Genomic DNA, 57,097 nt, shown 5'->3' on the forward strand with positions numbered 1-57,097 from the left:
TTCCGGTCCCTTTCACTCCCATTCCTGGAGATGAGATCAACCGTCAGTGGATAAAAACAGGGTAAAAATGCACCCAGGAACACCAAGGCATGAGGCCTTGGCCTCTGGTCATATAAAATAATGTTTATGGAAATGAACTCCTGGAAATGGAAACAAAAGATTTTTTCTTCTTTGCTGTTTTTGTTTCCTTTTCTTTTTGTCTTGTTTGTTTTGTCTTTGGGAGGGGAAGGGAGGGACACAGACATGGAGGGACAGAGGCTGAGTATATATGCAGCAGTGGTATTCACGGGACATCATGTGGAAAACGAACTATACAACTTGTGGGTGGGAACAGGAGGGAAAAGCTGGGAGAGAGGGAGGAAAGGAGTGACATTGTTCAAAAAGAAATGTACTCGTTACCTGACATGTAACTGTAACCCTGCTGTATATCACTTTTATAATAACAATTTTTTATGGTCAATCGTGGGTCTTGAACTCTGGGCCTGAGCACTGTCCCTGAGCTCTTCAGCTCAAGGTAAGCACTCTACCACTTGAGCCACAGTGCCACTTCTGGTTTTCTGGTGGTTAATTGGAGGTAAGAGTCTCATGGACTGGGCTGGCTTTGAACTTTGATCCTCAGATCTCAGCCTCCTAAGCAGCTAGGATCACAGGTGTGAGCCACTAGCGCCTGGCTCATAATAACAGTGTTTTAAGTGCATCTGCAAAGACACGGGACAGTGTGAAGAAGGAGGGGCTGTGGAGGACCATGAGGTAGTGGGAGGGGCACAGGCAGGGACAGCAGAGGGGACACCCCCTGTGCAGTGCGGGCCACACTAGGACTACAAAAGGACTAGGGCCCTTTTGTCGCCGTAAAGCTCTAGGCTTCCATGGAGGATGGAATGGTCACTTCCACCAGACAGCACCTCTGGCACCTGCTGAGATCAAAGCCCAGAACTAAACTCTCCGGCACCATCCCTGACCACCTCAGGTCCAGGCTGAGGGCCCAGACCCCCACACGCTCCCCAGCCAGCCCAGGTGCCATGATCATCGCGGGGTCCAGTCCCAGGGCCCAGGCACCTGCATGTCCCCAGCCAGCCCCAGTACTGTGACCATCGCGGGGTCCAGTCCCGGGGCCCAGGCACCTGCATGTCCCCAGCCAGCCCCAGTACTGTGACCATCACGGGGTCCAGTCCCGGGGCCCGGGCACCTGCATGTCCCCAGCCAGCCCCAGTACTGTGACCATCGCGGGGTCCAGTCCCGGGGCCCGGGCACCCGCACGCTCCCCAGCCAGCCCAGGTGCCATGACCATTGCGGGGTCCAGTCCCAGGGCCCAGGCACCTGCATGTCCCCAGCCAGCCCCAGTACTGTGACCATCGCGGGGTCCAGTCCCAGGGCCCAGGCACCCTCATGTCCCCAGCCAGCCCCAGTACTGTGACCATCGCGGGGTCCAGTCCCGGGGCCCGGGCACCCGCACGCTCCCCAGCCAGCCCCAGTACTGTGACCATTGCGGGGTCCAGTCCCGGGGCCCGGGCACCCGCACGCTCCCCAGCCAGCCCCAGTACTGTGACCATCGCGGGGTCCAGTCCCGGGGCCCGGGCACCTGCATGTCCCCAGCCAGCCCCAGTACTGTGACCATCGCGGGGTCCAGTCCCGGGGCCCGGGCACCCTCATGTCCCCAGCCAGCCCCAGTACTGTGACCATCGCGGGGTCCAGTCCCGGGGCCCAGGCACCTGCATGTCCCCAGCCAGCCCCAGTACTGTGACCATCGCGGGGTCCAGTCCCGGGGCCCAGGCACCTGCATGTCCCCAGCCAGCCCCAGTACTGTGACCATCGCGGGGTCCAGTCCCGGGGCCCGGGCACCCGCACGCTCCCCAGCCAGCCCAGGGGGCCAGGCCTGGCTTGGCCGTCACATTAAGGACAGGTGTGGACCAGCTCTGAAACCCAAGAGGAGAAGTCGGATTTATCTGCCCCGGTCAGCTGATGGGGTTTGGTTACCATCCTCCGAGCGGCCAGTGGAGAGGCCTGGCCCACGTGCTCGGCCGGCCACGCCGAGCAGCCACAGCGATTGATCGAGGAGCGTGGTTTTCCTGTAGAAATGCATTACCATCCCTGGGTTAAAAATAGCCACTCCACCGGAGCTCCGAGGGCAGCTCTCAGCATATCTGAGACTGCCGGTCAGGGCTCTGTGGCTGGCACTTGTCCTGGGCTGCGGGGATGGAGCCCGGGGGCTGGCACAGGGCAGGGCCGCCTGTGGGAAGGGCACGCGGCAGAGGGGTCTGTGAGAAGCCCAGCCAGCGCCTGCCGGCCAGACACACAGAGCAGCCACCCCTCCGTCCTCCTCCAATCACAGCAAGCAGGGGCCCGCGTGGCCTAGACCCAGGCCCTCCACCCACCCCCCACCCCCGAGTCCTCTGGCTGTTTTGCTGCGTGGGGGCCTGAAGGCTGGCTGCTCCTGGGCAGGGGAAGAAAAGTCCATGCTAGCTGGGGGGGTGGGGGGGGAGAGGGGGATGCAGCCTGGTCATAGCTATTTAAAGGCAAGGCATGGACAGGTGCGGGGAGGGAGGGGGGGGAGGGCGAGGGCTGACATCTGAGGCCCTCAGCCTGGGGAAAGGCACCCGGGCTCAGCACACCCATCCTGAGCGCCCTTACGCAGGGGCCAGGACGGACAAACAAGCGCTGTGGCAGAGGAGTGGGACCTTAGTTGTCCCCCCAGAAGAAGGCCCTGCTGGGCCAGCTGGACGTGGGGCTGGGCCAGACGCAGGGCTGGGCTGGATGCGGGGCTGGGCTGGACATGGGGCTGGGCCGGACATGGGGCCAAGCTGGATGCGGGGCTGGACCGGACGGACATGGGGCTGGGCCGGACATGGGGCTGGGACAGATACAGGGCTGGGCCAGACAAACAGAGGGCTGGGCTGGATGCAGGGCTGGGCTGGACGCGGGGCTGGGCCAGACAAACATGGTGCTGGGCCGGACGGACGTGCGGCTGGGCCAGACATGGGCTGGATGCAGAGCTGGGCTGGACATGGGACTGGGCCAGACAGACGCCGGGCTGGGCTGGATGCGGGGCTGGGCTGGACGCAGAGCTGGGACCCAGCAGGGCTGGGTTCGGCTGCAACCCAGGCCAGCACAGGCCGGCCTGAGGGCCCAGAGGCTGTCCCCAGGCCATAAAGACCAGATAGGCCTTCCCCAGCATGGGGGGGCCAGCAGGGCCTCCAGCCTTCCCTCCAAGGGCTCGGCACCGACCAGTCTCAGGGATGGGTGCTCAGCCGCCCGGGGTGCAGCCAAGGCAACCCACACTCCGAGTGTGGCTCCATGTGTCCAGAGTTGCTCCTGCGCCTGCAGGTGGGGTGGCCACGGCTGCCTGGTCACAAGGGTGACGGGGGACCTGGGAGAGATGCCCGGCCTGGATGAAGCCTGGGGGGGCGGAATGTGTGCAGTAAACCCTTAGAGCGAGGACCACTGAGCTCACCGGGGCAGGGCGGAGGCTCAGGAGACGGCTCTACCCACGGGGAGAGAGAAATACAATGAGGGAGCACCCCCAGGTGAGGGAGCACCCCCATGTGAGGGAGCACCCCAGGTGAGGGAGCACCCCCAGGTGAGGGAGCACCTCCAGGTGAGGGAGCACCCCCAGGTGAGGGAGCACCCCCAGGTGAGGGAGCACCTCCATGTGAGGGAGCACCCCCATGTGAGGGAGCACCCCAGGTGAGGGAGCACCTCCAGGTGAGGGAGCACCCCCATGTGAGGGAGCACCCCCAGGTGAGGGAGCACGTCCAGGTGAGGGAGCACGTCCATGTGAGGGAGCACCCCCAGGTGAGGGAGCACCTCCATGTGAGGGAGCACCCCCATGTGAGGGAGCACCCCAGGTGAGGGAGCACCTCCAGGTGAGGGAGCACCCCCATGTGAGGGAGCACCCCAGGTGAGGGAGCACCCCCATGTGAGGGAGCACCCCCAGGTGAGGGAGCACGTCCAGGTGAGGGAGCACGTCCAGGTGAGGGAGCACCCCCAGGTGAGGGAGCACCCCCATGTGAGGGAGCACCCCCAGGTGAGGGAGCACGTCCAGGTGAGGGAGCACCCCCAGGTGAGGGAGCACCCCAGGTGAGGGAGCACCCCCATGTGAGGGAGCACCCCCAGGTGAGGGAGCACGTCCAGGTGAGGGAGCACCTCCAGGTGAGGGAGCACCCCCAGGTGAGGGAGCACCCCCAGGTGAGGGAGCACCCCCAGGTGAGGCCCCTGCCCTGGCCTCCAGGGAACCCGGAGGTGCCGCCAGGTGGTCCAGCCGCTCCTGATGGGCTTCGTCTCCCAGAGCCTCCCTTGGCCCGGCATGAGTAAGAAGAGCTGTGCCACCCCCGCTGTGGTACGGCAGCACCCAGCACCCCCTGTGCCCTTATGTGTAGTGGCACTGGGGTTTGAACTGAGGGCCTCAGGGTTGCTAGGCAGGTGCTCTACAGTTTGAGCCACACCTCTAGCCCTTTTGCTTTCATTATTTTTCAAATAGAGGCTCACGTTTTTTCAGGGCCATGATCCCATTTATGTTTCCTGCAGAGCTGGGAATGATGGGTACATGCCACGACACCCAGCTTTGTATTTGCTGAGATAGGGCCTCACAAACATTTCACTCAAGCTGGCCAAGATCCTCAGTCCTTCCAAGCTCCACCGCCCAGGTAGCTGGGATGACAGGCATGAGCTGCCGCACCTGGCTAAGATTATTACTAAGAGCAGGTCAAAGTACATTATGAGTGTAGGGGCAGCACGGGGAGGGGGGCTCGAGGCCCCACTTCCTCTGCTTGGCTCCCTTCTGTCCTCCCCCAAGTTTCAAAGACTCCAAGAGGCGGGTCCTTTGGAAACCATAACAGATTAATCTACTTCCAAGACTATGAGGTGACCAGCCATCTCCACTCCTTCCAAGAGTAAGGGACGGGGAGACCAGGGAAAACCTGGCAGGCAGGAGCTCAGCCTAAGGTTCAGGGCATCCTCCAGCAAGAGGTGTGATGACAGGAGAGCCTGCCCCCCCTTCCCCCCCCCCCCCCCCCCCGCACACTTCCTCCCGTCAATCACCAGGAGAGCCCTCCCCATCCTTCACCCCCGGCCAACCAGCAGAGGGCTGACCTTTGCAGACACCTGACCATAGATTGTCAAAGGCCTTAGGGACCCCACCTGGGGTCCTGGGACAGCAGGAAACACTCGGGGAGACACTGAGGAAATGTAAGTAAGTCACAGGCATTTTAAATAATATGGGGTCTTCAGCGGAACGCTAATACATTAATTAAAACTGTGGCCTGCTGTGGCCTGTCCTCCACACACTTCGGGTGATGTGTGCAGGCGGTTTGGGTTATTTTAACTAGTTGCCAGGTTTTAGAAGCCAGGAGAAAGGTCTGGACTTTGAATTGCGTTTTGTTTCCTTTCAGCCCTGGGGGTGGACACAGGGCCTGGCAAAGCCAGACCAACCCACCACCACAGCAGCCGCTCCCCTCCTCCTGGAATTGAACCCTCCTGCTCCACCTCCCAGGTAGCTGGGATTACAGTCATGTGCCAGCAAACTCAGCTCTTTTCTTCATAGCTCAGAAGACTCCGTTCTGACCGGGGGAGTTTGCTGTCTGCGTGCAGCCGCTGAGCTCTGCGCACGGCCAGGCTCGGCCTGGGACCCCGTGTGCCAAGTGCCCAGAGAGCCCCGGCCGGCGCCGCCCGCCCCTCGCCCTCCCCCAGCCCGCCCCTCGCCCTCCCCCAGCCCGCCCCTCGCCCTCCCCCAGCCCGCCCCTCGCCCTCCAGCGCATCCCCTCGGGGCGGCAGCGGCAGGGGACAGGAGGAGGCCCGGGCTCTGGTCCTCACACCCCTGCGAGAAGGCACGGGGTGCTCAGACTCAGCCCCCATAGCCGGGAGGACGCCAGCCCCAGCCCAGAGCTGCCTGCCAGCCCTCTCTCAGGGCCCCGGAGCCGGCTCACCACGGCAGGCCGTCTGCCCGCCGCTCCCAGGGCTGGCCTCGGGAGCCTGCGTGCGTGACCCCTCGGGGGCCCCCACAGCCCAGGGACACCCGTCGTCCTGGTTCTAAAAGAAGCACAGCCTCGCCGGGCACCGGTGGCTCACGCCTGTCACCCACGGCTGGCTGAGAACACACAGTCCAGGTCACCCAGGGACGCCGGTTCAACGCAAGGACCGCACACCGCCCTTGGAGAGTCGGAGTGGGCAGGGACACACCCACGCCCAAACCGGGCACCACGGGCGATACACAGATGCAACTGCACACGAGAACACAGTCCCCGTGAGAGCCCATCCCCCCGTGAGAGCCCATCCCCCCGTGAGAGCCCATCCCCCCGTGAGAGCCCATCCCCCCCGTGAGAGCCCATCCCCCTGTGAGAGCCCATCCCCCCCGTGAGCACACTCCGCGTGGGCACACACTCCCGGTGAGAGCAGAGGGTCAGGAGGCTGCCTGTGGGGCTCACGCACACCTGAGAAGAGAATGGCAGGCAGGATGGAGGTGGCGCCGTGGAGAATGGTGGGGAGGCAGGAACCATCTGTGGACAGGGGTGGCACTTCAGGGATTGTCCGTGGGGGAGGTGGTCTGAGGGGACGTGGGCCGTCCGTGGGGGAGGTGGTCTGAGGGGACGTGGGGGCGTCCGTGGGGGAGGTGGTCTGAGGGGACGTGGGGGCGTCCGTGGGGGAGGTGGTCTGAGGGGACGTGGGGGCGTCCGTGGGGGAGGTGGTTGGAGGGGACGTGGGGATGTCCGTGGGGGAGGTGGTCTGAGGGGACGTGGGCCGTCTGTGGGGGAGGTGGTCTGAGGGGACGTGGGGCCGTCCGTGGGGGAGGTGGTTGGAGGGGAAGTGGGGATGTCCATGGGGGAGGTGGTCTGAGGGGACGTGGGGCCGTCTGTGGGGGAGGTGGTTGGAGGGGACGTGGGCCGTCTGTGGGGGAGGTGGTCTGAGGGGACGTGGGGGCGTCTGTGGGGGAGGTGGTCTGAGGGGACGTGGGGCCGTCTGTGGGGGAGGTGGTCTGAGGGGACGTGGGGGCGTCCATGGGGGAGGTGGTCTGAGGGGACGTGGGGGCGTCTGTGGGGGAGGTGGTCTGAGGGGACGTGGGCCGTCTGTGGGGGAGGTGGTTGGAGGGGACGTGGGGATGTCCATGGGGGAGGTGGTCTGAGGGGACGTGGGCCGTCTGTGGGGGAGGTGGTTGGAGGGGACGTGGGCCGTCTGTGGGGGAGGTGGTTGGAGGGGACGTGGGCCGTCTGTGGGGGAGGTGGTTGGAGGGGACGTGGGGGCGTCTGTGGGGGAGGTGGTCTGAGGGGACGTGGGCCGTCTGTGGGGGAGGTGGTCTGAGGGGACGTGGGGCCATCCGTGGGGGAGGTGGTTGGAGGGGAAGTGGGGTTGTCCATGGGGGAGGTGGTCTGAGGGGACGTGGGGCCGTCTGTGGGGGAGGTGGTCAGAGGGGACGTGGGGCCGTCCGTGCTTCAGGACAACAGTGGCTTGTGTAACTGGGATGAGGAGCAGCCCGGGCTCTGGCCCCCACGCTGTGCTCTGCGTGTCTGGAGACAGCTGTATGACACACTCTGTGGACCCACCAGCCCTTTGTTCCATGTCAAACACTTCTATGTGGCCAGTCCCTGGAGAGAAAACTCCTGAGGCACGTCCCCCCTCGGGTGTGACCGGAGCCACGTGCCTGTGGTCTCCAGGGCCACACGCAGTGGCCGAGGTGTGGCAAGAGCTTCGGTGGAGAGTGCTAAGCTAATCCTCCTGCACCAGCACCTCCCACCCAACCCTCTGCCTGCCCCAGCAATGCCCAAAGATGGGCTCGTGACCTTGCCAGGGCCAGGCACGCAGAGGCCCTGCCGGCAGCCCAGACTGGGGAAGGTAAGGGGTGCGCACAGCACCGGCCACCAGGCCCGTGCCCCTGCTGGTCCTGCAGGAGACAAGCCCCAGGCAGAGCTCGGGCCTCCTCCCCCTCCCCCTCCCCCTGCCTCTGCCCTCCTCCCCCCACCACAGAGGGCACTGCATCCACAACCTTTCTGTAAGGTCCACTCCTGGACGGCCAGAAGACTCCACCCTCCTCGCAGCAAAGTCTCCACCCAGTACCTGCATTACCTAGGCAACTGGGACACCTGGAAGAGGTCACATCTGCATCCGCTGAGGTCACATCTGAAGTTGATGTGGCCACACCTTTCCCCGCCCATACCCTACATAAGGCCTAACCCAGGCCCAGACGCTTTCTTGCTCTTGCTCTTGCTCTTTTCTTGCTCTCTCTGTTCTATTCTAGCTCACTCTCTGTTCTTTTCTTGCTCTCCCTTTCCCAGCCACGTGGGGTGCCAACCTTGCCTGGTCCCAGCAGGTCTACTGAATAAACCTACCCCTTACCTGAATACCACGTGCGTGCTGGTGCTGTTCTTACTCGCTTACCTCTTTTTAAAAAACCTAACACTTGCCGGGCGCTGGTGGCTCACGCCTGTAATCCTAGCTACTCAGGAGGCTGAGATCTGAGGATCGCGGTTCAAAGCCAGCCCGGGCAGGAGAGACTGTGAGACTCCTATCTCCAATAAACCACAAGAAAACCGGAAGTGGCGCTGTAGCTCAAGTGGTAGAGCGCTCGCCTTGAGCTGAAGAGCTGAGGGACAGCGCCCAGGCCCAGAGTTCAAGTCCCACTACCGACCAAAAAAAAAAAAACCTAACACTTTCCTCCTCATTTCATGTGAAATAAACAAACTTTTTTATTTTTTTGTCGTGGGGCTTGAACTCTGGGCCTGGGTGCTGCCCCTCAGCTCTTTTGCTCAAGGCTAGTGCTCTACCACTTGTGCCACAGCACCTCTTCTGGTTTTCTGGTGGTTCATTGGAGATAAGAGTCTCATGGACTTTCCTGCCCGGGCTGGCTTTGAACCACAATCCTCAGATCTCAGCCTCCTCAACAGCTAGGATTACAGGCGTGAGCCACCATTGCCTGGCATTAAACAAACTTCTGTATCCCAGCATACCATGGTGTGACAGGATTTCATTTAGAATCAGGAAATATGAAATCAGCTGGGCGCCAGTGGCTCATGTCATAATCCTGGCTACTTAGGAAGCTGAGATCTGAAGACGGTGGTTCAAAGCTAGCCCAGGCAGAAAAGTCTGTGAGATTCCTCAATTAACCAGCAAAAAGCCATAAGTGGAGCTATGGCTCACGTGGTAGAGCACTAGCTTTGAGCACAAAGGCTGAAAGTAAACAGGCTCTGAGTTCTAGCCCTAAACTTGGCACAAAAAAATAAAAATAAGAAACGTGGCCGGGCGCTGGTGGCTCACGCCTGTAATCCTAGCTACTCAGGAGGCTGAGATCTGAGGATCGCGGTTCAAAGCCAGCCTGGGCAGGAGAGACCGTGAGACTCCTATCTCCAATAAACCACCAGAAAACCGGAAGTGGCGCTGTAGCTCAAGTGGTAGAGCGCTCACCTTGAGCTGAAGAGCTGAGGGACAGCGCCCAGGCCCAGAGTTCAAGCCCCACGACCGACAAAAAAAAAAAAAAAATAAGAAACGTGGGGGCTGTGCATTGTCCCTGAACATGTGGTGCTGATGCTCAGGCCTGGGGGAAGGAAGGGGGTTTGATCTTCTACTTGCCTTGATGTCCTGCGCACATCAAAACTAGAAGATCCAGGTTTCTGCAAAGTATCCCAGAGGCCACAAGGGGGCGCCCAAGGCCTACTGGACACCCGCAGTCCAGCTGCACCCAGGGGACAGGGATGTTGCTTGGATGTCCCACAAACCTGGCAGAGTGGAGGACCTCCCTGGCTTTGAACCTTAGAGGCTCAGATGAGCGTCTAAGCTAGGCTCTCCCCACCTGGGCAGCAAATCCATCACCAGGCCAGTTCTAGGAAGGACCACAGAGAGACCGGCACTCACCTTGGCCAAGGAAAGCCCTGGGGCAGCAGTGTGCTGTGGCCAGAGCCACCTCACGGGCTCTACCTCCAGCCACGCAGGGTAGAAACCACGCTGGCTGCCTGCGGGCGTGGGCGGCTCACCTGCCCACCAGGCAGAGGGACAGCATGGATCCAGAGGCCCCGGCAACTCCACATGGCCAAGAGCCCCAGATCTCCAGATAGCCCCGTCCTGTAAGGATGGCCAGGGGACCTTCCAGACAATTGGGTCAGCAGAACCCTGGGCCATTCAGCCTGTCCAGCAGCCAGGGCCACAGCGGCTCCTTCCTCTGCAAACCAAAGCAGCTGCACCCGGGTGAGGGTCTAGGGAGGAGGGACGCTGATGACAGACAGCCTTCCTGGCCTTTGAAAGAAAAGCTCAGCTCTGAGAGCCTGGCCAGGGCCCATGGCACTCTGGAGGCCAACGAGCTGGGTGGGACATTTGCTGCTGGGTTGATCGGCTTCTGGAGTCTGCACCCCTCTTTCCAGAAGGATCCAGTCCATCTGTATTCTGCCTGGCAGTCGGCAGGTGTCCTGGGCACCCTGACTGGCAAGAGGCCGAGGAGGCCCTGCAGGCCTGCCCCACGCCTGTCTGCCCAGGAGGGGGCAGACCCTCACCAGGCAGAATGGCTCGGAAGGAGCAAAGGTGATTGGAGCCCGGGCAGGCATGGAGAACTTCCTGGAGAAGGGGGTGCCCACACAGACTTCCTGGGATGGGATGAGCCACCCTCACCGACCAGGGAAGGTCACTAAAGCAGTGGACCACCGGGGGCAGCATCCTGACAGCCAGAGGCTGCTCCGCACACCTCCCAGGGACCCCTTGGGCCGCAAGAAGCCCTGACACTTCCCGGGCAGGGCTCAGGGCCAGGAAGGACAGCCCTGTCCACCCAGGACGTCCTGGGTGTGGATTCATCTTTCTGGACATCTCTGAGCATTAATTGCTGGACATTTGGAATTATGTTTTCCAGGAAGTTCCACGGCTATATTTAGCCTAGCGGTTTTCCATGCAAACATCCCCTTCTCCAGGGGAAGGAAACAAGCCTGTCTCCTGGGCCCCCCCCCAGCCCCTGGCCCCTGCCCCCTACCCCTGGGCACCCCCCTCCCCACCCCCCCTCACTGGAGATGCTTTCACACTTGTGGAGCCAGGATCAATACTCAGTCTGGGGGCTGGGGGTACGGGCCTATGGGGGTGACTGTGTTGGGATCCCAGCCTCCTTAGCTTGGGATATAAGGTGCCAACCCCCCCCCAATCCGCTCCCAGATGAGTGCGCAGCTCCACCCTTCACCACCACAACCTGCTCTCCAGAGCAGCCTCGGACAGGACCCCGCTGCCTTTCCTGGAGAGAGCCCTCCCAGCTGCCAGGCTCCCCACCTCTAACCTGTTTCCCCAGCAGTAAGGAACCCGCCAGTTTGTAATGGTCCACAGCTGCCTGCAGGCGCTGGGGACAGCTGGGCCAGAGCCCAGGTGTGGACGGGGTGAGGGGCGGGGCGGGCCGCGGTGAGGGGCGTGGTGAGAGCGAGGGGCGTGGTGAGGGCGAGGGGCGGGGCCTGGCCAGGATGAGGGGCGTGTGGGAGCGAGGGGCGGGGCCGGGACAGGGTCAGGATGAGGGGCGGGGTGAGAGCGAGGGGCGTGGTGAGGGCGAGGGGCGGGGCCTGGCCAGGATGAGGGGCGTGTGGGAGCGAGGGGCGGGGCCGGGACAGGGTCAGGATGAGGGGCGGGGTGAGAGCGAGGGGCGTGGTGAGGGTGAGGGGCGGGGCGGGCCGCGGTGAGGGGCGTGGTGAGAGCGAGGGGCGTGGTGAGGGCGAGGGGCGGGGCCTGGCCAGGATGAGGGGCGTGTGGGAGCGAGGGGCGGGGCCGGGACAGGGTCAGGATGAGGGGCGGGGTGAGAGCGAGGGGCGTGGTGAGGGCGAGGGGCGGGGCCTGGCCAGGATGAGGGGCGTGTGGGAGCGAGGGGCGGGGCCGGGACAGGGTCAGGATGAGGGGAGGGGTGAAAGTGAGGGGCGGGGTGGGCCGGGGTGAGGGGGCGTGGTGAGAGCGAGGGGCGGGGCCGGGCCAGGATGAGGGGCGGGGTGAGAGCGAGGGGGAGTAAGGGTGAGGGGCGGGGCCTGGCCAGGATGAGGGGCGTGGTGCGAGCGAGGGGCGGGGCCAGGCCAGGGCCAGGATGAGGGGCGTGGTGCGAGCGAGGGGCGGGGCCAGGCCAGGGCCAGGATGAGGGGCGTGGTGCGAGCGAGGGGCGTGGTGAGAACGAGGGGCGGGGCCAGGCCAGGGCCAGGATGAGGGGCGTGGTGAGAGCGAGGGGCGTGGTGAGAGCGAGGGGTGGGGCTGAGCTAGGGTGAGGGGGCGGGCGGGGCGGGGCCGGGCCAGAACCAAGATGAGGGGCGGGGTGCGGACCAGAACCAAGATGAGGGGCGGGGTGCGGACCAGAACCAAGATGAGGGGCGGGGTGCAGACCAGGGGGTGGGGGGGGTGGGGGGGAGGTGGGGGGGTGGGGGGGAGGTGGGGGGGTGGGGGGGAGGTGGGAGGGTGGGGGGTGAGGGATGGGGGGGCCTGGGGCTGAAAACCGATGAAGGGCGAGGCGGGTGGGGCGCAGGTGGGACGGGGCCTGGGGGCTCAAAGGAAAAAGGAAGGGACTGGATGAAGCCTGGAACCCGGCACTGGGGCCGAGCCAGGGGCGAGGCCCTGGGTAAGGGACGCCCCTCTGCGCATAGGACAAGGTGGAGCAGGGGGTGCTCTGGGCAGGGAGGCCGCCCAGGGGTCGTACCTGTGTGTCTGCACTGTGGGCACCTCAGAGCCCAGGGCGACCGCACTGCAAGGACCCCGGGGCCCGAGGCTCGGCTCCCGCCCCGCCAGACCCCGGGGAGGGCGCAGTCCTGCACCACCACGGCCAATCACTTGGTCTGCCCAAGGAGGCCTCCTCCACCCCATCCTCTCCATCAAAGCCGATCTCTTCTGGAAGAACAGTCAAATGACACAAACCTTGATCCTTTCACCATGCGCCGGCCTCTAACTGACGTCCAGAAAAAACTAGTAAGGATCCCACTTTGCGGATGAGGAAACTGAGGCATGGACTAGCTCAGCAGGCTAACCAAGGCTGACAGGCTGGACACTGACTCCATCATCTGCTTTCTTCCATCCGCCTCTCTAGCCGCTGGCAGCACAAGGTGCCCTGGGCCTGGCAGCGGGTCCAGTGCCCGCAGGACTGCGTGGCCAGCCGTGCCCACTCCAGAGCCTGCACCCCCGCTGCTCTCCTGCCCTGGCCGGCTGCCCTGAGCAACAGCGTCAGCAGCGACTCCTCCCCCTCCGGGACTCGGCTACCCCTGTGGAGAGTGAGCGGGGGTGGGTGGGGTGGGTGATACTCCAAAGCTTGCCGGGGCTTCCAACGCCAGCATGTGCAGGGAGGACCTAAGGACCGTGGTGCACACTGGGGTGCTGGACCATCACCCCAACTTTATGGCTGGATGAGCCATAACAAGCTGAGTCACCGCCTATTACAAGCTGTGCCTACAGGTGGCCCCTCACCCTCTCGTCCCAACCCACCGGCCACCCAACCGCCAAGGAGGCCTCCGCCCCAGCACTCAGGCGCTGAGATGGCCCTCTCCCAGCTGTGGCCCCGGCTCAAAGTCCACGCTGCCTGTTTGCTGTGCCAAGGTGTCTGCCTAGGTGGTGCTGGCTGGGTCAGGAGGGGCCAGGAGCCTGTAGGACACACTGGGCAGAACCCAGGCTCGCCACCCAGATGGGCCCTGTGAGACCCCAGAGAGACCAGTCATGCCAGCCCTAGGGCTGGAAATTAGGGTTGAAGTTCAACAGCACAAGATGGGCGTCTGCAAAGCTGAGCCTTCGCTGGGGAGGAGGCGGGCTGGGGGCACTCCGGGAAGAGCCCTGGGCATCCACTGACTAGCAGGGCCCCTGCTGCCCCTCAGGGCCCATAGAGGTCCCGGCTCCCACCAGCAGGCTGCTCTGCAGCCGCTCCTAATTCAGAACTGGACACAGGTGGACGTCCCCTCCAGGACGCCCCCCTCCAGCACCACAGCCACCACAGCATGGAGGGAGCTTTTAGGAAGTCAGGGGGGTTGGGGGGAGGTGGGGGCCTGCAGGTTTTTAGAAACTCAGTGTCCTCTGGACCTTGCCAGGCTGCAAGCCAACCCTACTCTTGAATCAAAATGGAAGTCCAAAGGAGGGAGGATGGCTGTGCTGGGACAGAAAGAAACAGGGCTTAACGCTTTCTGCCTGGGCCCGACGCCATCCAGATGCTGACACCAACACCTCCTCCTGCCACCCCATCTCCCCCAGACCCCATAGCTGTCCCCCCACCCCACCTCCCCACCAGGCCCCATAACTGTCCCCCACCCCACCTCCCCCCAGATCCCATAACTGTCCCCTTACCCCACCTCCCCCCAGACCCCATAACTGTCCCCCCACCCCACCTTGCCCCAGACCCCATAGCTATCCCCTCCCCCCCACCCCCGCTCCATCTCCTCTCCAGATCCTCATAGCTGTCCTCTCCACATGAGTCAAAACCCATCAGCCTTAACCTTATTTCCTCCCCCTTCTCTCAGCAAACTCCTGCCCATACCTCAAAGGCGGTGGTAGGAAGCCTGGCTTCTGTGTGTGGTGGAAAAGCCCCTGGTGACATGGCAGCCACCTGTAAGACAGGACAGCCTCCCCCCCCCCCCGCCACACCCCCCCATGGCACTGGCTAGAAGTGCTCAGTGATCAGGACAAGCCCCCCCAGCTCCTGCCGGCTCACCCTCGCCCCTCCTAGGTGAGGACAAAGAGGCTTAGCACTGGCCCATCCCGGAGAGGAAGAGCCACCCAGTGCACAGACGCCTGTCCTCCAGCCAGAAAATGACGCGCATGCTCAGAAACCTGTGCAGACTGGGCCCCAGGCCTCTGACTACCCCGGGCTCTTCTGGTCCACCGGTCAGTGCTCTGTGTGGCCAGTGCTGCCCAGGCCATGCTGAGAAGGAGACAGTGGGAAGATGGCCGGGCAGTGTGAGTGGTGGAGCTGTTTCCCTGGGCCGTGGCTCAGTGCCCAGCTCTAGGGAGCGCCGGGCTACGCCGACCCTGGGACTTCCCTGGCCGGGCCTTGGCTGGTGCAGGAGACAGTGTGCACTGGAGTCTGGAACCTGAAGGCAGCCAGGCCTGGCTTGTACAACCCTGGACTCAGTTTCCCCATTCAGAACACTAGGGCTCCTGGCTTGTCTTTCAGAGGGTCCAGACTTGCTTTCTGCAACCTCTCTGTGAGAGGTCCTGTGGGGCACAGGGACGCCACAGGGGAGTTACAGGAGTGTCTAGGGAGCAAGGCGGAGTGTAGGGGACCAGGCAGACACACACAGGACAAACATGCCTGTCCAGTGGGGCCCCTTCACCTGCCTGTGACCCTGAGCTGAGAACCGTGAGGACAGATAGAGGGCTCGCTCCACCCCTCCCCCAGGGTGGGCTACCCCGAGGGTCTCTGGCAGGCCAGGCCCAGGATTAGCAGCCAGATAAGGCCTGGAGCAGGCCGGAGCCTCAAGCGAAACTAACAGAGGGAACACCCAGCAGCGTGGGCAGCCCTCACCCCAAGCCCACCTCACCCCACCCACGCCAGGCCCTGCGCTTCTCTCGCCACTGGTGCAGCCTGTGGGCCTGGGCATCTCTGCACAGGTGTGTTTGCAGGCTGCTGAGGACGCGAGACCGACACCCCCACCGCCCCCTGGCCACAGGACTCCCCAGCCGAGGGGGAGGGGACAAAGGTGGCGCCCCTGGGGGAGGAGGCAGGAGTCAGAGAGGCCAAGCAGCCGCTCACCTGCCCAGTGGACCGAGTTGTGGGGGCCCCTCGTCTCCTCCTTCCACTCCAGTCCGCCATAGCCCTGCCCAGGCAGGAGAGACACCAAGAAGGGTCCACGCCTGCCACACCCAGCTTACAGCCCCACAGGAAAGCTGCTCCCGACCACCCACTGGGACCAGAGACCCAGAGGTGACAGCCCCTGCTCACACAGCACTGCTGAGAGGGACCTGTGCCCCCACCGTCTCTGTGGGATTCTTCGGGAGCCTGGGCCTTCCCCTGGGGAAGCGCTAGGTGTCCAGACCTAGCCTGGGCCTTGACCTTGCAAAGACAGCTCCTCCGCCGCCGCTGCTGGGCTTCTCGGCCTCCTGGTGTCTCCATCACTGAACGAACGGGGCCAGCGGGCAGGGAAGCCCCGACCACGCCTGCCCTGAGAAACCGAGCCACGCATCCCCAGCACAGAGGGAGCCACCCTGCAGATGGAGACCAGCAGAGCTCTCACAGACAGCTGACTGTGGGAACCACAGCTCTGGGAAGGCAACCCAGACAGGGCCACACAGTTAGCCCTGCCTGCCCAGCCGAGGGGGCCTGCCCAGCCGAGGGGCCTGCCCAGCCGAGGGGGCCTGCCCAGCCGAGGGGGCCTGCCCAGCCGAGGGGGCCGGCCCCGAGGGGCTGGGCCGTGTGGTGTTACAGCTGCCCGGCAGGGGAACGCTTGTGCACACATGACCACACCAACATGCATGTGTGCACGGACACAGGCACACACTGCTTCTCTGTGGGCTTTGGGTGCACATGGAGCTGCTTGAGTCATGACCTCTGAGTGCCCCAAACAGTCTGGGGCCCGGGCCTGAGGCCCAGAGAGGGAAAAACAGGACCCAGGGAGGGGCCGGGCTGAAGAGACCCTCTTTGGAGGAGCCAGGGCGGGCAATCACCGGGTACAGGTGACCTCCCTGTGGGAGGTTTAGTCCACAGAGGGGCCTGGCAGGGAGCAGAGGAGCTGGGCGTGGCAGGGGAGGGAGGGAGTGGTCTTCTAGTCAGGACCATGCTGCCTTTCAGAAGAGGAACTGTCACTCTGCCACACTGGCCACAGTTGCTTATGATTTTGTGTGTGTGTGTGTGTGTGTGTGTGTGTGTGTGTGTGTGTGTGTGTGTGTGTGTGTGTGTGTGTGTGTGTGTGCATACAGGTATCAGGGCTTGAACTCAGGGGCCTGGGTACTATCCATTCACTCTTTCACTCCAGCCTAGCACTCTGCCTCTTGAGACAGAACCCCACTTCTGACTTTTGTGTGGTTAATTGAGATAAGAGTCTCAGACTTTCCTGCCTGGGCTGACTTGTGACTGTGATCCTCAGATCTCAGCCTCCTAGGTAGCTAGGATGACAGGTGTGAGCCACTGGTGCTTGGTATGACTTCACTTTCTAAGTGAAAGAAACCTAGGTTTTTATAAGAGCTCCATTTTTAACACGGTGAAGCCCTCCGCAGGGCTGCCTGTGTGTAGCCTCTGATCCCACAGCCGGAGATGGCTTCTTCAACCAGGACTCGTGGCTGCACCCAGAGGTGCCGAGGCCAGGCAGGCTCTCCCCCCAGGGAGCCCCGTCCTTCACTAGAACTTGGCTCTGTCTGCACCTGTGTTCACCTGTGTGTGTTCCCAGTGCCCTGCCCCAGCCGCAGGAGAGGGCCGTGGTCCTGCCCTCTGCTCGTTCTCTGGTGCCCCTGAGCTGACCCCGTCCAAATGTGTCCAAACCCTGGTGATGGACTCTGGGGGAAGAGAGTTTGACCCTCGTGGGATGTGCCTGCTCCAGCCAGCTCTGCCCAGGACACATTCCTTCCCCCCCCCCCCCGCCCCCGGAGTGAGCCTCAAGGCATCTTCAGCACTTCTCTGAGCGCTGAGGGGCACCAACTAGATGAGCCCGGGAGTGGAGGGGGGGTGGGGACAGGGGCTCCTCCTGGAGCCTGTCAGTGCGCCTGGCCCGTCTCCAGCCTGAGGACGCCGAGAGCCCCTCATCTCCTCTCCAAAGGAGGCCGCGCCAGGGAGCCAGGGCTGGGCTCCAGGCTGGAGGTCTGCAGGAGGACGGAGGCCTGGGGTCCGTGTGCAGAAGCATTCCCACGGCAGCAGCAGTGCAGGAGAATTTCCTGGCCAGGAGGACAGGCTGGCTCCCACCAGGTGGGGCCCGGCCTGGGCCTCAGCAGCCACTGGCCAAGGAACTGTCGTGAGGATGGCCTACGACGGTCATCCACACAGCTCCAGTGAGCCCTCGGCGGGCTGGCCCCACAGACCCGTCGATGGGACAGGGCAGGAGTGGCCCTGCCCAGTGGCCTCCCCTGGGGCTCTCCTGGCCAGGAAGTCGGCAGCAGCAGGACTGTCTTCCTGGCATGCCATCTGGGCACCAACAGTATTGCTGGCATACATTCTTCCGTTTCCTCATGACAGCAGCACTGAAGTCAGGAACTCGGGCTCAGGAACAGCCCCGACAAAGGCAGCACCCGCCACCAGGGCCAGCAAAGCCCAGCCCAGCGCGCAGCCACATTCCACGTAAGCCAGCCAGTGCCAGGGGCTCAGCAGCCCCAAGGGGCCATCCACGGCCCGGCCCTCGGGGCATGCGTGGTATTGAGACCATGCTCCACCAGACTGTATGAAAATGCTATTTTTCTTTGCATTTATATTTCCAGGTTATCAATGCACTATTTGTTGAAAATGTGTGTAATGCAAAGCTAAAACAGGGAAATAAAAGGTAAGCATTGCACTATGGAAATCAGTATGGAGGTTCCTCAAAAACCTAAAAACAGAACTACCACATAATCCCGAGGTGGATGTCCACCTGTGGGCACGTATCTGAAGGGTGTAAATCATCGTACAAGAGAGATACCTGCACACCATGTTCACAGCAGCAATATTCACAGTAGACAGGGACAGCCTCGGCTGGGGCCCACCAGCTCATGAATGGATAAAGAAAATGGCTCTAGACACACAATAGAGTGTTATTTGGTCAGAAAGAAGAATGAAATTATGTTGTCTGCAGGAAAACGGGTGGAACTGGAAATCATGTTGATTGAAATAAGTCAGACCGAGGAAGACAAATACTGAATGTTCTCTCTCAGCTGCAGAATCTAGATATTTTTTTTAAATGACATGACTGTAAATTAGGGGGACTGAGGGGTGAAATCAGGAAAGTACTTCATAGGCATGTAAGAAGGTAAAAATAACGAAACCTGTTAAAATTGCTTTAAAGGGGGGAAGGGCACAGGGATAAGCACCTCACAATCCACACTAAAAACAAACAAACAAAATAAAGAACAGAGGCAAGAACCACACAGGCATTATCCTCCCCTCCCCCAGGCATCTTCCCTTCTATCTGGACTAGGACGCCTTGGGAAGCCTCTTCATCTCCCTGCTTGGCTCTCGTATCCTGTCCTGTGGCGCCAGCAGGACCGGGCTCATGGCCCTGACACTCCACAAGCCTCTACACTGAGCAGATACAAGCCCCGTCTGATAAGCTCCCTCTCAGCCAGGAAACCGCTGGGGCAGGCAGAGGGCAAGAGCTCCTGGCCCAGCCTCTCCCCACAGAGCTGGGAGAGAGCCTCCGCACGGCCTACAAGCACCAGGGCTCCTCCTGGAAGCTCAGGAGGCCTGCAGGCCCAGCCTGGACGAGGAGCAGAGAGAAGAAAGAAGGGGCAGGCAGGCCAGACATGGGATGAGAGAGAAAGGCAGAGACGGAAGAGAAGAAAAGCAAGACTTGTTTTTAAGGCAACAGAAAATGAGATGAGTGTTGGTGGCATACTTGGGAGGCGGAGGCAGGAGGATCACAAGCTGGAGGCCAGATTGGGATGGGAGGGAGAGAGGGAGGGAGGGGAAGAGGATTCCTGAATTGCAGGAGCCAGGCAGAGCTCACAGCACTGGCCGGGAACGGGGCCGGGGGGGGGGGGGGGGACGGCTCACTGGCTGCCCATGTGTCCATGGTAAAACCCACCCTGAAACCCTGCAGAGGTCGTGTGGCTGAGGTGGAGTTTGAGTGTCTCCTGCCAGGAGCAGCCTGGCCAGGGAAGGCGTCAAAGGATCTGCAGTTCAGCTGGCTAGAGCCGAGCGGTGGCCGCCCCCAGAGTCCAGGCGCACAGGTGGGGAGCCCTGTGGTTCGGGGAAGCCCCAGCCCTTTAGCAGTCACAGGTCCCTGACCGCTCCCTGCAGCGATGAGGCCGTGTTCCAAGCCACCCCCTGGGAATCTGTCCTGGGAGGCCTGCTGTGCCCAGCTGCAGGGGGCCGGGGCAGGTCCCTGGTCCCTTGGCTTGACTGGATGAATGAGCGCACTCCAGTGGGTCGGGGCAGAGGTGGAAACCTTGGCTTTTAGGCCTCAGCCTGCAGAGGGGTGGAGAGAGTGGGGTCTGGGAGGGGGGCGGACAGGGCCTTAGTGAAGGCTGACTCCTACACAAAACAGGGAGGGGACAGGTGAGCAGCCACGCTGAGTCCTGAGCCTCTCCGAGCGGGGAAAGGCCAGAGGAGCTCGCGCTGCTTCTCAGCTATGCCCCATTTTCAGTCAAACACCATGCCACTGGGTGATGGATGGTTTTTATTTCTAATCTTCTCCAGCAAAGTAGAACACACAGCCCAGGCGTCCAGATTCCTGGTCTTACTCGGGGCGGGCGGGCGGGCTGGTTTGCTGCCCTACTCCCACCCCCTCTCCCTCGCCCCTCCCCCACCCCACGCCCCCCATCACCAGGGGCTCTGGGTAAAGTCGCATTCAGGCCACCTCACAGCAGGCAGTCAGGAGTGGGGCCTGGTCTCCTGCTTGTCTTCACTGGGGCTCAGAGCCAGGGCAGCCACAGAAAGCCACGCTCCCCTCTCCTCACCAGACCCCCCCCATCCCCCCTCCCGCGCCCACCTTGCTCCCGTCCCTGGACAGAGCACACCCAGTGACAGGACACTGCCACCACGACCTCTGAAGACAAAGGCGAGAAACCCGCCCAGCCCCTGACAGCCGCTGGACACCGAGTGGCCTCAGGCCATCCGGCCAGGGACCTGCCCGGCCTGCCGGAGGCTGAGCACGCAGCCAGAAAGGCTTTGAACGCAGATCTGGTTTCACACAGGACGCTGCGGCCTGACGGCTCCCCTTCCCCTCCGTTCTCAGCAGCCAGCGCCAGCGCCGTCTGGTTGTCTGGTTCTGTCACCCACGGTGCAGGCCGCACCCACGGTGAGGCCCCAGGAGCTGATGGAGCCCCTCCAGGCCTAGACTTGAAGGGCTGCAGACCCCCGGGGCAGCCTGCGGGGTGGGGGGCGGCATTCGTGGAGCAGGTAAGGGGAGCGGGGCTGTGGAAGGGAGCGGGGTCCAGAGAGCACGGGCTGGGGCCAGGGGCTGCCTCAGGCACTGCCAGCCACGACCATGTTTTCCCATCTGTGAAGTGGGTGTGAGTCCTGCCTGCCGAAGCGTGGCCACGTCCCCGAGCTGAGCTGGACTCCAGGGGCCACTCGGAACGCCCAGCACAGGTCGCTCGGAGGGACCCAGGCCACAGCGCAGCCCAGCCCTGCCCCGGCTCACCCAGCCCTGCCCCGGCTCACGGGCTCCCCGGCTCACCCAGCCCTGCCCCGGCTCACCCAGCCCTGCCCCGGCTCACCCAGCCCTGCCCCGGCTCACGGGCTCCCCGGCTCGGGCACAGGCGGCAGCCAGAGGGGCCAGAGTCTGAGGCTGCCTGCAAGGGGGGGGGGTCTTGCGTGACCACAGCAGGAGCACCGCTTGAGCCCCTGCGGCCACCCAGACCCCACACCCAGGAGGCGCCCCGCCCCACCCAGCCGGACCATCCCCAAGAGTGCCCACCTCTGCACCGCAGCCGGGGTTCCAGGGTTAGAAAAGCTGTGAGCAGAAAAGCCCAGAAGAGCATGGGGTCCTACAAGCGGCGTGTCTCTGCACACACATACAGACACAGACAGACAGACAGACACACACACACACACACACACACACACACACACACGATGCATGCATACACACACACAGCCCTCACCTCTGCCATCTCCATGGGCCTTGGAGAACTCTGGAATCCCGCTCTGTGGACCGCGGTGCGTGAGTCAGAGAGCCCTGAGCAGGCCTTCTCTCCCTCCCCTCCTCAGCTCCCTGCCGATGGCAGAGCAAGGCCTTCCTTCCCCGGCTTGCTCATCTCCCCGAGTCCGGAAGAGCCAGCTGCACTAGGCAGGTGAGCTGCCCAGCCTGGTACCCAGGCGAGGCAGAGCGGCAGAGGGGCCCCGAGCGCCAAGCCAAGTGGGTGGCGCTGGCCGGGGCAGGAGGCTGTGGAAGAGCCACGCTGGCCGCACGGGGCCGCTCCCCACAGGAGTGTGTGTCTCCACAGGATGACTGAGTGTGTGTCTGCACAGTAGGAAGGCACAGGAGGACCAGAGTATGTGACTGCACAGGACGGGAGTGTGTGTCTGCACAGTAGGACAGGAGTGTGTGTCTGCACAGTAGGACAGGAGTGTGTGTCTGCACAGGACGGGAGTGTGTGTCTGCACAGGACAGGAGTGTGTGTCTGCACAGGACAGGAGTGTGTGTCTGCACAGTAGGACGGGAGTGTGTGTCTGCACAGTAGGACAGGAGTGTGTGTCTGCACAGTAGGACAGGAGTGTGTGTCTGCACAGGACGGGAGTGTGTGTCTGCACAGTAGGACAGGGGTGTGTGTCTGCACAGTAGGACAGGAGTGTGTGTCTGCACAGTAGGACAGGAGTGTGTGTCTGCACAGGACAGGAGTGTGTGTCTGCACAGTAGGACAGGAGTGTGTGTCTGCACAGGACAGGAGTGTGTGTCTGCACAGTAGGACAGGAGTGTGTGTCTGCACAGTAGGACAGGAGTGTGTGTCTGCACAGTAGGACAGGAGTGTGTGTCTGCACAGTAGGACGGGAGTGTGTGTCTGCACAGTAGGACGGGAGTGTGTGTCTGCACAGGACAGGAGTGTGTGTCTGCACAGTAGGACAGGAGTGTGTGTCTGCACAGGACAGGAGTGTGTGTCTGCACAGTAGGACAGGAGTGTGTGTCTGCACAGTAGGACGGGAGTGTGTGTCTGCACAGGACAGGAGTGTGTGTCTGCACAGTAGGACAGGAGTGTGTGTCTGCACAGTAGGACAGGAGTGTGTGTCTGCACAGTAGGACAGGAGTGTGTGTCTGCACAGGACAGGAGTGTGTGTCTGCACAGTAGGACAGGAGTGTGTGTCTGCACAGTAGGACAGGAGTGTGTGTCTGCACAGTAGGACAGGAGTGTGTGTCTGCACAGGACAGGAGTGTGTGTCTGCACAGTAGGACAGGAGTGTGTGTCTCCACAGTAGGACGGGAGTGTGTGTCTGCACAGGACAGGAGTGTGTGTCTGCACAGTAGGACAGGAGTGTGTGTCTGCACAGTAGGACAGGAGTGTGTGTCTGCACAGGACGGGAGTGTGTGTCTGCACAGTAGGACAGGAGTGTGTGTCTGCACAGGACAGGAGTGTGTGTCTGCACAGGACAGGAGTGTGTGTCTGCACAGTAGGACGGGAGTGTGTGTCTGCACAGGACGGGAGTGTGTGTCTGCACAGTAGGACAGGAGTGTGTGTCTGCACAGTAGGACAGGAGTGTGTGTCTGCACAGTAGGACCAGGTCTGGGACCTGGGATGAGGGTCCTGCCAAGGAGAGCTGTGTATGTGCATGCTTTGCTTGGGGGAGGGGGAGGGTGCCGGGCGAGTGACAGCCTGAAGCAGACCGAACCCCAGAGCCTGAGAGGCTGGGAGGAGCCCACTGCCATGCCCAGCAGGCCAGGCAGTCACCTCAGCCCACAGCCCGGTCAGCCCAGGATCACAGAGCGTGACTGCTCCATCACAGGGGCTCAGCACATGGCCCTCTCCAGTCTCTGGGGCAGGAAGTCCACCCCACACCCAGCTGGGCTTGGGGGGAGCAGTGTGACGTCATGACAGGGGGCAGTGTGACATTGTAACAGGAGGGGGACAGTGTGACATCATGACAGGGGGCAGTGTGACGTCATGACAGGGTGCGGTGTGACATCATGACAGGGGGCAGTGTGACGTCATGACAGGGGCCAGTGTGACATCATGACAGGGGGCAGTGTGATGTCATGACAGGGGGCAGTGTGACGTCATGACGGCGTGGTGTGGCATCATGACAGGGGCCAGTGTGATGTCATGACAGGGGCCAGTGTGACGTCATGACAGGGGACAGTGTGATGTCATGACAGGGGCCAGTGTGATGTCATGACAGGGGCCAGTGTGATGTCATGACAGGGGACACTGTGATGTCATGACAGGGCGCAGTGTGACATCATGACAGGGGCCAGTGTGACATCATGACGGGGCAGTGTGATGTCATGAGAGGAGAAGTGTGAAGTCATGACAGTCAGGGGGGGCAGTGTGAAGTCATGACGGGGGCCAGTGTGACATCATGACAGGGGCGGTGTGACATCATGACAGGGCACAGTGTGACATCATGACGGAGCAGTGTGATGTCATGACAGACGGGGGGCAGTGTAAAGTCATGACAGGAGAAGTGTGAAGTCATGACAGTTGGGGGGGTCAGTGTGACATCATGACGGGGGCAGTATGACATCCTGATGGGCTGGGAGGCGGGGCAGTGTGACGTCATGATGGGCCAGGCAAAAACCCCTCCTGTCCCTCTGCTCACAGCAGCGTGGTCCTGGCTCCAGGGCTCCCCTCCATCCACCTGCTGGAGGGAGGCCTCACCAAGGTGTGCCGAGTGCCAGCGCTCCACCCAGCCCAGGCCAGGCGCTCCTGGTCCCTGGTCCCACTAATTCCTCCCCAAAGTCACTGTGGGGGCAGGCGCTAGTGTCCCACTGCCAGACCACCCGCAGCCAGACAGCCGTTCCGGGAGGGCCTGGAAGAGCAGGGCGTCACCACTTGGACAGCAGGAAATGGAGCCAGGCGCCTGACGTGGGCCTGCTCCCTCCTGAGGGGCCGGGAGCCCACGTCACAGTGCTGAGACCTGGGCTTTGGGGCTTGAATCAAGAAGGGTCCAGTTAAGGCATCACATAGCATCACAGCCAGTGTGGGGCCGGGTGTGCCCCTCCCCCGTTGATCCTGGTCCCCACTCCTAGAAGCCCTCAAAAAGTGAGATCTCCTTCCTAAGCAGAAGTATTAACAGTATCTGCCTCCCTAGAGAGGTTAGTGTGAAAACTAAAAGGTGAGCTCTCCAGGTAAAAATGCTCCTTTCTACTTCTGATCGTCACAGATTGTATTCCAAGCAAAAACTCCAAGTCCTTCTGCAGCCTGGGAGCAGGAGCCCAGGTTTTCCATGTCTATCCTTTTCCTCCAGAACTTTCTTTGTGGGGTTCTCAGCAAGTTACCTGCCCCTCTTTACTTCATGCCAGCTCCCAGGAGCATCTCCCCACTTTGCTAAGGATCCAGAATTCAGCGCAGCAAAGCAACACAGCTGTGACTCTGGGATGGGGACACAGAGCTCTCTAACTGCAGGGCCTAGCGTTCTTGGGGTCCCTTCAAAGGTGAGGAAGCTCCTCACACAGACAAAGCCTGCAACAGTGTTCTGCATGCAGTAGAGCTAGAGGAGTGGAGTTGGGGGAGGTATGTGGAGCGGGGGTTGAAGGGTGAAGGGCAAGGGCTGGAGGGGGCAGATTCCTGCACCCCAGCCTGTCTCCTCACAGTCTTGATCTCTCGGTGAAACCACCAGGCCTAGAGCACAAGTGGGGGTTGTGCCTGCCCCGAGTCCTTCCCGGCTTCCAGCCAGGCTCCACCCCCACCCTTAATCCCAAGAGACAGCCCAGCCTTCCCCCACCCCTGAGCCCACCTGAGCTGGGGGCGATGCCCAGGGCCGTCTGGTCTTCTGGGTGCCGTGCTTTCCATCCGGGACCTAATGGTGCGGCCAGGAGACCCAAGCCACCGTGAGGGGGGTGGGGACACCCTGCACGCGGGGCCTCTCCCTGGCCATCTCCTGCCCCTGTGTGTTTGAAGCATCTGGCAGAGACGCTGCCCGAGTCCCTGAGGGTCTTACCTCCCTGTCGGCCTTACCATCGGCTGGGCGCTGGGAGTTGCAGGGCCCCAAGGCCCTCTGGGACTGGCCCCATGGCCCATGGGCCCTGTTGGGACTGGTGCTCCAGTAGTCCTGATGGCTGACACCGGGGACACTGTGAGGCTCCCAGGGACGAGAGCGCAGGCTGGCCAGTGTGCCTGGTAGGTGCTACACTGCCCGAGCCAGGCCGGCGGTCCGCACGATTGAGCAGATCCTGAGCTCCTCGGGAAGTGCGGAAAGCGACAAGCCCCCCCCCCCCAGCCCCGGGAGTCCACAGCCCCGCGCGTCCGCAGGTGTGGCCGGGCCGGGTCATGGCCACAGCCTCAGATCGCGCAGCCAGCCACGAAGCCAGCAGGCGCGGGCCCCACGGGGAGGGATCGCGGGGCGCGGATGGATAGAGGGACGGCCTGGCCCTCTCCTTGCTCCGCGGGTGTCCCGAGCGACCCCCGCGCCCGCCCCGCCGGCGGCCCGCCCGGGTCACGTGGCACCCCGACCCAAGCCGGGCGCTGACCCCGCGGCGAGGGAGGGGCGGCCTCCGGGAGGGAGGGGCAGGCGCGCGGGGCGGGGCGCGCGGGGTGGCCGGGAGCCCCAGTCCCCTGCAGAGCCGCCCCGGGCCGGCTCGGGCCCGCGCTCCCGACTGACCTCGGCGGGCGCCGCGCCGGCCCTGCCCCGGTGAGTGCCCCGGGCCGGCCCGGCGCCTCGGCCACCGCTCCCCACGCCGCGGCGCGCGCCGCCCCGCGCGAGCAGCCCGAGACCCCGGGTCCGGGCCGCGGAGGAGGGGGCCCCGCGGCGGGGACGCAGCGCCCGCCGCTCCGGGCCGCCCCTCCCGTCGGCCCCGGGTCCGCCGGGCGCCGCGCGCCGGAGGCCGCACCTGCCGGGCCCCAGGCGGGCGCCCCGCGGTGACCGCGACGCCCGCCGCTCTTCCCCGCAGGGCAGGACCGCGCGAGGATGTACCCGCGCCTGGCGCTGGCCGCGAGCCCCGGCCGGGCCCCCTTCGCCGAGCCGGGCGCCTTCCTGCCGGGCGCCGGGGCCCCGATGTTCGCGCCGCCGCGCGCGCCCCCCGCGCTGCCCTACCTGCCGGGCTGCGAGCCGCGCCCGCAGCCGCCCGCGCTCGCGGCGCACGCGGCCTGGGCCCCCGCGGGCCCCGCGGACGCCGCCTTCGGCCCGGGCAGCGCGCAGCCGCCCGGGGCCCCCGCGTTCCCCTTCGCGCACGGCTCCCCGGGCCCCGGCGGCGGCGGCGGGGGCGGCGCGGGGCCCCGGGACGGCGCCGCCTACCCGGGGTCGCTGCTGCCCCGGGAGCCGTACCCGGCGCTGGGGCGGCCCGCGGGCGCCTCGTACCCCACGACCTACCCGGCCTACGGGAGCCCCGACGTGGCTCCGTCCTGGGCCGCCGGACCCCTCGACGGGCTGCACGGCCTGCAGGGCCACCCGGCCGCCCTCGCGGGCCGCAGGGCGGCCTTCGGTGAGTACGGGCTGAGTACGGGCGCGGGCGCGCGGGGCCAAACCCGCTCCCTGCGAAGCGCGCTCCCTCCCCGCGGCCGGCCGCTCTTGGTGGCCTTAGCTCCGCCGGTCCCGGTGGAAGGCTGTGCCGGCGGGGAGGCGCCTGGCGGGTTTCCTTCTAGCATTACTGCAGAGAGAAGGAGAGGAGAGGAGGAGAAGAGGACAGAGGAAAGGAAGGAAGGAAAGGAAGGAAAGGAAGGAAAGAGAAAGGAAGAAAGGAAGAAGGAAGGAGAGTGGAAGGAAAGGAGAAAGGAAGGAATGAAAGGAAGGAAGGAAGGAGCCAGAGAGCTCGTTTACTTCCGCCTTTTCATCCAACTAAACCCAAAACAGCACACTCAGTTGTGCCTCTTGGGAGCGTGCGGTTGGGAACTGGTTTTGAGGAAGGTGTAGATGGATACTGGCTTGTTTAAGCAGGCTGCCGGAGAAAACCTGCGTCCAGTCTCAGGCTGGGCTCTGGTGGCTCGGTGGGAGCACGCGTTCCGGCCTTCCGCGTCAGGCCTGTGGAGCGGGCAGTTGCTCCACCCGGTCTCTGAGTATTTTAAGCAGCAGTCTCCACTCCACTCCGAGCCTCCCTGGGCTGATGGGGGGGCTTGCTGCCGCCCCACACACACACTTTTTAGCTGCCTTTTGGCTCCCCTGGCCCAGGCGCCCAGCGCAGGCCCATGCCTGGCGCCCACCCCCAGCTGGGTGATGATTGATCCTCACCCCGCCCCCGCCCCGGCACCGCTGGCGCCTGGCTGGGCCCGGAGGGGCCAAGCGGCCCTTCACCCCGCTGGTGTGGGTGAAGCTGCGCTGTCCTGTGGTTGTGACCACAACAAAGCTGACAGTAAGGCCACCAGAGCCCTTCTTAGATCTTGTTCTCCCAACCCACCTCCCCTCCACGTTGCAGAGGAGGTACAGGAGGAGTTAGGGGAGCAGGGAGGGGACATAGTAGCATGGGGCAGTGCCCTTTGGTCCCCTCCCTTCTCCAGGGGAGACATTTCTGCTTCCCAAGCGGGTTAAAACTACAGATGTGTGTGCAGCCCCTGGTTCAGGCCGGGGCCATCTCTAAAGTTCAGTTTATTCACACTCTGGCTACCTTATTAAAGTAGCAACTCTCTCTACAAATAAAAGGAAAAAGGGAAACGAGACAGGCACAGGACAGGCAGGGAGGGGTCAGCCCGCAGCCCCCTGGCTCCCGGGAGCCGCCCCGGAGGCCGGGGCTCACGGGCTGCTCGTCCGGCAGTGTCCGACTTCCTGGAGGAGTTCCCGGGTGAGGGCCGGGAGTGCGTCAACTGCGGGGCCCTGTCCACGCCGCTGTGGCGCCGCGACGGCACCGGCCACTACCTGTGCAACGCCTGCGGCCTCTATCACAAGATGAACGGCGTCAACAGGCCGCTAGTGCGGCCCCAGAAGCGGCTGGTGAGTGCTGCCGTGCGCGGGGCCGGGGGGGCCGGGGGGAGGACACGGGGTGGCCTGGCTCCCGCAGGCCTCCCCAGAGTGAGGTGGGATTTCATGTCCAGGGGAAAGCCCAGGCAGCCCAAGACCCCTGGCATGGCGGAGGAAGCAGGACGCAGGCAGGGGGCTCTTAATGTGCTCAGCCTGAGCAGCCCCAGAACTTGGGGCCTGCAGTGCTGCCAGGCTGCTCAGCGCTCAGCCACAGAGGGCTCAGCCTTGTCACCGGGCCGTGATGGCCGCGGGCTGGCCCGTGTCAGGCTGGGGATGGTACCCAGCAGAGATGGGGGGTGCTTTGCTGTGCGTGTTAGGTCCCTAAATGAGAGGATCTTCAGGCCTTTGACCCTGGGGAGCACTCTCCGCCCATACTTTTAGGGGTCTCCGGGAAACCAGGCCTCAGGGGGCTCCTTTCCTTATTGGTTGAACTTGTTTTCACTTTCGGTTCCTGCTGGCGTGCATAGGGCTGGGGGGACAAGGGGCCCCCAGACCCCAGGCAGAGGGGTCAAGAAGCTTTGTGCTGTAGTATCTTACAGGCCTACCCTTAACTCAAGTGTACAAAGGAGCTTTTGAGTTACCGGGTCAGTGGTGGCCCCCGTCGGTCTCCAGCCTGCGCAGGGGTGTTGTGGGCCCAGAGCCCTCTGCTGAAGGGGTGTGAGCCCGAGGCGCCCGGTGGGAAGCTGACGGGGCTGGGGTGTAGCCCGCTCTGGTCCTTGGCCGCAACTCGGGGGTACCTTGTGCTGGGGGCCGGCCTGGCTGAGCACAAGGAGGCAGGCAGGAAGTAGGAACTGGACACACCAGACCCCAGCCGTCTCTCCTGGGAGGGCTTCCCTACACCCTGTTTCACCCTCCGGTCCCTTCCCCAGTGGATCTGCTCGCATCACTCCCCGTGAGTACCACCTAGTCCGGCTTCCTAGTGACCATCTCAGAGAGAAACCAGGATTAAAGGGAAAAGAGCTGTCGCAGATCTTGTGAGACTGAACCCCAGACCTCCCAGCAGAGCCTCCCCAGGCCGCAGCCCTGCCCCCTCGGCTTTGTCCACACACACCCCCATTCCGGTCCCTGACCAGGCACCAGGATGAACCAGCAGGCAGAAAGGGGTCAGGAGATAGCTAAGATAGCTATTGTCTCCTCACAGAGATGCACGCACACGCGTGCACGCACACACACACACACACACACACACACACACACACACACACACACACACACACACACACACACACACACACACAGACCACCCAAAACCTGGGGCCCCAGGCTGAGCGTGGAGGCAGAGGCAGAGCCCAGCCCTGCTCAGGGCTGCCCGAGCCACAGCCCAGGGTGGCAGATTCAGAGCTGCAGGAAGCGAAGCGGGTCGGTTGGGAGCAGTCCCGTGCTGTGCTGTAGAGACCTCGGTGGACAGGTGGGGGAGCTGGTGGAAGGTCTTGGCTGGCTTTGGGGTGTAGCTTTAGGAAGGCTTCCTGGGCCAGCCATCCCTGCCCACCTGCCCTCCCCAGGACCCTGGAGAGTGGAGCGCCCGGCAGCCTGGGGTCCAGGCCTAGTCCAGCCCTGGTCATGGAACAGGCCGAGGATGTGTTTGCCAGGCGGGGCCTTTGGGTGCTCCCCTTTTTTCCCAGGAGAAGCTGGGGCCTCCTTGACTAGCTCAGGGAGCTAAGCCCTGGTCCTTGCCCAGGCTTGATATAGATGCCCTGAGAGTCTGAGACCCTGGGCCCCCGGCTCCGGGCTGTGGGTCTGGGCTGGAGCGCCTCACCCAGACTTCCCACGGCTGAGCCACATTCACTGTAGGGTGTGGCCAGACCCCTGCTCAGCAGAACCTGTCCTGGATGACGATAAGTATTGTAGGCATGTCACCAAGAACACAGGAAAGGGACAAAAAGCCGCTCTGTGTCCCTCTCTCCCCTCCTCTACCCCCCACCCCACCCCTCCCCTCCCCCGCACCAAGTCTCCCTGGCTTTCCTGCATGCCTCATACCTTAGACCTGGGATCAGTGGGGACAAGCACCACAGTGGCCCTGGGACCCCCACACCCTCTGCTGTGCAGTGCACCCCCCTCTCCATGCACAGACAAGGCCCACTGCCCTGAGCACCAGCGCCTTGGCTGCAGCCTAGAGCCCACCAGCCACGGCCAGAGCGGGCAGCAGGTGTACAGCCCAAGGCTCATCTAGTGCCAGCTCCAGGATCACGAGGGCCGGCAAGTAAGCTTGGCCCCTGACGGCTCGGCCTTCGAGGCTCACCCAGCCTGAGTTCTCCCTGCACTCCTCGAGACTCACACTGCAAGCCCCCTGGCCCTCAGGCACAGGTGCTTTGCCGACTAAATGTGTGCTGTGTGCTGAACCGCGGAGACCCCCACCCATGCCCAGGGCCCTGACTGGCTGTGCCCGCCGCTCGTGGAGACCGTCCAGGTTCAAAGGAGCCCCTCAGTAGCAGAGACCTGCATGACCCGCAGCTTCTGCCCTCGGCGCTCCACCTCTGCTTCTCCCCCAAGCTGGCCTCCAGCCCTTTCCCTCCACAGTACCACACGGCTGTGCTGCCCACATCCACCCTGCCCTCCATACTGACTTCTTTTTGTCGGTCATGGGGCTTGAACTCGGGGCCTGGGCACTGTCTCTGAGCTCTTTTGCTCAAGGCTAGTGCTCTACCACTTTGAGCCACAGCGCCACGTCTGGCTTTCCGGTGGTTCATTGGAGGTAAGAGTCTCTTGGACTTTGCTGCCCAGGCTGGCTTTGATCCTCAGATCTGAGCCTCCTGAGTCGCTGGGATTGCCGGCGCGAGCCAGGGTGCCTGCTCACCGTATGATTTATGTGGAAGCTTCAGATGTACACAAGGCCGGTGCTTGGTAAGGCTCTGGCTTGGATGAGCTGGACGTGAAGATTAACTTCTTTCAAAAAGAACATCTTAAAAAAAAAATAGAAAGGCAGCCAGGAGAGGCCTGGCGTGGGACGGCCTGAGAGCAGCCGCCTGGGTGCCCTGTGGACAGATGGCTGCCAGGGGCCTCCGCAGGGTGGGGGTTGGGAGAAGGCCCACAGTGCTCAGCAGAGGGGGGAAGTTCTGCTCTGGACCCTCAGCACCTCTGAGCCTTAGTTTCCCTCCTAGATGACAGCCGTTGTGAGGTTCAGGAAGAGATAGGTGAGGACACATTTCTGAGACTATTCTATTCCCTCATGCCCTTAATTTTATAAAAGTAAAGCCGTCGCTGTAGAAAGACTCCAAGTTCTCTTCAGACTTTCCTGCCGTCCCCTCCCCTTCCCCGGGAGCTTTGTCTCATGAACACTGCATGCCTGCACCCTCTTGTTTTTCACTTCCGGCCTCCAAGGAGCTCCGTGTGTGCAACAGGCAACTGTGCAGGGCTTGGGGTAACATGCACACGCCCTTGTAGGTGTGCATGTAGGTAGGCGTGCGTGTGCACACACATGCATGTGTGTCGAAGTGCCTGGGGGCCCTGCTGGGTCAGGGAGAGAGGGACGTCTGGCTGTGGCTCTCCTCGCTCTTAAGGAGATGCAGGAGGTGGGGGCCGCAGTGGGACCTGCGTGAGTCACATTCAGAACACCCAACAGGTGTGGATTTCAGCTGCGTAAACAGTCCCCAGCTGGGCAGGGGACGGCCTAACAAAGGCCTGGCTGCCGGATTGTCCCAGTGCGCTGAGGGCCTGGGCCTGCAGCCTGGCTGAGGCGCCAAGCCTCTCACTGTCAGTGGACTCCTGAGGGTCTCCACAGCCAGGCCAGGCAGCTGGGACATGGCTGTGTCCATCATGCTCTGTGGGGAGAACACCCCACCTCATGTGCAGCCTGGGCAGCGAGGACGGACGTGGTCAGGGTGTGGTCCAGGGCCAGGCAGAGGAGAGGCAGAGCTGTACGGGGGACGTGGCCGGGCAGGTGGCTGGGCCTGGGGCGGCAGCAGCTCCAGCCTTGTTGCCGAGGTCTATGTGTTAGGGGTGTTCTCCCCCGTGGGAGCACTGGGGCTTAAACTCAGGGCCCTGCTCTCACTTGGCTCAAGGCCGTGCGCTGCCATTTGAGCTATAGCTCCACTTCTGCCCTTTAGTTGGTTAATTACAGGTAGGATTGCTCATCTTTTTCTGCCTGGGCTGGCTTCAAACAACAATCCTCAGATCTCAGCTAGGATTATAGCATGAGCCACCGACATCTTGCTAGGTCTAGATCCCAGAGTCCCAGCAGAGCCATGGCTCAGGGTCCTGGAGGCCGCAGTGCTGGGAGGTCTGGGGTCTCTGGTGGGATTGGGCACAGGGGTCAGTCTTTGCTGGGAGCCACGGGCCGGGTGGGCACACAGCACCTCTGCATGGCTTGGTACCCTGTCCAGGGAGCAGTGCACACAAAGGTAGAGTAGAGGCTGAGAGCAGAGAGACCTGACACCGTCTACCTCCAAACTACCCACCACCTACTGCCGTCCACCACAACCTACCCCGGTCCACCACCATGTACCCCCATCCACCACCACCTACCCCCCATCAACCTCCCTCTACCCCCATCTACCACCACCTACCCCTTACCACTACACCCATCCACCACCATTTACCCCATCCACCACCTACCCCCATCCACTGCCACCTACCCCCATCTACCCCCATCCACCACCACCTACCCCATCCACCACCACCTACCCTCATCCACCACCACCTACCCCATCCACCACCACCTACCCTCATCCACCACAACCTACCCCCATCCACCACCTACCCCATCCACCACCACTATCCTCATCCACCACTACCTACCCCTATCCACCATCATCTACCCTGCCTACCACCACTACCCCCATCCACCACCACCTACACCATCCACCACCACCCCATCCACTGGTTGCTGGGGACAGAGGCCTGGCCCCATCCACTGGGGAGCTGGGGAGAGTGTTCCCAGGGAACAGCAGGCCGTGAGCTTGCCCTTGGGCCTGGCCTCTGGAAGGGGCCTGTGGCTTTGGGGTTCTACTCCCCCATATGGCTATGTGTGGAAGCAGAACCCCAAAGCCACAGGCCCCTTCCAGGCCCCCACCCAGCCATGCAGGGTAGGTGAAAGGCCAGCATGGATGACCCAGAGCCAGAAAAATGACAACCACATGTCTGTGTCTTCATGGCTGGGGCGCCACAGCCCACCGTGGAAGGCCCACGGCACCTTTACCAGCGGGAAGCAGAGACCGAGAGGCGGAGGGGCCTGTCCTGGGCTGGAGGGCGTGGAGGAGCAGGGAGATCATGTCCTCGGCCGGTCAGAGGCAGGACTGGCGACCTCACGGACTCTAAACGCCCCACCCGCCCCGGTGTGGAGCCCCTTTAGCTGCCAGTCAGTCCTGAGTCTAGCTTCCGTGCTTTGCGCTGCAGTCAGCATCCGCTGCTCACAGGGGCAGCCAGCCCCTCCCCACCCCCGAGCCCCGGGTCCCTGGCCGGGGCTCACACTGGCTCCATCACTACAGTCCTCCTCCCGCCGCAGTGGCCTCTGCTGCTCCAACTGCCACACGGCCACCACCACGCTCTGGCGGCGCAACGCGGAGGGTGAGCCGGTGTGCAACGCCTGCGGCCTCTACATGAAGCTGCACGGGGTGAGTGGGCGCCGGCGTGGCCCTGCGGGCACCCGGGGCCGGGGAGCAGGCAGGTGGCGGAGGGCTGCGGGTGCCTGGCGGACGTGGCTGTGCACCTGTTGACCGCAGGCGCTGCCCCGCCCACCGTGCAGACAGACACAGCCATGCCACCTGGCAGCCCCCGACACCCTGGTCCGACACCCCCCGTGCCCGAGCCCCCGTGGCCCCAGAGGTGGCGCTGAGCAGACAGGGCTGTTCAGGATGGGCCAGGCCCAGGAGTCCAGGAGGACCCGTCCTGGGGGAGGGGGCCCCAGGGGTAAGCATGGACTAAGTGAGCAGACTCCCCCTGCCCCACGTTCCTTCCAGGTGCCACGGCCACTGGCAATGAAAAAAGAAAGTATTCAGACACGGAAACGGAAGCCCAAGAACACAGCCAAGACCAAGGGCTCCTCAGGTGTGGAGTGCGTGGCGTCCGGCCTTCGGGGGGCGGGGGCCTTGGCCAGCTGTGGTGAGTGGGGTGAGCACAGTGGAGGAAGCCACGCCAGCCCCCACCCGGGCGTGCTGTGTGATCCCAAGGAGTCTCCAAACCTCCCTGGGCCACGTGGCAGGAAATGTGGCCAGATCTGGCATCTTCTTTCTGTGAGTACCCCCACCCCCTTCCTCCCAGGATCCACAGCGAACATCACAGCTTCCCCGTCTGCCGTCCCCAGCACAGACAGCTCAGCCGCCACTTTGAAAACAGAGGCCAGCCTAGCGTCCCCCACGTGTTCCGGGCCCAGCATGACCTCCCAGGTAACAAGGACGTGTGGCCGGGCCCCAGAGAACCCCCGCTGACTTCTTGGCCAACCCAGGCCTGGTGGGAACCCCAGGGGTCCTTCCTGGAGTTAGCCTCAGCCACCAGTGTGGCGCCCTTCCCACGAGCCTGCTGCGGCTGCAGCCAGAGCCCCGTGCGGAGGCTCACCGCGCTGGGAGGCGGTGCCACCTCTGCATTCTAACACTGGGTCCTCCCTGCAGGCATCCGGCCAGGTGGAGGACCCCCTGGCCCCCAGCCACCTGGAGTTCAAATTTGAGCCCGAGGACTTTGCCTTCCCATCCACAGCCCTGGGCCCTCAGGACGGCCTTGGAGGGGCCCCGCGCCAGGACGCCTGGTGTGCACTGGCCTTGGCCTAGGACCCCGTCAAACTAGCACTGGTGCAGCGTCCCCAGAACAGCCCCATCCACCCCTGCACCTGCCTCACTCCAGCACGGCAGAGACCACCAGGCCCACGGGAGAGCCGACCTCCCAAAGGAGCCACAAGTTCCACAGCGTGGCACTTTGTGAACTGACCAGAGCAAGAAGATGGCTGGGGAAAGGTCTTGCGGCCCACATGGACAGCTAGGGGCTCCCCAAGCCCTGCAGAAGCCTCTCTGCTGCCCTCAACCACCTGAACTCTTGCTCCCGCTCACCATCCACACCGTTCCAGGTTGTGGTAGGTGTCCAAGCAAAACAAAACCTGAGGCAAAGAAGGCAGCAAGGTGAGGGGTGGATACAGGCCTCCCCGGACCCCAAGGTCCCCACGTTGGCTGGAGGGAGCCATGGTGCAGAGTGCTGGCCCTTCGAAGGGCAGGAGGGCCAGGCATGTGTGCAGGTTGCACACAGAACTGGACACCACCCTCAAGGGAACGCCGTCCACCTTGCAATCATCATGAACTTGTGTATTTATTTCGATGTTTATTCCAGAGAAGGCCGTGAAGGGCCTTGTTCTGATAGAACCCTTTTGCCGTGACCATTGCTGGCAGGTAGCAGAAAGCGTCTGCAGGCCTTGTTGAGCCCCACGCAGAGTTTGGGGGTTGCAGTGGAGGTGGCAGGGCCTCAGCCTGGCTCAGCTGGGACTGTCAGTCAGGCTGCTTTCCCAGCAGACCCCGCCCGCAGCAGCCTTCATGTCGTGTCCTGCTGCTGTCCTCCAGCTCTGTCTCTGGGCTGGAGCTTAGCTGCCGAGGATGCGGAGGGAGGGGAGGGGAGGGGGCGTCCTTGGGGGCTACACCCATTGATTGCTAACTTTCTCCAGCAGGACATGATTGTCCAAGGGAGCCAGAAACATGGACTTTTAAAATGTGATGCCTTCTAATTCAGTGCTTTAAAACAAAAACAAACAATTCCGTCACCATAATTTTAGCAGTCTTTTGAATACTGCCAGCCGACGATAGCACAGCGGCAAGCCGGCCCCTAGTGCACCTCCCATTTAGAGCCACACGTTCAGCTCAGTCTCGGGACAGGGCCTTTGTGGGGAGAGCGGCTCCCTGCGGGGCCTGAGGCCGGAGGGCAGGGCGTGCTGCAAGGGGCTGCGGTCAGCCTCCAGGTGCCCTGCGTGAGGTCCTGGGCTCAGGGCAGGAAGCCGGTCCGGCCGCCGCCCTCTGCGGTCATCAGCCTGGGCGCTGTGCACAGGCACAGCTCTTGCTGCGGTTTGCTGAGGCCCATTCACGAGTGATGAGACCAGGTGAAGAGAGGTGAAAGGCTCACTCAGCCGGAGGGGACCCGGACCAGGACTGCCCCTGGCGGCCACGCCCCCTTCCTGACCGCCACGCCCCCGTCCTGACTGCCACGCCCCCTTCCTGGCAGCCACGCCCCATCCTGATGGCCACGCCCTCGCCCTGACTGCCACGCCCCCTTCCTGACCGCCACGCCCCCGTCCTGACTGCCATGCTCCCTTCCTGGCAGCCACGCCCCATCCTGATGGCCACGCCCTCGCCCTGACTGCCACCCCTCGCCCTGACTGCCACGCCCCCTTCCTGACCGCCACGTCCCCGTCCTGGCCGCCACGGCCCTCACACCCACCTCTGGCCCACCTGGGTCTCACAAGGGGGTAGCCGCCCCATTGCCCAGTGCCAGAGCCCCGCAGACCTCCGGCGGTCCACCGACAGTCCCCAGTGCCATGAGGATGGTCGGCCTGGTCAGACTCGGGCCTGCATCTCTGGGGAGGTGAGGCTCCGCGCGCCCAGCACCCAGCACCAGCCGAGGGGCGGCATCCGTTGCAGTGGAACAGCGGGAAGGGAAGAAGGTTGGGGCAGCAGTCCGTCAGGGCAGGGAGTGGCGCAGAAAGGGGACAGGAAGGGCCAGATGCACCCTCGGGGACCCACCCCGAGATGGACCCCCTCCTCCGGGCGCCCTGCCGTGCACACTGCCCGGAGGGTGAACTCCCCCGTGAGGTGACAGCCCTCAGCATCTGACCGTCTCTGGCGGGGTCCCCAGACACCTCCAGAGGGCCTCACTAGCCTGGGAGACCATCAGTCCGCCAAGCCGACCACCACGAGCCGGGAGCCCGCTGACCGCAGCCATCCCAGTCGCTGGTGGGAAAACCCCGGCAGCCCCCTCAGCCTGTCCGCAGCAGCAGGAGGCTGGAAGGAGACAGATCTAGGCTCAGACACAAGCCCAGGCGAGAACAAGACCCTATGTCAAAAGTAACCGGCAAAGCACAGGGCTAGAGTCATGGTTCAAGTAGTGAAGCACCAGCCTAGCAGGTGTGAGATCCTAAATTCACAACCCAGAACTTCTGAGAAAGACCCACCACAGAGGTGTCAGGCCCAGAAGGTGGAGAGACCTGCGGGCAGTGGTGTGACTCCTGAGGACTGCCCTGACCCCTGCATGGACGTGGGCTTGGCCTTCCTCCTCCCGGAGGAGAACACTGGGCCACGGAGGGCTGAACGAGGACTGGGCACGGAGCATGCCCGCTGCAGTGCACCAGCCACAGCCCTGACGCCTGAGCCTCAGTTTCCCCATCTGTAGAGGGAGGGGTGCCTGTGACTAGTGTCTGTAACCCAAGCACCCATACAGAAGCCCCATCAGGGGCCACAGCAGGCAAGGGCCAAGTCAGGGAGGTGTTGGCAGCCAGAGGGACAGGACAGGTGAAGATCACAGAGGGTTAGGGAGGCCTGGTCACAGTGGGGGCGGGCCCCTCCCAGGCCCCTCCCTCCCCCGCCCCCTCCCTCCCACACCCCATTTCCCCTTCACTGTTCTGGATGGACCAGGATGTGGGGGGGGGGATGCCTGCTGGGCAGTCAGAGCTGCTCAATTTAACCTTCTCTCCTTTGGGTGGAAGCCCGCTGAACCAGGAGCCTTAATATAGCTGCAAGCACCCCTCCCTGCTGCTCGTCCACGCACCCCACCACCTAGTAAACACCAGTGGAGCTGTGGCTCAAAGGGTAGAGTGCTGGCCTTGAGCACAAAAACTCAAGGATTGGGCCTAGTTCCCAGAGTTCAAGCTCAAGGACCAGCAAAAAAAAAAAAAAAAAAAAAAGGATCCTGGGCTTGAACTCAGAGGCTAGGCACTGTTCTTGAGCTTTCTTTTTTTCTTTTTTTTTTTTCTTTTTTTTTGCCAGTCCTGGGGCTTGAACTCAGGGCCTGGGTACTGTCCCTGAGCTTCTTTTGCTCAAGGCTAGCACTCTACCACTTGAGCCACAGCACCACTTCCGGCTTTTTCTGTGTATGTGGTGCTGAGGAATGGAACCCAGGGCTTCATGCGTGCTACTTCCCAGCCTGTTCTTGAGCTTTTGTGTTCATGGCTAGAGCTCTACCACTTTGCTCTGCAAGGCCATTCCCAGCTTTTTGGTAGTTAACTGGAGATAAGAATCTCATGATCTTTCCAGACCAGGCTGGCTTTGGACTTCAGTCCTCAGAACTCAGACTCCTGAGTAGCGAGAATTACAGGTGTGAGCTACTAGAGCCCGGCTAGAATTGTTTCCTCCCTCCTTCCCTTCCTTCCTTCCTTCCTTCCTTCCTTCCTTCCTTCCTTCCTTCCTTCCTTCCTTCCTTCCTTTTTATCTTCTTTTCTGCCTTTGCTTTTGTTTTGGCTTTTATTTTTGTTTGGGCAGTACAAAGTTTTAAACGTAAGGCCCATGCTTGCTGGACAAGCTTCTTACCATGTGAGCCACACCTCTAGCCCTTTTTGCTTTAGTTATTTTGCAGGTAGGGTCCTGAGTTTTTGCCTGGGCTACCATGGGACCATTATCCTCTTACTTTTTCCTGCAAAATAGCTACAATGATAGGCACACACCATCACGCCCACCTTATTGTGCTGAATGAGGTCTCACTAACTTTTTGCCCAAGCTGGCCTCCAGCCTCTATCCTCTTAGTTTCTGCCTCGAGTGACTGGGATCGTACATGTGTGCCACTAGGCCTAGCTGGAGTTTCTGGACTCAGCGATGTCTGGGGCCTAGCGTTTTCCCTCGTGCTGTGGCCTGGCTTGGTGAAAGAGGAAAGCACAGAAACGCTGCTCCTCAAGCCTGTGAGGCCATCGCCCACCCCACCCGGCCCGGCTTGTTTTTCTGTTCTTCTTTTGTTGTTTGTGGGGCTTGAGCAGTGTCTCTGAGCTCTTTTGCTCAGGGCTGGCACTCTACCACTCTGAGCCACAGCGCCACTTCTGATTTTCTGGTGGTTCATTGGAGATAAAAGACTCACCGACTTTCCTGCTGGGCTGGCTTTGAACCATGATCCTCAGGTCTCAGCCTCCTGAGTTGCTGGGAGGACAGGCATGAGCCACTGGCTCCTGGCTCCAGCTCTGCTTCTTGCTGTGGCCAGTCACAGATGTCTGGTGTGGTCGCTGGATCCATGGTGCACACTGGGCGCTTTGTGGCCGACCATCACTGACCATCTCCAGGCCCTCCCTGCCCAGAGCAGCGGAGTCCAGAGGACGCCGCTGGGTCGGTGCTGGGCCCCGAGCTCAGGCTGCGGCCGAAGGCTGCTTGTCCTGTGTGGTCAGAAAAGATGGCATCTCAAAATGGGGCAGTGTGTGCGGGCTGTGCTGGTCTGTGAGCGCTGCGATGTCTAAAGGAACCGCAGTGCGGGGGCTCCGTGCCACCCTGGGCCAAATAAAGACATTTCTTAGAAAACACCGCCTGTCGCTGCTGCTGCAACCAGGGAAGGGACAGTCCAAGAAGGGGACAGACCCCCACAAGGCCCTCTCTGCTGCCCTCGGCCCCAGCCGTGGGTGGGAGCCGCTGAGGGGTGGGCAGGGCGCAGCGGGAGAGGGGAGGCCGGCAGAGCCAGCCAGCCCTGGCTCGGGCTCAGGCCCAGCTCCCGCCCCGGCTCTGGCCCCGGCTCTGGCTCCAGCTCCAGCGCCGTGCTCTCCCGCGAGAGGCCCAGGCCCCATGCTTCTGGGGAAGGCAGACCCGTGTCTGGCACGTGGCGCCTCCAGCCCCTGGAAGGGTGGCCAGAGCATGGCGTAGGGGGTGGCCAGCGCCTTGGTGCCCGCTCCTGCGGCTCAGCCAAGCACGGAGCAGGAGGGAGGCTCCATTGCAGCCTGGCTGCAGCCCGCGTGCGCCCTGGGCGGTGCCCGCCGCCTGGCCAGGCCGGGCTTCATGTCTGCTGGGCCCATCCAGGTCCCAGAGCAGCCCCTCTCGCCACGCCCGGACCCCGTTCCACAACGGGGACTGTGAGTCTGGGGCCTCCACACCCCAGACGCCGGGCGCTGGGGAGCTCTTCACACACCGAGGAGGGGTGTCAGGCTCTCCGCGGCCACGCGGAGGCCGCCCGGGCAAGGCCCTGCACCCCGCCAAGCCGTTGACACGGACGGCTCCAGCCGCCTTATTTATTATCTGATAAAGCGCTCTCGGCCGCCGTGGACGGCGGCGTCTGGCCACGCTGGGGCCAGCGGCCGGGGGAGGAGGGAGGCTGTGGGGACCAGGCTGAGCCGTGGGCGTCCCTCAGGCCAGGCCTCCGCCCTGATGGGCCAAGCGCATGAAGAGCCTTGTCTGTTCCCACTCTCACCCTCCGCCTTTCTTCTCCTGTGCCCCAACAGCCACCCAGATAAAGCTAGCCTTGGGGCTTAGAAGCATAAGGGGTCCCGTACACATCTGGAGGCACCCCCAAACCTCCCACGGGTCTGCCACCACCCACTTTCTACTTCTGCCACTTTGCCTGCAGCTGGGACTCCCTGTGATACAGAAATGGGCCTCCTCTCTTCGGCCTCCAAACATCCATCTTCCCAGGGCCCAGCTCTGCACGGCATTCCCTTTCAGGCCCAAGGGACAGTTGCCAAATGCATCAGTCCTCAGGGCCTTTGCATGTGCTGCTCCCTCTAACTGCAAAGCCTTTTCTTCCTCCTACACATCTAACCAGTAACTCTGGGAAGAAGACACCCGGCCCACTCCCCCCCAAACACCAGCTACTTCCTCCTCCATCGCTTTCCTGGGAAGGGACAGGAGGCACAAACTGTAATCCTGCCCCTGTACTTGGAGTTCTAGCCCCAGCCAGCCTAGGAGGCCTCTTGTAGACAAATCAGTGTGATTCTATATACCTGTGCACCTGGGCATGCGTGCCCACCGGTGTGTGGACGTTGTATGAACGGTCACACTGGGCACAGCCCACCAGAGACACGGCCCCGGGGCCTCAATCAGATGTGTCAGTCAGACGCATCAGCTCCATCACTGGTCACCTTGAGCTGAGCGTGATCAGCGGCCACAGGCTAGATGCCCGTCGGGAGGGGTGGGCTGTGTGGCTTCAAGGAATGTGTGCAGCTGAGAGAGCCCCTAAAGTTGAGTGTCCTAGGAGTATTCACTAACTCAGAGATGGCCTGAGCCAGCCAAACACACGTGGGTCCAGGACACCCCCCGCAGCTCCCCTGAGCCCCTCACACAGGCCCGCAACTTCCCTCACAGAGGGCTCTGTCCCCTCTCCACGCAGGCCCATCCACCCCCTAAAGCCAGGCCGCTCACGCAGGTCCCGAGGCTGTCCTCACCCAGCCTGGAACGGCTCCCCCTGTGCGTGAAAGCTGGTGTGACTCCTAGTGCAAAGCGGTTGTCTTCAGACAGTCACATCCCCTTCTAAAGTGTGTTGTCCAAACTTTCTCCAAACACAGCCCTGCTGAAGAGGTAGAACAGCAAAGGCAAGCTGGGCCTAGTGGCAGAGCGCTCGCCTAGCGCGCACGAAGCCCTGGGTTCCATTCCTCAGCACCACATACACAGAAAAGCTGGAGGTGGCACTGTGGCTCAATGTGGTAGAGTGCTAGCCTTGAGCCAGAGAAGCTCAGGGACAGCGCCCAGACCCAGAGATCAAGACCCAGGATTGGCGAGAGAAGGGGGGGGGGGACGGACAAAGGCAGGCAGGTAGCCGGGTGGGCCCAGCCCACAGCCCACAGCGCCCAGCGCCAGCCCCTCCTCCACGGAGACCGGAGGAGGAGCAGTGGCCTGCACATGTCCCTCACCGAGCAGCCGCTGCTGTCCCTTCTGCTTGCTTTGGGGAGGTCGAGGGCAAGGGAGGATGTGACCCCCGAGGCCCGCCCCCAGGGTGCTGCAGTCCCCCGGGAGAAGTGCTTATAATCAGACCCCCCCCATGCTCACGGCCTGTGTGCACACAGGCACATGCATACACACATGCACAGACACACACCGAGAAGAAACGCCAGGCTGGGCTTGCCAGGTGTGCCCGCTGTATCCCCACTGCCAGCCCGAACCTGACCCGTCCCGTGCCAGGTCTCAGGACTCGACTTCAATGTCACCAGCGTGAAAGGACGCGTCTTGTAAAACTTGTGTGAAGCGCCCTGCGAGACGCCATGCCTCCCGCGATTGAGCCCAGGGGCCTGGGGGGGGGGGGAGGGGGAGAGCCCTGCCGGCAGGCCCGGCCTGCGCCCCGGGGAGGGCCTGGGCTGTGCAGGCAGGCCCGGCCTGCGCCCTGGGGGAGGGCCTGGGCTGTGCAGGCAGGCCCGGCCTGCGCCCCCGGAGGGCCTGGGCTGTGCAGGCAGGCCCGGCCTGCGCCCCCGGAGGGCCTGGGCTGTGCAGGCAGGCCCGGCCTGCGCCCCGGGAGGGCCTGGGCTGTGCTGGAAGGGCCCTGCGCCCCGGGGGAGCCGTTCCAGGCTGGGTGAGGACGGCCTCGGGACCTGCGTGAGCGGCCTGGCTTTAGGGGGTGGATGGGCCTGCGTGGAGAGGGGACAGAGCCCTCTGTGAGGGAAGTTGCGGGCCTGTGTGAGGGGCTCAGGGGAGCTGCGGGGGGTGTCCTGGACCCACGTGAGGAGGGCCTCAACACCCATGTGACGCCCAGGCTCAGTCTCTCGTGTGTGATGCAAATCCACAGTCTCAGCCCAGGGGTCCAGGGGACAGTGTGAGCAGGGGTCCCAGGACCTTTAATCTGGTCACTTTGAAGGCTTGAACTCAGGGCCTGGCTGCTGTCCCTGAGCATTTTTGCTCAAGGTTAGCGCTCTGCCACTTTGAGCCACTTCTAGTTTTCTGGTGATTCATTGGAGATGAGTCTCCCAAGCTGGGCACCAGTGGCTCACACCTGTCATCCTAGCTACTCAGGAGGCTGAGATCTGAGGATCACAGTTCAAAGCCAGCCAGGACAGACAGGAAAGTCCATGAGACCTTATTTCCAATGAACCACCAGAAAATCAGAAGTGGTGCTGTGGCTCAAGTGGTAGAGCATTTGCCTTGAGCTGAAGAACGGAGGGACAGTGCCCAGGCTCTGAATTCAAGTCCTATGACAGACCAAACAAAAAAAAAAAAAAGTCTTCTAGACTTTACTGCTCAGGCTGACTTTACACTATGATCCTCAGATCTCAGTCTCCTGAGTAGCTAGAATGACAGGCGTGAGCCACCAGCACCCAGATTCCGGGGCCTTTTTTTTTTTTTTTTTTTTTTTGTCGGTCGTGGGGCTTGAACTCTGGGCCTGGGCGCTGTACCTCAGCTCTTCAGCTCAAGGCGAGCACTCTACCACTTGAGCTACAGCGCCACTTCTGGTTTTCTGGTGGTTTATTGGAGATAGGAGTCTCACGGTCTCTCCTGCCCGGGCTGGCTTTGAACCGCGATCCTCAGATCTCAGTCTCCTGAGTAGCTAGGATTACAGGCGTGAGCCACCAGCGCCCGGCTTCCGGGGCCTTTTTTAAGGCCGTCCCTACATTTTGAGGAGGGTCCCAGGAGGGGCTGACTGGAGCGGCCACCACAGCCCTCAGCTCGGTCTCCTCCTCTGCAGGGTGCTCCTGGCAGCTGGGGCTGTGCGCACCCGGCTGGCTCTGAGATGCCCTCAGTCCTCATCCCTGTTCCCGTCCCGGCTGCCCCTGAAGCTGGGCCTGGCCCTGCTGCGGGTGCGGGGGACGGCAGAGCCTCAGAGGCAGCTCCTCGGGGTACAGGGCTGCTCACGGGCCCTAGGGCGCAGCCAACCAGCTACACCCACCCCTCACTGCCTCACCGCTGCTGGAGGATGCCCCGTTCCAGCTCCGCCCTGCCTGGATCCCGGAATCGCTGCTTGCTCCCCCTGCATCTCTCCCATGAGCAAACAGCGGGGATTCAGTAAAGACCCATCCTGTGCCGAGGACGGCCTGCGTGGGGACGCACGCAGGAGCCCTCCCCCGGGCACAGGCGCCACTCCGTCCCGTGGGGGGCTGGACACTGCATTCCTTCCCTAGCACCCCCCTCGCACGGGCTCCTGATGACAGACAGGGTGGGAAGCGCCCCATCCGACGGACAATGGGCTCTCAAAATACCCCACAGGCAGGCAGGACTTGACAGTAACATCTGTAGTTCTGTCCGGCGGAAGTTATAAATACTAAATAATGTTCATTCTGCGTCGTTTGTCATCTGGGGACAGCCATGTCCTTTGTGGAGACCAAGGATGTTTTTCTTAATTTGTAATTTATTGCTCTTTGCAGTTAAATGCAGCAACACACACACACACACACACACACACACACAGAACAGGGCTGCCCCTGGAGAAGGTGGGCTGCCTCTGTCTGGCAGGGGGGTCTGTGGAAGGCACAACTGGCCCCCAACCTGTCCCCAGCCCAGCAGGACCACCACGAGACCCTCTGGGAGCTTGGACTCTAGCTGAGCCCCAGTGGTGGGTGGTCGCCTTGGAGGCCACTGCAGGCCTGGGCGGCCCAGCCCCCGGTGAGCACAGGAAGGGTGAGGGGTCCCTGCTTCTTCGGAGAAGAGTCAAAGCAGTAGGGCTTCCCCTGTCCCCACCGGAGTCTCCCCACTGTCCCAGCCACCCAGGTCTGCCCGGATGCCACTGCCCTGGCTTTCCTGCCTCCCACTTCTTCCCTGTGCCCAGCCCTGGCTGGAAAGGTCAAGCTGGGGTCCCCAGCCCCCTGGCCTAGAGACTGCTCAGGAACCAGAGCAGGAGCCCAGCTCAGAGGCATGAGTGAGAATGGACAGGTGACCTGCCACCAAGTGCAGTGCAGTGAGCCGAGCACTGACCTCCCGCGCCACCCAGGGGTTACTGTGGGACCCATGGTCCCCGAGTCTCCCAGAGCTCATTTCCTTCCTTGGAAAGCAGAGACCCAGCCGGGGCCTCGGAGGAAGATGGGCGTCCTGAGGCCTCAGAACAGCAGACTGAGGCCGCCGGGAGTGCAGAGCCTCAGGACGCACCAGGGCCTGATTTCTCCCTGGACAGCTGGAGGCCGCTGTGCGGGTCCAGGTCTGCCCGCAGCCCCCTCCTCCCCACCCACCCCACCCCACCCCACCCCCCCACCCCAAGCCACACCCACCTTTTTGTCCCTCCCTGTCCCTCTGTCTTCATCTCTGCCTCTCTGTCTGTGTGTCTGTCTCTCCCTCTCAGTCTTTCTGTGTCATTCTCTCTCTGCCTCTGTGTGTGTGTATGTGTGTGTGTGTGTGTGTGTCTGTGTGTGTATGTCTGTGTGTGTGTCTGTGTGTCTGTGTCTGTGTGTATGTGTGTCTGTGTGTGTGTCTGTGTGTGTGTGTCTGTGTGTGTGTGTCTGTGTGTGTGTCTGTGTGTCTGTGTGTGTGTCTGTGTGTGTGTCTGTGTGTGTGTGTCTGTGTGTCTGTGTGTGTGTGTGTCTGTGTGTGTGTCTGTGTGTGTGTGTCTGTGTCTGTGTGTCTGTGTGTCTGTGTGTGTGTCTGTGTGTGTGTCTGTATGTGTGTGTCTGTGTGTCTGTGTGTGTGTCTGTGTGTGTCTCTGTGTGTCTCTGTGTGTGTGTGTCTGTCTGTCTGTCTGTCTGTCTCCTCCCTTGTCTCAGGAAGGCCCCCATCCCATTCTTCCCCTAAAGACTGTCCTGCCTCAGTTGGACTCTGAGTCCCTCGGGAGCTGGACGGCCCTGCAGCAACTCCATCGCCTCCTAGTGCAAACTCCACAGCCAGGGCGTCACCAAGGGAGACATCCAGATTCCACTAGTGGGCCAGGCTGGGGGTGCTGGGATGCCACCAGCCAGACAGGACCCAGTGCCCCCGCCACCAGGTGGGAAGAGCAAGGCTGGGGCCCGTGCCCAGCACCCCTGCGGCAGCCCTGGCGGGCGGGGGGGGGAGGGAGGCAGGTCACAGCCACATCCCTGCAGCACATCGGGAACCAGATGCCAGCCATGAGGCGCTGAGAAGCCGTGCCCACCCCTGAGAGCCTTGACAAGGAGAAGCCATCCAGGGTGGGCCCGCTGTCCACCCTCAGAGTCCAAGGAGGTGGCTGGACTGGCAGTTGGGCTCAAGACTGACACAGGAGTTACTGGGCCTCCACTGGAGCAATCTGTTCTCTGGACACCCCCATGATGGTCACCTGTGGTGATCACCCCATGATAGATAATTCTGTGATGGTCACCCTCATGGTGGTCATTCCCTGTGATAGTCACCTCCACGATGGTCACCCCATGTAGATAATCCTGTGATGGTCCCCGTGCTGGTCACCTCCACGATGGTCACCTGTGATGGTCATCTCCGTGATGGTCATCCCCATGATAGTCTCCTCAGGATGGTCCCCCCATTATAGATAATCCTGTGAGGCTCACCCTCGTGGTGGTCACTTCTGTGATGGTCACCCCATGGTGGTCACCCTGTGAGGCTCACCCTGTGACGATCAGGGGCCTTTTCCCCAGAGTCAGGTCTGAGAAGGGCTGGCACAGGAAGCCCGGGCAGTGCTTCCTCATCTCCACCTCAGGATCGTCCCTGAAGGCAGCCTAGCCTACAGAGCAGCCCTGCCTGCCTGTGCCCCGCACAAAACGCGGCCCTGGATCCCGCTGGGAACCTGGTGAGGGGGGCCAGTGTGGTTGTATGATGCAGGGGTGCAGGCAGAGCCCACCCAAGCCCGTGCCCCAGCCTCGTCCCACCGGCCAGGGTGAGCGTGCGGCCCAGCCCTGCCCTGCAGGCTGTCCCCCACGGCGCTGGGGAGCTGCTCTCCCAGGGACACAGCCCCACAGGGTCCCAGCGAGCAGCCTCTCCCTCCTCAGAGCCGTCCACCCAGCCACAGACCACACCCACACGAGGCCCTCGGCCTTGCCCAGAGACCTATGTCCTAACCTTCCAAGTCCAAGGTCAAGAAGGGACGACCAGGCCCCAGCACCCTGGGCGGGACAGTCAGAGATTAATGACCTGGGGGACATCTGCCCCATGCTGGGGCGCACGGAGCCTGGTGCCAAGGTTTCAGAGAAAAAGAAGCAGCCATAAACCAAAGGGCAGCGTTCCACGGAAGGAAGGCTCCAGTGGCTGTCAGCACCCAGGAGAATTGTGAGAGCTGGGAGCCCGCTGGGCCTGGCCGGACCTCCCGCCTCTGCTCCCTCAGGGCTGGTCCAGGGGTGGCCCTTGGCTGGGTGGACAGCTCTGAGGAGGCCCTTTCACTCTCAGGCTGTTTCCTGAGTGGCTGCCACGACCAGAGCAAGTAGAGGACACAGGACTCCCTGAGCCCCAGGGCAAGTGGGGGACACAGGATTCCCTGAGCCCCAGGGCAAGTGGGGGACACAGGACTCCCTGAGCCGCAGGGCCCAGTGCTCTGCCTCTCCCAGGGCAGGGGAGCACTCTGGGCCTCCCTGAGCCCTGGTGCCCAGTCCCTGGCTTCCCTGAGGTTTCAGTAATATTCAGAAATGAACATCCAGGGCTGGGAAGGTGGCTCAGTGGTAGAGCGCTTGCCTCGCATGCATGAAGCCCTGGATTCAATTCCTCAGCACCACATACGCAGAAAAAGCCGGAAGTGGCGCCGTGGCTCACGTGGTAGAGCGCTCCCCCCCCCCAAAAAAAAAAATAAAAGGAAAAAGAAATGAGCATCCATCTGCTGGTGGGAGGGTGCGGCTGGCCCCAGGGTGCTGTCTGTAGATCAGGTGCCTCTCCCTCTCCTGAGGCTGCCCAGTGAGCCCTGGTCTAGGGACCCCTCTCCCAGCAGGGCCCCAGGGAGCTGGGGTAGGTCCCGTGGAATGTGGACAGCCAGGCTTCCTGACTGCACCCCTGACGGGCCGATGCCTGGGCTGCACCCCGGGCCCTGTGCAGGGCAGCGTGTTGGAGGGGCTGCCCTGCCCCTCCCGGAGGGTGGAGGTGGGGAGGGAAGGGGAGGACTGTGGGCACCCAGGGTCCCTATCCCTGCAGGGCGGAGGACAGGGCTTTCTTCCTCCCCAGGCCTGACCACAGCCCCCGTGCCTACTGCCCAGGACAAAGGCTGAATCAGGTGTGTGAGGAAGACGAGGCCCATGGCAGGAAGCCCTCTGCCACAGCCCCCTCCGTGATCGATGGGGTGGGTGTTCCACGCAGGCTTCCAGGCAGGGTGAGGATCGTGCCAGGCTCTGCTGCCAGGCGGAGGTGTCTGCTGATGCCCCTGGCCGGGGAGGGGCTGGGGAGAAGAGAGCTGTCAGGGAGTGAGACTCACGCTTTCCTAAAAGAAGGCTGGAGGTGGGGGGACCCCGGATCACATCCTGGGCCTTTGCATTGGATGAGGGGGAGGGCAGGGGGAGGGCAGGGGGAGGGCAGGGGGAGGGCAGGGGGAGGGCAGGGGGAGGGCAGGGGGAGGGCTCAGTGCCCAGCAAGACGCTGGTGGCCTGTGGGCCCTCTTTGGGGCAGCAAGTGCCCCCTGGCCCCAGTGGTTCCAGGAGCAGGCCAGGGCCCCTTGCCGGTACCCCATCCGCACCGCCGGGGGCTAAGCGGCAGGGCCAGTGTCTGGGGGGTGAACGCAGGTGGATAACGGAAGGAATGAGTGCACAGAGGTGCCTGGTCCAGTCGGGGAAGGACTTGCCCTGTCCCACACTCAGCTGGCCAGAACCTCGGTACATCCCACAGAGCACCTCGCCCCAGGCCAGAGCTGGACGGTGGACACGGTGGAGAACACACTCTGCCTCAGTAGAGCAGGCCACCCAGAGGCAGGACTGACCTCCAGGAAGGGCGGGAACCCGGGCCAGACCACTGCTCCAGTCCCAGCTGACCAGCATGGACCAGTCCCAGAGCAATGTGCCTCGGCCTCACATTGTATAAAACAGCCCTGGGGTGGCGCCTCAGGGTGAGGAACAGGTGCAGAGGGGAAGCAAGCAGGGACCACAGCCATTTGCTTCTGCTCCTAGGGAGGAGAACGCCAAGGGGAAAGGGGGCGCGCTGTCCTTGGGACCCCAGCCTACCCTGCCCCAGCCTGGGCCCTGGAAGGCTGGTGCCTGGGGCACTGAGGCCACCTGGTGGTGGGGTGGAGGTTCGGGCAGGACCCGTAGCCTGGGGCCTCCGGAGGCCAGACTCCCACTACCGTTGTTTACCTGGTAGTGCTGTGGCCCAAACCCAGAGCCGCAGCACAAGGAGCTACACCCCCAGCCCCTCCAAGCTTAATTGTAGAAGGAGATATGCTCCTGGTTCTTCATGGTTAGGCCTTGGCTTATGGACCGAGAGGCTGATATGGGGCCTGGGCCCCAACTTCCTGCCTGGACGAAACTGAGGAGAGGGAGGCTCGGGGTTACCAGGTCAGGGAGGGACGATCTCAGCATGCCTGGCTCCCACAAGGGGTTCACACAGCACCCCTTCCGTGGTTCACCGCTACCTGGAGCTTAGGTAAAGCAGGGCACTTGGCGGTGTGGCCCGCACAGGACCAGGAGCAGCCCGTGCTGTACCCTAGGCCCATCCCAAAGGATCTCACACACAGCCAGGTCCCTGGGCCGTGGGCAGAACTGGGCATGAAGGGCCAGGCACTGCCAACAACCTCCTCCCCCAGCCAGGATCCAGGGCTAAGGAACGGCTGAGGAGGGGCTGCCGCTGATCTGGGGGCCGCCTCTGGTCGGAACTTGCCCTCCAGCGCTCCCAGGCCAGGCCGGGTATGGCCCAGCCCCGTGGCATCGCTAGTCTCCGGCCGGCCCGTGGGTAGTTGGGTTCTGGGCTGGTTCCGCGTCAGCTCCTGATGGGAGCGGCTGCATGGGGTGGCTCCCTGGCTTCCCCCGTCTCCTGGGCCCTCCGGTACCAGTCACTGGCCATGGGCACCCAGCAGAGGGAACCCCTTCCTCCTGGGTACCCCCAGGGGAGGACCCCATCCCTTCCAGGCAAGGCAGCTCCGCCTTGAGCAAGCCCTGGGAGACGCCGGGGCCAGGCAGGTATGTGCAGCGGGGAGCCCAGGGCCGGGCTCCAGGCTCCTGGTCACAGGCCTGTGCTTCTGGAGGCCCCATTGGGGCCACACACAGTTACAGGACATGTAGGCCCACCGGGACAGGAGCCTGGGGCTCTGGAGGAGACGCCCTCGGAGCTCTCCCTCCCCCTTCCCTCCCTCCCTTTAGGCCTTATGTAGGGTATGGATGGGGAAAGGTGTGGCCGCATCAAATTCAGATGTGACCTCTTCCAGGTGTCCCAGTTGCCTAGGTAACGCAGGTACTGGGTGGAGACTTTGCTGCGGGGAGGGTGGAGTCTGCTAGCCATCCAGGAGAGGACCTTACACTCACCTTTCTTCCTCTTCCCTTCCTCCCTCCCTCCCCCTTTCTTCCTTTCCTCCTCTCTTTTCCTTCCTCCTTCCCTCCCTCCATTCCTTAGCCTGTCCTAGCTGCGGGGAAGACAGTGAGAGGGAAAGCCCTGAACCCAGGGCTCGAACCGCAGATCCTAATAACGTCATCTACAACAGGTGCCTGAGCCTGTCTGCCAGGCTGGGCCCTGTGAGCGCCGCCTGGGCCTTCGGAGCTGCCCAGGCCCTGCTGGCTGCAAAGGCCTGACCCCGAGAGCACCCCAGGGCAGCAGGGCGCTTCCTGGCCAGCTCCAGACCCGTCTCCGCCCCCACCTTCCCCCCTTGTCTCCCCTGTCTCCCCTCCTACCTTCCCCCCTTGTCTCCCCCCATCTCCCCCTCCCATCTTCCCCCTTCTCTCCCCCCTTGTCTCCCCCTCCCACCTTCCCCCCTTGTCTCCCCCTCCCACCTTCCCCCCCTCGTCCCCTCCCATCTCCCCCTCCCACCTTCCCCCCCTCGTCCCCTCCCATCTCCCCCTCCCACCTTCCCCCCTTTGTCTCCCCCATCTCCCCCTCCCATCTTCCCCCTTCTCTCCCCCCTTGTCTCCCCCTCCTACCTTCCCCCCTTGTCTCCCCCTCCCACCTTCCCCCCCTCGTCCCCTCCCATCTCCCCCTCCCACCTTCCCCCCTTGTCTCCCCCTCCCACCTTCCCCCCTCATCCCCTCCTATCTCCCCCTCCCACCTTCCCCCCTTGTCTCCCCCTCCCACCTTCCCCCCCTCATCCCCTCCCATCTCCCCCTCCCACCTTCCCCCCATCTCCCCCTCCCACCTTCCCCTCTTGTCTCCCCCCTCCCCCCGTCTCCCCCTCCCACCTTCCCCTCTTGTCTCCCCCTCCCACCTTCCCCCCCTCATCCCCTCCCATCTCCCCCTCCCACCTTCCCCCATCTCCCCCTCCCACCTTCCCCTCTTGTCTCCCCCCTCCCCCCGTCTCCCCCCTCCCACCTTCCCCAATCTCCCCCTCCCACCTTCCCCCCATCTCCCCCTCCCCCCATCTCCCCCTCCCACCTTCCCCCATCTCCCCCTCCCACCTTCCCCCATCTCCCCCTCCCACCTTCCCCGCCCTTGTCTCCCCCCATCACCCCTCCCACCTCCCCCCCCCCGTCTCCCCCCCCCCCCCCCCGGGCCTGGGGCTGGGCCCTGTGGACCTGAAGCCAGGGCAGGGGAGGAGAGGCTTCTCCTCGTCCTCTTTCTCCCCAAAGAAGAGCTCTGGCTGGAGGCTTTGATCTTCCACAATGCGCTGCGGCCTCTGCGCACGTTGGCCATGACACAGACCGTTGTTTATTAGTTCTAAAATAGCTGAAGTCATGTCAAACATTCCGCATGTTGGAAAAATGTTTATGAAGTGTTATCGTGGTTTATGTAACTGCGTGTGGGGAAGAAGCGTGGGACACAGCAGACCACACAGCCAAGCCCAGCCTGGCCAGCCCAGGAGCGGGGCCAGCGCCGGAGGACCACCCAGCCCCTGCCCCCGTGCCCCGCTCTGGAGCCAGAGCCACACCAGGGGACCCTTGCTCCCGGGAGGCTCTAACAGGGGCCCCAGACTGTCGGGTGAGGCAGTGCCCTGTGGTCTGGGTCCTGGGGTCTTGAGGGTCCACTAACCATCCCACTGATGGTCAGGTGGGGTGAACACCAGGCCCCCTTGCCGCCCCTGGAGAAGAGGCTGAGGCGGGGTGGGGGTCTCCACATACACTCGCTGCTGGCGGACCTGCCAACCAGGCCAGGCAGAGCCCACACAGAGCCTCGGGGCCCCGGGCCTCTGCTCACCCCAGCTCACATTCCGGCAAGACAGACAGACAGCTTCTGACACTTGCCGTGAATCGTATTCTGCCTGAGTGTGAAGGGGCACGGGGGACAGGCGTGCGTAGTGAAGAGCAGCCAGCAAGTGGGGCAAGGGTGGCACGTGCAAAGGCCCTGGGGAGAGCAAAGCACCCTGAGGCCGTCGTGGGGAGAGGGAGCAGGCTGGCGGGGCAGGCGGGCACGGGCAGTGGGTGGCGGGGCCACAGGAGGAGGCAGTGGGTGGGAGTGGGCATGGGGTCCGTGGGCCGGCAGAGACAGGCCCAGGCGGTAAAGAAGGGCGTCTGAGCTCTCGGGGCAGCTACCGGAGCTTTGGCATACCCACTGTGCAGTCTTGGACAGCTCCCTTTGCTCGCCAAGCCTCCGTTTTCGGATCTTTAACTGGGGCCTGGAACCCACAGGCCCAGCTAAAATCCAAAGAGGGTGGGAGCTCCGAGGGAGAAATGGTCAGGACTCAGCACGCAGCACGGGCTGGGGTGGGGGGACCCAGGCCAGCCGCCCCAGCTCACCCTGGGACATGGTGTCGGGGAGGGGGAGTGACGGCGGAGGGGAAATGGCACCTCGGGCGAATGCATTGAGTGTCACCCAATTGTGCACTTTATAAAGTGATTCGTTTTACTCATGCGATTTACCTTAATAATACATAAGCGATAACACACCTGAGCCATGTACTGACAGATCCTAGCCCCAGATAAGCCTGCGTCCCTGAGGACCCCCCTCCCACCCCCGCCTGCCGACATGGGCAAATGGCCTCTTTCAGACCTGCATGCTTAACTTGCTTCCCTGGGGGCAGGCCATCCAAGCCGATCCGCAGATAGCCGCGCAGGATCCAATGGAGGAACAGGTCCTGCAGCAAGGCCGTGCGGCAGCCCGGCAACAGCCACAGAACAGGCTTGGGGGAAACCCTGCCCTGCTTCTATCCTCCAGCTAACCCAGGAGAGGGGGACTGGCTGGGGCGCCCGCGTCCATGGTGTGTCCCCCGCCCTGGACCTGCAGTCCTTCCTCCAAGCCAGCCATGCTGCCCAGACGACCCACAAAATCCCATCCTGCACCCCATCCTCCACAGCCCTCCCAGGAGCAAGTTTCTGGCCAGGCCTTCCATTCACCAAGAGGCTGCAAAGAAGACCCCGGAGTCCCCAGAGGTGACTTCACTCTCTGAGCCCTCGCACACTAAGACCCGAGGGCAGGGGCTCTGGTCTCTCTTCCCAACGCTGTCATGCTTTGTTTTAAGCCATTAAAATTCTGCCTTTTAATATTTTCAACTCTCGTTTCTCCTAAAAAACATTAGTATTTCTGTAAAGGCACTCAGGCCATTAATGTATCTTTATGATGTGCGTGGGATCCGTGGTGCATGGGCTGAGCTTTCTGACACCAGGCCTGGCCGCGTGGCCCGGGTTACAACATCTGGGCTGACGCCGGCTGGGGGTGCGTGGCGGGCGACGCAGTTTTATTATCTGTGACAAGCCAGCAGACGGCCCTGCGCGGCCCCGAGGCTGCTCCCATCACCAACACCTTCCTGTCCCTCTCCGGCCTGCCCGCCCTCAAAGTCACCGATCAACTTGTCCTGATCAGCAGCAATTTACAACCCGGGCTGCGCCGGGGCTTCCTGCGTCTCCGCAGCTCCTGGAGCCAGGCTGTGGCACAGGCAGACGCCAAACGCCGGAATCCGGCCATCACTGCCTCCAGCCAGGGGACAGGCCAGCAGAGCAGCAAGTCTGTGCTTCCCGGAGCTCCAAAACAGGCCACCTGGCCTCCCTGCCAGCCCGCTCCTCTCCCCTCCCCTCCCGCTCTGCCTCCAGGGCCCAGGCATCCCCCCCCCATCTCCCTGCACCCCTGGGAGCAGCCTCCCGCACCCCGAATGTTCTGAGTCAAGAGCTGAGCTGTGCGGAGACTGAGGCAAAGGTTAGCCCAGCCTTAGGGGGAGAGAAGGGAGGGGGCTCTCCATGGCTGGGAATAGGGGCTCTAAACACATGATAATCAAGAGAAATAACAGCATTTAAATATTTTCATTTAAATATTTTCATCTTAATGGACGTTTTGGCGCGTGCGGTACTGGGGCTTGAAATTCAGGGTTTCATACTCTACTGGCAACTTCTCTCAAGGCTGGTGCTCTACCACTTGAGCCATACCTCCACTTCTGGTTTTAGCTGGTTGATGAGAGATAAGAAACACAGATTTGTCTTCCCCAGTTGGCCTCAAGCTTTGATGCTCAGATCTCAGCCTCCTGGAGTAGCTAGGATTACAGGTGTGAGCCACCGGCCCCGGACTTGATGGGAATTTTTACTGAGGTCACTGTAGATCCACAAGCAGAAGCAGTCCCGGTGCTCGGGGGTTGGGTGCGCTGCTGACTTCTAGTGGTTCTCAGCTACACATTTACGTTTCCTAAAGCTGGAAGACCCTAAAACCCTGCCTGTTCCTCAAATAGTTAAACACAGAGCCACTGTGTGGCCTAACATCTCCACCCTAGGTCTGTGCCAAAGATAACAAAAAGCACATGTTCCCAACTGAAACGTGAATGCACACCTATAATGCCATCACTGGGGAGGCAAAGTCAGGAGGATCTCAAGAACACAGAGCAGGACCCTGTTTCTAACGAACCAGCGGAAGACCTGGTACCAACCACCTGCAGGCTTACAGTAGCAGTGTCCACCAGAGCCAAAAGGGAAATGACCCAGATGTCCACCAACCAACGGGCCTGAACAGCACGGACCCCTTGCTCAAGGGAATACTACGCAGCTACAAGAAGGAATGCAGCATCGACCCGTGGACACCGTGCGGCGACTTGGAAACGGCTAGCTCAGCAAGAGTCGGACCCGAAGGCCACAGGTCTCACAATGCCGGGGACCTAAAACGTCCAGGCAAGTCAGCAGGCGTGGGAGGCAGACAGGGGCAGCCCCAAGGCATCTGGTGGCTGGCTCTGCCTGGACTGGCCTAGAGCCTAGATCCTCAGATCTCAGCTTCCTGAGGAGCCAAAATTGCAGGTGTGAGCCGCTGGCGCCTGGCCGAATTCCAGCCATCTTTAAACAACTGAGTGGCCCCTTGCGTGGTCACAAGTCTGAATAACCGTGTAGGCTATCTGATTCTAGAATGTTCGAAAAGAAGCCCCAAATAATCAGCAAAAAAAATCTGGGCTGGAGGCATGGCACTAGCGGTAGAGCACCAGCCAAATAGGAGGCCCTAAGTCCAAACCCCCTCAAAGAATAAAGAGGCAAAGTGTTGAGGTAGTGAGTTGCGTGGCAGAGATGTGGCAGGAAACATGCCTGTCCCAAGCAGCGGCGTGAAAGCCGGCTTTGGCCTCGGTCCGCCTCTCCTCCTGCCCAAAGCTACGGCCCCCGGCTCGCCTGTCACCAAAGGACAACTCTAAAAGTAGGGTGCCCAGGGTCCAGACCCCTCGAGGGAGGACCGGGCCTGCGCGGACCCGGCTGTGCCCAGCACATGCCCCTGCCCCGCGGTGGGTACAGCCAGGCTTCACGTCTGCGGGCAGGGGTGGAACCAGACGTCCTGGAAGGCAGCCCCTTCCCACTGCAGGGCCCTATTAATAGGTGACCCATTTATCTTGGGGCCAGGGCTGCGGGGTCACCGGGCCTACCCCACCCCACCCTTATCTATTAGTCCAGTAACACAAACACGGGTGGCTGGCAGCTTTAGGGTGTGTTTCTAAGCAGGCGCCTTTGAAGCCTTATCTCCCTGCCCTCCCACTCGGGAGTAAAAGCCCAGGGATAAAAGCCCAGGGTGGCCTCACCCACCCCAGGGCTGGGCATTTTGCTCCCAGCTGGCCAGGGAAGCAGGCTGGGAGGCCATGAGGAGCCTCCCCGGCCAGATGGGCAGCTCCAGCTCTCGAGCAGTCAAACACAGCAGCTGCCTGGCCCAGAGGACTTCTGTTGGGTCCTGGTGCCAGCCCTGCTCTCTGAAGCTGGGGTCATATGCTGTGTGTGCATACACACGCACGTGCATACACACACACACACACACACACACACACACACACACACACACACACACACACACTAACCTGCTCCCTAGATGTCGAGAAGGGCCAGGGAGCAGCCACAGATGTTGAGATCTGCCTCCTGGTGCTGCGTGTGCTGAGGGTTGGACACCGCAGCCTGGTGTTTGTCACTCTGCGCAGCGCCCGGTGCAGTATGGACTCAGCAGCATCTGCTCTGCAGATGGACTGGTAAAGCAGGCCACGACATGACCTCACTTCATCTCCATGCTGGCCTATGAACGAGAGCCACGATGCGTAAACTGACGCTCCTGCACAGGCGACAAGCACTCAGGCCTCGTCCACACAGGGCCTGGAGCAAGAGGAGTGCGCATGAGAGTGGACAGACAGATGGACAATGGCCCAGTGAAAGGCTGCAGCAGCCAGTGACTGCTCTCCCCGCCTCTCCTTGCTCCTTTGCCCGTGATTCTGGGTGCAGGAGACAGGAGGGTGTTTGCCTGGCATTCTGCCCTGGGAGTCCCGCTGCAGGCAAATCCACAGAAACAGGACGTGGACCACGGCGTGGACCTGCCCGGGCCTCCAGCCCGGGTCACGCGTGGCTCTCTGGAAGCCTCTCCATCTTGGCTACGGGGGGAGGGGGAGAGGAGGGGGGAGGGGGGAGGAGGGAAACAG

General features: G+C 62.5%; 1 protein-coding gene across 1 annotated transcript; it reads left to right on the plus strand.

Moving 5' to 3' along the window:
- The first annotated feature begins 26,557 nt into the window (after window positions 1-26,557).
- On the plus strand, window positions 26,558-35,987 carry LOC138837740 (transcription factor GATA-5-like). The gene is made up of 6 exons (XM_070036679.1): window positions 26,558-27,071; window positions 28,335-28,510; window positions 33,961-34,086; window positions 34,432-34,519; window positions 34,733-34,857; window positions 35,080-35,987. The coding sequence occupies exons 1-6, from the start codon at window positions 26,558-26,560 to the stop codon at window positions 35,233-35,235; spliced, it is 1,185 nt and encodes a 394-aa protein (XP_069892780.1). The 3' UTR covers window positions 35,236-35,987.
- Window positions 35,988-57,097: the final 21,110 nt, after the last annotated feature.

Source organism: Dipodomys merriami, unplaced genomic scaffold (genome assembly GCF_024711535.1).
Source record: "Dipodomys merriami isolate MVZ:Mamm:240054 unplaced genomic scaffold, mDipMer1.0.p SCAF_275, whole genome shotgun sequence".
In the NCBI taxonomy this organism is placed as follows: Eukaryota; Metazoa; Chordata; class Mammalia; order Rodentia; family Heteromyidae; genus Dipodomys; species Dipodomys merriami.

Coding starts and splice junctions, on each gene's coding strand:
- LOC138837740 (XM_070036679.1), top strand. CDS start 26,558: ATGTACCCGCGCCTGGCGCTGGCCGCGAGCCCCGGCCGGGCCCCCTTC. Junction 27,072..28,334: donor GGGCCGCAGGGCGGCCTTCG/GTGAGTACGGGC, acceptor CTCGTCCGGCAG/TGTCCGACTTCCTGGAGGAG. Junction 34,087..34,431: donor TCTACATGAAGCTGCACGGG/GTGAGTGGGCGC, acceptor CGTTCCTTCCAG/GTGCCACGGCCACTGGCAAT.